Below are 72,089 nucleotides of genomic sequence, written 5' to 3' on the forward strand. Positions count from 1 at the left end.
TTAATATTGGGTTGAAGGAGGCATTTTATACAAAAAGGTGCAGGAATAAAGTTTTTATTTTGACCCTATTAACGCGTCTGAATACCTTAATTTCAAAATCTTAACTATTTTAACAAAAAAATCGAGATTTCCACTAATTTTAAGATATTTTTGAGGTTAGGAAAAAACCTGATGAGATGGAGCATTTCTGATGGCTCCAACGTTTTCAGTGGCTCAAAATACAGAGTGGTATCATATCCTATTAAAAACCTTATGATTTTTTTTGTGCACCTTATAAATAATTTGTAATGTATTGTAATGTAATGTAATGTAATGTAATGTAATGTAATGTAATGTAATGTAATGTAATGTAATGTATTTGTCGTTTTAGGGCAGTGCAGTCATGGAAAATCATGCGAATATTGGACGGCTTCTATTAGAAATCCGGATTTATTTAAAGCCTATCCTTATAAAGCATTGGAAGATTATGTGAAAGGGAAAACTAATTATCTCAAGTCTTTTCCTATGGGGATAGCAGCAAGTCCTGACATACCACCCGGAATTTATTATGTCAACACCGACGAATACTTAGAAAAGCAAAGCCTCTACATAATTTGATTTTATTGTATTCGAAAAATGTTTTATAAAATACCACAATATATTTAAACAAATTAATATGTCTTGCTAGACATGTGTATTTTATGTTTCTCTATAAACCTGTTTAGTATTTATACATGTACATTTTTCTTTCAGTCATTGCTTGCAACAATCGCGATAAATATATTTAATTTTTTTGTAAATTTGTTGAAGTAGTTAGTTACTTGCATAAAAGGTAACGAATTACCTACTTACCTTTAAATTTTTTTAAGGTTAAGATATAACATATTTTTAATTTAAGTTAGAAATACTACGGATTACTATTCGGAGAGAAGACACTTTATTATTTTTTGTTTTTTTTTTAAAATGCTTAAAAATTACTTATCAAAATAAATTTAGATTTTGACATACAGGATGTTCAGAATATGCGAAAGACTTTTTAGTTGAATTATTTTGCATTATTCTTTGCTCGATGTCCATATAGTTTAGTCGTGACGAATTGACCTGCAGCGGGTAGATCATCATCATAAATTATTATTTCACATTATTCTTTATATTTGTTTGACCTCTTTCTCGCTTTGATATAAAGTCTTGGTCTGTAGCCAGTAGAATTATCTACACTGAATATGCAATATTGTATTATGAATATACCCGGACTTTTTTTTAATAAAGTTATTACGTATTTTACATTTCGTTTCCTTAGAAACGTATTAAAATTATATGTGGAACAGCTACTATCGCTGTAAATCTGACGATGTGAATTTACTACTATCTTATTGTTAATAATCACTTACAATATTAATTTACTACACCTTAGAGAAACCTAATAATGTTAAATAATTGTATTCATTATTGTGAATGTTACATGATTTTAATAACAGTTGCCTTCTTGTTAGTTAGACAACCAGTCAAACTTGGGTTTGATAATAACTGATAGCGACTGTCCCATAAAATTTCTGTCACTCTATTCGTAGCATAAAGAAGGATGACAAAGCTTTATAAGAGAGTCGTCATCTAACACTTTAAAACCTAATTTTGTCTAATCGTGAAACTACATAAATGAGGATAAATAATAGTAACAATCCTCTACCAATTATTACAATTGTAATATGTAGGTATATGCTGTCCGATAAAAATGCAGATAAAAACAAAGATGCGCTGATCACGATCCTGTAGTCAAAATTCTTGACTTCACGGCAAATTCGGAGAAAAGTTAAATTCTTGGGTGAAAACGCCCAAATATGGGTCAAAATAGATTTTTTTTTCTAAAGTCTATCCAAACATATAATTTTCGTAGTATTTTGAGGCACTGAACACGATACCATTAGTGAGATTTATTCACGACCTCGATATTTCTCAGAAAAACCAGTATTTGGGTGAAAACTGTCCCAAATATGACTCAAAACTGTTTTTTTCCTAAATTTTGTCCAAAAATATCAACGTTGTCGTATTTCGAGAAGTTGAACACGATGCCATTAATAATGTTTACCCAAGAACTCGATATTTCTCAGAAAATTTACTATTTGGGTGAAAACTAGGGCTGGGACATTTTTTAAATCTCGTATTCGAACAGTTACTTCAATATTTATTCGAATATTCGAGTTATTCGAATATATTCGACTTATTACAATATTCGAATTATTCGAATTATCCGAATATTCAAATTATTAAATCATTCGAATATATAAATTATTTGAACTATTCGAATATTTGAATATTTACAATATTTGAATAATACCTACAAATAATGCTCGAAATTAGGTGGTATGTAATCAAATATTCGAATTATTCGAATAATCCAGAAAAACTCAAATATTACGCTATTATAAAATGTATAATGTTCATGTGTTTTAAGAGAACTAAAATTGATAGGTATTTTCAAAATATTAATAGGTACATATACTGGGTGATCCCATATTATGTGCAAAAAATTTCAGGGTTGATTAGTTAAACAATTTTAAAAGGGGTCTTTCATATCAAATTTTGTTATTTAGGCGCCCCTGTATTAGTTACGTTACGACTCCTTAAAAGGGCTGCAAAATATAAAGTTTTTTTCAATTTTTTCCCAACTGTTTGAAATTAAGAACTGAAATTTGACACGATATTTAGACTGTTGAGTCTTCTTCTTCGCCGAGTATTTTTTATTGTCCTCGTCTTATTGTAAGACGTTGAAATGAGAAGCTACTAGATATTGATGTGCTAAATCAGATATTTGTAAAAAGACTATGTGCGCGTATGGGGTCCTGAACTTAATTTTTTTACTCAAAACTTGTACCACTTATCAAAAAAATGAAAGAGGCATCAAGCCAAATCCAATAAAAAATGTGGAGGTGAAATTATTCGAACATTCGAATAGTTAAATTATTCGAATAGTTAAATTATTCGAATAATTCGAATAGTTATATTATTCTAATAGTTACATTTACACTTATTCGAATTTATAGATAGTACTAATTCGAATTATTCGAATATAATTCTCAGCACTAGTGAAAACTGACCCAAATATGGGTCAAAACTAATTTTTTCCTAAATTTTGTCCAAAAATATAAATTTTGTAGTATTTTGAGGTGGTGAACACGATGCCATTAGTAAAATTTACCCATGACTTCGACATTTATCCAAAAAATAAATTATTTATGTGAAAACTGACCCAAATATGGGTCAAAACTGATTTTTTCCTAAATTTTGTCCAAAAATATCAATTTTGTAATATTTTGAGGTGCTGAACACGATGCCATTAGTACATTTTACCAATGACTTCGACATTTCTCAGAAAAAGGCCAGGTGTAAACTGGCCCAAATATGGGCCAAAACTGATTTTTTTCCTAAATTTTGTCCAAATATCACTGTCATCATGTTTAGCGTCTCAAAATACTATGAAAATGATGTATTTGGACAAATTTTAGAAAAAAATCTATTTCTTGGGTCAATTTTCACCCGAATAGTAGATTTTCCGAGAAATATCGAGGTCATGGCTAAATTTTACAAATGGCATCGTGTTCAGCGCCTCAAAATACTATGAAAACTTAGGAAAAAAATCAGTTTTTGTGCATTTTCACCCAAAAATTTCACTTTTTTCCTAAATTTGCCGTGAACTCATGAATTTTGACTACAGAATCGTGTTCAACGCATTGAATCCCTTCGGAAATGACATGTGGCTCTCTTGGACTTTCTTTTTGCGTGGCTGTGTATTCTATCGTTATAATCAAGTACCGGGTTACCTTTATTAAATCATTTTTATACAATTTCTTTGTGTTGTTCTGGGCATACATACAATGTATTTTGAGCTTGAATGATCATCTACCATTTTTATACTATGAAGCACCGTGAAATATAAGTCACAAAATAGTAGTCTTCATAAATGTTTACAAGCCACGTGACCCTGAGCTTAGCTTAGCAAACCTAACATTGCACGACTAATACTGGTAACGAAAAATCCTTAAATCTTGGCGTCATGTCACTGTTATTAATGATTCGTTTAGAAAGAACAGTAACAAACTGTTACCGCCTATGCTCTAGGTAATGCGATCGCTGATTGGCTGAATAGAAAATCTCGTGAAAAATTACACCAATCACAGCCGGTGAAACAGAATGTTGTGTTTTAATGTAATCTTGATTTTATTGTTTTAATAATTTTTAATTTTAACCAAATTTAATTGCCAACATGAAGGAAATAATATTATTACTGTTTCATACAAAATTACTGGTCACGTGGCTTGTAATATAACCGACTATTTTCCTCCTTTCCTTTCTTTCATTTCGGTCAATACCGAGAACAAAAACCGAAATGAACATTAGGGCAGGCCTAGGGGTTCCGACAACGGGTCTGCCCCCACAGAGCCTAGCCAGAGAACAAAAAGTATACGTCAAGAATTCTTAGCTAAACCAATGTAAGTTTGTAACAGACATAAAGGTCACGGCATAATATCTCGAAAACCCATCAAACTTTAAATATTCTGTCTTTCACTCATGTGTCTATTTAAACAGATTCATATTTTTCGTTAAATGTAGAATTTCAATTACAGATGTTAACGGTGGATCCAAAAACAGACAGCGGGCGCAAATTCACCTTAGAAGAAGAAAAATACAATGCGACAAATTTTTTAACTCTATGGGATTTTGAAGGAGTTTTCAAGTATTCTCCACTGTTTTATGGATGGTATACAAATAACGAATCGACATATAAATTCTATAGATTACCACTCGCATACTTCATGACAGGGCTTGCAGTTTACGCCTATAGTTTCTTCGCAACATTGAGAAAGTTAGTATATTTTATTTCTTATTAGTTATTATACTAATTACACAAGCCCACAAATAGAAATCGAAGAATCCTTTTTCCCAGACTAGGTGACCATTATGTTTTTGAGGTTGCTAATCACGATTCAGATGTCCATATGACCCCACTACGTCTTAATCAAGGTCAAATGAAGCTCAAACATATTAACTCGAATGATACATTTTTTATGACCGCTGATTCTGAAAGAGCGAAAAATTTTACGTCCGAATACGCTTCGACCTGTTGGTCAAACCGACCTCTGAACGTCATTTGCAATTCATCTAGAGGTCAAATCCTTCTTTTGACCCGTCGGCTGATATATTAGCTAGGAATTGGCTTCGAACCAGTTGACTCCTATGTTTTTGGGGTCGCTGATCACAATTCCGGTGTCCATATGACCCCATCACGTCTAGATCAAGGTCAGATGAAGGTCACACACATTATCGTGGAGATGCTCTGGGGGAGACACAAGAAATCTCGGTTCACGATGTACCTCCTTACAGCATATTGTGTAAGTAAGGAATCATGGCCTCAGATTGACCTAGGAAATGACTCTGTTGTCAAATCCAAGGTCACCCCTTACGGTAGAAAAATATTCAACAGTTGAATGTAATTTCGTAAATTGATATGGCCCAAAATTTAAAGTCGGTTGAATGTAAATATACATTGAACATTCAACGGATTTCACATTTTGGACTATGAACCTATCCTTTCACGAAGTCACACTCAACTGTTAAGTACGTATCTTTTCCGTGAGGGAGGGACTAATTCCCCTGAACTTTCATAGAGTTATACGATGTTTCGCTTTTTGGCCGATACATCAGCCGATAGATCAAAAGAAGTATTTGACCTCTAGATGATCTGCAAATGACCTTCAGAGGTCGGTGTGACCAACAAGTCGAACCGCATTCGGACGTAAAATTTTCCGCTCTTTTAAAATCCGGGATCAAAGAGATTCCATCATTCGAGTTAATGTGCTTGACCTTCATTTGACCTTGATCTAGACGTGATGAGGTCATATGGACACTGGGATCGTGATCAGCAGACACAAAAACATAAAGGTCACCTAGTCTGAGAAAAACGACTTTTTGATTTCGAATATTAATAATTTTATAATTAATATTAGTTCGCTTATCGATTAGTAATAAATAAGCTAAATACCTTTCGGAAAAATTATTGGTCTTATTTAAAATGTCTTAAACGACATAATTACTTTGAGAAAAAAGCCAAATTTTTTCCTCTGCCTACGAATTTATACGAATGCGAGAATACGAATATTTTCAAGATCTTGCCAAAATTTCTTTCTAAAGTTTCCATTATTTGATGTATTTGTCACAAGAATCTTAAACCTGAAAGTTTTAGTTACGACAACATTTAACACTTTAACAGGGTTTATATGGATTCCTATATACTTCTAATTAAAAATTAAATGTACGAATATTTATTTTATTTTTTCAGAATCAGAAATTACGTAAAAACAATTTTAAATCAATTTATAAAATTATATTTTTATCTATAAAATTTCGCCATTATTATTAAAATTTGTCAAATGGTACTAATATATGTATAGATAGCAAGGGTTCTAAATATCTTTACGATGTTTTAATCAGTAAATTTTCTACGCCTGATAGTTGTTTAAAAAATGCCTATTGGTGAGTGTATTAGCAACATTTCGACAAACTTCTAGGCCTAATTCTCTCGCCAAAACTAAAACTAAAATATATGCGGAGATGCCGTGTGTCATACAACACACAGATTTAATACTGTGGAAATATTGTTTTAATAAGAATAGATTAAAATGGTTTTAAAGTTCTCTAAAATTACAACCTGGACAAAAATGGAAATAGAACAATTCACTAATCACTATTTTATAATTTTTTTTGTTTAAGACGGCGATTTCTGCCACAGGGATATTTTGGCGCTATAGCATCACTTAAAATTATTAAATTGCAATATATAGCTAGGATAAGAACCTCGCTGTACAGCGGTAGTATAATACAAAGTCAAGATACGAGTAAGTATGACTTTTGAACAAAAGGTGTCACAGGCATACCGTGGAATTTATGTCAACTCGTAATACATTTATTAGACCGATCAAAATAACTCATTTAGAGGGGAAAAATGAAGAAAATTGTTACCTGGACTTTTATAATTGGAAATGGTAAAGGGGCTTATAATAAACGAATAAAGGTATCAAAATATAATTAATATTTTTTAATTTTTCAAAAATGTCCTTTTTTTGGCTTTCCAGGGCCTATCATAGCAATGTTGCCATTTTTAACGTTAGATATTTTTTAATACAGCAATACTTTTTTAATTGTTATAATAATGTGATCTACATATACGTTTGGATTTGATAGATTAGCAGTCAGGTAAATAATGGACCACTGCAAAAAAAATTACCAAGGACACTCCTTATAAACCTTGTAAAACTTAAACGTATACATTTTAAATTTAAAAGCAAATAGGTACCTACCTATTTATCAACAAAAACTACTAAAAATGTAAATTTAAATGTATTTAACAATTCTATTTGTTCAAAAATCTAAAATTTCAAAATATTGATTGAAGTCATATGTCGCATAACATAACCTAGCTTTTTATAAATCAAATCTGGGCGGGCTGGCCCAATATTATAATTCTTTGGCATAGATAAATGTTCTATGGGCAGGGTTGGCCAGATAAATTTTTTCTATTGTCGTCAGTAGATGGAAATACAGTAGCCACAAAGTCTGTTTGAAATAAAAGTTGTTAAAAAANTAGCAACATTTCGACAAACTTCTAGGCCTAATTCTCTCGCTAAAACAAAAATATATTCCCTCAAAAAAGGTTACTTTGGAAATATTGTTTTAATAAGATTAAAATGGTTTTAAAGTTCTCTAAAATTACAATCTGGACAAAAATAGAAATAGAACAATTCACTAATCAGCCGACGAACTACAGTTGAACTTTTTTTCGAAATATTGACACTATTTTATAATTTTTTTTTTAAGTCGGCGATTTCTGCCACAGGGATATTTTGGCGCTAGCATCACTTAAAATTATTAAATTGCAATATATAGCTACGATAAGAACCTCGCTGTACAGCGGTAGTATAATACAAAGTCAATATACTTGTAAGTATGATTTTTGAACAAAAGGTGTCACAGGTATACCGTGGAATTTATGTCAACTAGTAAAACATTTATTAGACCGAACAAAATAACTCATTTAGCGGGGAAAAAAGAAAATTGTTACCTGGACTTGGAAAGTGGAAATAGTAAAGGGGCTTATAATAAACGAATAAAGGTATCGAAATATAATTAATATTTTTTAATTTTTCAAAAATGTCCTTTTTTTGGCTTGCCAGGGCCTATCATAGCAATGTTGCCATTTTTAACGTTAGATATTTTTTAATACAGCAATACTTTTTTAATTGTTATCATAATGTGATCTACATATACGTTTGAATTTGATAGATTAGCAGTCAGGTAAAATAATGGACCACTGCAAAAAAAATTACCAAGGACACTCCTTATAAACCTTGTAAAACTTAAACGTATACATTTTAAATTTAAAAGCAAATAGGTACCTGCCTATTTATCAACAAAAACTACTAAAAATGTAAATTTAAATGTATTTAACAATTCTATTTGTTCAAAAATCTAAAATTTCAAAATATTGATTGCAGTCATATGTCGCATAACATAACCTATATTTTTATTAATCAAATCTGGGCGGGCTGGCCCAACATTATAATTCTTTGGCATAGATAAACGTTCTTTGGGCTGGCGTGCATAAAGTTCTATGGGCAGGGTTGCCAGATAAATTTTATCTATTGTCGTCAATAGATGGAAATACAGTAGCCAAAAAGTCTGTTTAAAATAAAAGTTGTTAAAAAATTAAGTTATTTTTATAGCACTAAACATTCTGAAAGAATATTTAAAAATCAGACATAAAAGAGTAACAAAATACAAATTGGACTGCAAAGAAAATATTGCAACCCAGATTCGAATCAGAAATTTTATATTTTATCTTTAAACAAGTGACACTTTATACAAATAATTACTACTGTCGTATAAAAGTATAAAAATCGTTTGTTGCTATGTGAAATTTTAGCAGCCATTAGAGTACGGTGTCATGTCGACACAATGGCGATAAATCGCTACATTTGGCAACTCTGTCTATGGGGCAGGTGAATAACAATCACGGTCCGTAAAGAGACGGTCGCCGCATAAGTCAATCGGCCAATAAAAAAAACAAATACTTCGCCAAATTCCTCAGTTNCAGCCATTAGAGTACGGTGTCATGTCGACACAATGGCGATAAATCGCTACATTTGGCAACTCTGTCTATGGGGCAGGTGAATAACAATCACGGTCCGTAAAGAGACGGTCGCCGCATAAGTCAATCAGCCAATAAAAAACAAATACGTCACCAAATTCCTCAGTTTATCTTCGTTCAACCGTCATCTCTTTCTGACTCATTGCATATCCTATAAGAAAATAAGAGGCAAATTTAAAATTGTCACTTTTCTTGTACCACGCTCCTTTTCGCATAAAAGAATGAATTTAATCAGTTGATGATTATGATTAATTAACAGGTAATTTGAGTCTAAAATGTTACAATATTCTCTTGCCTTCAAAATAAAAATTGTGTATTGTGATCTTTGTCTTTAGTTAAATTTCAAATAACTTACCAAAGTACTTTAATTCTTTATAATAGGCTGCAATATAATTTATTTTTGTACGTACCAACTACAGTTTTCATATTTATCCTATTACAGTTGATGTTCCAATTAAAAAATTATTAAGTTTTTACAAGTAAACTATATACAGTAGTTTTTAGCTTTGAAAGAGTTTTTTTCGGTGTTCGGAGTTAAATGGAGTAATAAAATGAAAGGAAGAGGGGGAAAAGTTATTCCCGCAGAACTTTTGACATAACATTTAATTTTAAGAAAAATTTTCAAGTTTACAAAAATATTAAAATCACATTTCGATAGATACTGAAAATTTCCAGTCGCTTTTCTAACAATCACATCAATTTGTTATACAACAATAACAATAAATTTAGTCCTTTTTGAAGTGAATACAATCAGTATTCTAAACTAGAAATTTAACATTTAACCTGTTTTCTTTAAGTCTTTTTCTTGATGATAAACTTAATAGCTCTGCTTGAAGATCGCGTTCAAAGTTTGAGTCTTCAAAATAAAATTAAATTGTCTTGGTTAGCACTATAAAAATTATTATTGCAAATTGCAACACTACACCTCACTCCTGACATTTTTACGTAAATTAATAGTTTATATTAAACACTACACCATCAACTTATTAAAAACTATTATCAATAACTAACTAATTACTGAAAAATACCCAAACAACTATGAAAGATTTACTACTTGGAAAAATGCAAAATTACTAGTTAAGTCGCATGTTGTTTACATGCGACTTAACTAGTAACATAAATCCTAAAGGTTAGAAATTTTGTGACGTAGTATGAGATAAGCCACGCCCATAATTTCTGTCTATTACTCGATCGTCTTTTTTACGGACCGTGAATAACAATTACATTTTAATATCAGATCTGTTAAAGAGTGTCCAAAGTTGTAAACGTATTTTATTTTCTAACTGTAATCGGGTGTGTAAATAATTTACAGTTTTCCATGTCGGTGAATTCTTACGATTTTCAAATATGATCAAATTTCCTAATGACATATTTTAAATAACCGTTTTGATCTAAAAAAAGTTTTTAGCCATAAACAGTTTCTCAAAGAAAATTTTATTTCTCGTAAACTAGCGTAGATTTTCTAACCAAATTATGTCATTAGGAGCTCCAACAAATGCTAAACCCTTACAACTTTTCATTTGCAATAAATTTAGTTCCTTTAAATTTATTCATCATCTTTGAAATAATTTGTTGGTGGAGCTATCTAGTTTTCCTCTGTCAGAAGTAGCCGTCTTAAGATCCAGTGGTGTACTTACTTCTTTAGTAATTTTAACATTTTTTTTAGTTAGCCATCTAAAAAGGTGTTTTGGCTTTCCAAAATGATATAAATTCGTTATACTTATATAAAAAAGTTATTTATTACATTTTCTTTTCGTCCTTTTTTTAAAGAGGATCTTAGTTGGCCACGATTGCAGCACTAGAAGAAATGGAAATATTGTCTTTGCGAAACCATATCCCCCGAACGAAGCAGGTTGGCATATTGCCGTTCGGCTACAAAATAGCCTATTTGGCCTTAAAAAACATAGGTATCCAAATTTTACAAAAATAAAAGGCGAGGTTTTTGAGAAAATCAATTTTGAAAAAAAAAATACTTTTTTCCGTTTTTCTCAGTTATCTCAGAAAGTTTTAAAGCAATTTGAACTCCGAAAAATCAAGTAAAAGCTGATAAAATTCTGCACATTGTGAAAAAAAAAAACGTTTCAGTGGGATGATTTGGGTCAAAATGACGGCCACTGGAAAATAATATGCATTCTCATTTTCGGAATAACGCTTTTTTCGGAAAAACAAAAAAACACGGGTCTCATAAAATTTAAAGTAGATTGACATCCCAAAGTTTAAAAAAAATCGAAGAGGTCGATTTTTGTGGTTCGTTGAATACATATGTATATGCAAACTACCACTGGATATTTAAAGGTAATAATATGGTAGAGAATGAATGTATGGATACCATTTCACCGACTATAAAGCAAAGAAGGTTTAAAAGTTGCTCCAAACACCTATTATATAAATACATTTTTCTGCTTTTGTTATTGCGATAGGCAGTTACAATTCAGCTGGAAATAGTTGCTTCGTCCATGTATAACAAATTATTTCTTTCAGAATGGCTGAAAACTCTCGTATGTCTAAGCTTTCAGAAAAGGATGATGAATATATTTTTTCATGGAAACTTTTTACAGCGTGGGATTATATGATCGGTAACGCAGAGACGGCACACAATAGAGTCGCTTCCATTGTCATGGGATTCAAAGAAGCATTATTGGAAGAGGCAGAGAAAAAGAGAGAATCCAGAAAGTAATCTTACTTTTACTATCAGTTATTCTTAGATGCACTTTGGGTTAGCTTTAGTTATACACAGTGTTCTGTATGAACTGTACATATTGTAACGCAGAGGGGCGGAAATTTAGACAAATACGAAATGACGTGGGTCAAATATTTTGAATATGATGAATTTTCACTAAAACTAAATAAAGTGTTTCAATAAATGGTTCATCTATTGAAATTAATTTATTTTTGTAATATACCACATACTACAAAAATTCTGACGGTGTTGAAAAAATTCCCGTTCTCTTTTATAACAGAAATAAATCCTGCCTTATTTTTCTACTATTTTGTATAACATATTGAAAGTGTCTATATGAAAAGGATGTATTTGATTTTTTATTACACTTCCCCAAGTTTTGAATTAACAATAAACTTAACAATTATTTTTTAATCAGTTTTAACCAATATTATTTTAACAATGATAACAGCTATTTACAAAGTTCAGCTCGATGTTAGTAGCACTGGGACTTCCTACTATATTTTTAGTAAGACGGAACTTAAAATTTAATATTTCTTTATTAACGAACAATAAGGAACGCAACATTTACGTACGTAATAAAGCTATTTCCTCATTTTTATTAAAAAAAAAAGGAAAATAAAACAGCCCCACAAAAAAAAAGATGGGAAGTTAGAATATTTTGTATCCCATCTGCCTTGGTACCGACGACGACGGTCCATTTCCTTATTATCTTGATGAAATCTGCTCCTCACTGTAATCACCCAAATTTTCTGGGAAATAATCCACATGAGAATGTAAAATACGTAATTTGAGATTCATTAAGCAGCCTACGTTTTTAAGGCTTTCCACCAAATTCGACACCATTTCTTTATAGTTTGAACTCTTTCGATTTCTTAGAAAATTTTCGATTTGTTCCTTAAAACATAACCTTGCTGCTTTCTCGTTTTCATTCATTTTAGTAACAAAAATGTGATCCTTTAATATCTTACGCATCCGGTCCATCAAAAATTCCTTTCCGCAATTGCGCATCACTTAAATTATTGAACTGATCTCCGAGATACTTAAAGCATTAATCGTCTTTGTTTAGAGCTTTTACCCATTGCTCTATGAGACTGAATTTGATGCGTAGAGGTGGAATAAGGATATTTAGCTTCATTTCTTTAATTTTACTTATTACTGTTACTGTTTTGAGTCTAGAAGTTGAGAGTACTTAGTAGACCTGATCGGGTTAAACAGGTCCCGGATTTGGATTCAGCGATCCCAAAAACGTATAGATATATTAGTTCACTTTGTTGGCAATTCATTCTCTACATTTGACCTTGAACTGACTTCAACCTAGCTAATTGGGCTACAAATGGATATCGGATTTGGATTCAGCGACCCCAAGACATAATACACGGTGTTCCATTTAAGAGAGATTATTCTGTAACTCTGTAACTGTAAAATTTAAAAAAATGGTTTTAATAAAAGTTGTCTGGAATCATGTGGGCCATGTAAAGGAAATATTTTTAGCTTAACAGGGTGTTCCATTTCGCGTGACTGTTATTTTAAACGGAACACCCTGTATATTATTGAATTTTTGAATTCCTTGGTTAATGTTAGGTAGAATTTATTAAATGTACATGGTGTTTAAAACTTACCGTTTTCGAGATATTCAGTTGTTTTTGAAAAAAATCTCGGTTTCAGCTTTCTAAATGAAACTAGTAGCATCTAAACCGTAAGAATTAGAAACCTGCAGTTTCCACAGTTCATTTTGGCATAAATTACTCTATCTTCTCATCTGTGAGCAAAACGTGTACCTTATTAATATTTGGAAATACTGAAACCTACATTTAATAATTTTACGAGTTGAAAAACTTATTTTTTTTCAAATGGACTGACCCATATTAATTGTCATGGGTGAATGCAAAATAGAATGCCCTTTGGACTAATATAAGGTTGTTCATACTTATCTCTAAAAGTTTTCCAGAAAAATGAGGTGTTTTCTAAAGTCAGAAAAAGTAGCTATGTATCTAGGACTTATGATTAACCAGCATTTGAGATGGAATGTCCATGTAAATTATGTCACCATAAAGATTAGAAAAATGTATCATAGATTTTACCAACTTCGAGATATTCTGAGGAAAAAATTATTAATAACATTATACAGGGTGTTAATGAATAGGTGTTACAAACGGATATGGTATGTAAAAAATCCAAAAATAAGTGCAGTTTACTTAATAAACATATGTCCTAAAGCGGCTCATTTTCGAGATACAGGGCGTTGAAATTTAAAAATAATAAACTATTTTTTCCTGTAGCTCCGCTATTAGTTAATATTTCTTTATCAAACTCAACAGACAGATTTACTAGTTTAAAGGATGCATAAATATGGCAGAAACCATTTATTGGCTTCTTCTAGTGGCGTGCGATAGGTGTCGTTTCACCTTTTATCCCCCCTAAATTGTGCGGCACTGTACAAATATTAGTTTTTCGTATGTTTTTGAATTTGCTAGTATTTTTTACGTAAATAATGTATACTTGTTAGACTTCCATAAAATGAGTATTATCAAGTTATTAACATTTACATTACTGAGGTCACCTTATGCTCCAAAAACTATGTTTTTCTATGCTATGCTAGTTTTCGAGATACAAAAAGTTAAAGTTGTTTAAAAGGTATTTTTATTTTGCACAAAAAAATTACAGTAAATGCTCAAAATTACGGCCACCAGTAGCGATACAAGCGTTAATTCTTCGAAGCATATTTGTGTACATTCGGTCAAAAGTGCCAGGCGTCGTTTCGATCTCCTGCGCTGCAGCTAGAATGCGTGCTACCAAATCTTCTTCTGACTCAACAGGAGTTTCATAAACTAGACTCTTCATATGGCCCCACAAATAAAAGTCAAGCGGGGTCATGTCTGGGGAACGTGGTGGCCACGCCATAGGTCCTCCACGGCCAATCCATCTTACACCGAATTGTTGATTAAGGTGATCTCGGACAACAAGCGAAAAGTGCGCTGGCGCACCATCATGCTGCAGCCACATTTCCTGTCGAATGTTCAATGGCACATTTTCTAATAATTCTGGAAGTACTTGTTGTAGGAACGTTAAATAAATAGGACCTGTAAGACGATTTGGAAGAAGGTGCGGACCAATTAAGCGCCCGTCAATTATACCAGCCCAGACATTGACGCCAAACTTCTGCTGAAATCTAGTGGAGCGAATGGTGTGAGGGTTTTCTTCAGCCCAGACATGGTTGTTGCGAGAATTAAAGATCCCTTCTCGTGTGAAGGATGCTTCGTCTGTAAAAAGCACAAACCGCGGAAAATTTGCTTGCAACTGACACTGTTGAAGAAACCAATGGCAAAAGTTTAGTCGTGGCTGAAAGTCGGCGGGAGTTAAAGCTTGAACCTTTTGTATATGATAAGCGTGAAGCTGTTGCTCGCGTAAAACTTGCCAAACGCTTACATGGTTTACATGCATATTCTGAGCAATACTTCGACTGCTGGTGGATTGGTTTTCTTCTATCCTATTAAGAACTTCTTCTTCGAACCTTATCGTTCTGCGGTTTCTCCTTACCCCGCAGTTAACCCTATTTGTTGTAAAAGTTCCTGTTTCCTGCAACCTGCGAAACACTCTTCCAAATATCTTATGTGAAGGGGTTGGACGATTTGGAAATCGGATTGAGTATAACCGACGGGCAGCCCTGCCATTACAACGCGCTTGACCGTACATTAATATCATGTTTGCATAATCAGCAGAAGTATATTCATTCATGATGTATGAATGTTTTAAACGAATGGATAAAGATATCTATCTAATAATTAAAACTTACAAACTAAACTTTACACTAAAATAACAATAATAATTAAAAACTGCCTCGTTTCACAATCGAAAATAATTTGACATTAAAATACAAGTAATGTCAACGGCAAATGTTTTTTTTCCAACATTTTAAACTTGCTTGAGGAATACGGAAACCTTGAATGTTTTGTATCTCAAAAAGAAAAAGCGACACATGTATGCATTTACTAAACAATTTCGTGAAAAATTTACTCAACATGTCACTTTTTAAAAATTTTTGGTTTTTGGAGCATAAGGTGACCTCAGTAATGTAAATGTTAATAACTTGATAATTACTCATTTTATGGAAGTCTAACAAGTATACATTATTTACGTAAAAAATACTAGCAAATTCAAAAACATACGAAAAACTAATATTTGTACAGTGCCGCACAATTTAGGGGGGATAAAAGCTGAAACGACACCTATCGCACGCCACTGGAAGAAGCCAATAAATGGTTTCTGCCATATTTATGCATCCTTTAAGTTAGTAAATCTGTCTGTTGAGTTTGATAAAGAAATATTAACTAATACCGGAGCTACAGGAAAAAATAGTTTATAATTTTTAAATTTCAACGCCCTGTATCTCGAAAATGAGCCGCTTTAGGACATATGTTTATTAAGTAAACTGCACTTATTTTTGGAGTTTTTACATAGCATATCCGTTTGTAACACCTATTCATTAACACCCTGTATAATACTCTAATTGTCTAGTTGAATCTATAATAAGATATTGTATAATTATTTGGGGTAGCTTATACACTAAATCTTTAAAACTGTTATAAATCTGTCAAAATACTCGGTTGAAAATAATTTTTAAGAAAAATTATATGTATCGTACTGCATTGTTATATAAGTACAAACATATAAAATGTGAGAAATTTATATGTGCATTCTGCACTTAATTACTTACCAAAAATAATAAAATTATGTCCTTCTGTCTCTCACGATTATCTCAAAAGACACAACGTGAATGAATTCTTAATAATGCCGTTGGTTCATAACTCAATGTCGCAATGATTTATTACTTACTATGCTCCTGAATTTTATAACATGTTGCCGCAGTCCATTAGAAGTTTAATTAATAACAAAAAGAAATTTAAATATTTGACAAACACACAGATATATTTAAATCCTTATAAATTTGCTAACAAGCTGTAATTTATTTAATCCTGCAAACAAAGACATGTAATGTTCTTAACTGTTGCTTAGTGTTCTATCAATACGATTTGAGGTCTTATTCTGCTACAATCACTACGGAATTACTTATCAAAATTTGCCATCTGAGAAGGGAAATATTTGCGCGCAAACTTCATTTTACATGCAGTTTAGGCAAAAGTTCTTTCTCATATAAAATACAAGAATGAAATTGTAACTATTGTAATTGTGATTATTGCATATATATTATTTTGTAATTTATAATTTTGTCTTATTTTTGTCACATTTATTGAATGTAAAAATAAAAGAATAAAGTGAAATTGTAAAGTGAAATTGTAACAGCGTCAAGAAGGTCTTTTGTCAGCGAGCACTTGAGGTGTTAAATCAAGATGAAGATTTTATTAAATGGGTCATATGCCCAATGAGATTACTTTTTATAAAAATGGTTTCGTTAATCGTCATAATTGCCATTATTATGACACAGTAAATCCTCACCAATTCCGGACAACTCATAGCCAATACAGATGGTATTTGAACGTGTGGGGAGTAATTTTGGGAACCCATGTCATTGGACCATTCCTTTTTAACCAGCATCTGACTGGAGCAGTTTATTTAAACTTTTTAACCAACACTCTAGCTCTAGAAGATTTGTCATTTGACATTCTTTTAGCTACACTTCGAAGAATGTGGATGCAACATAATGGTGCTCCACCTCACAATGCCGCTGCAGTTCGTCAGTTTTTACGCGAAACTTTTCCCAACAGATGGATTGGACGTGGGGAGTAGTGAGTTGGCTTTCTAGGTGTCCAGATATGACAAGGCGCGACTTCTTTTTATGAGGATTTATAAAAAGCAAAGTTTTCGTTACACAAGCAACTACCGCGGAAGATATGTGGCAGCGCATTATGGTAGTATTTCAAGAGACTATACGCCAGACATGCTGACCAATGTTGGACAGTCTTTTAAAAACTGAATTCGTTTCTGTATTAATCTAAATGGAGGACTCTTCGAGCAATGGATGTAAATGAGTGGTCTTCTCCTTCTTGTGTTTCGAGTTTCAGTTTGTTTCGTTTTCCGTTTTGTTTTAGTTGTTGTTAGTGGTTTACTTTTGTTTGTCAAACCACTTTTTAAACATGGCAGTAAATATTAACACTGTCAGTCCCAAGCCTGATAAAATGTGAGGGAAAAGTGGTTTTGCAAGGCTTTCTTGACGCTGTTACATGGCTAGTTTTTCGGACTTTAGAAAATAACCTGATTTTTCTGGAAAACTGTTAAAAATAAGTATGGACAACCTTATATCAGTCGAAAGGGCATTCAATTTTGCATTGACCCAAGACAGTTAATATGGGTCATTCCATTAAAAAGTTTTTCAACTCGTAAGTTTATTAAATGTAGGTCTCAATATTTCCTAGTCTGAATAATGTACACGTTTTGTTCACAGATGACAAGATAGAGTAATTTATGCCAAAACGAACTGTGAAAGCTGCAGGTTTCTAACTTACGGTTTTGACGCTATCTAGCCTCATTTAGAGAGCTGAAATTGTAATTTTTTCAAAAACAACTGATTATCTCGAAATGGTAAGTTTTAAACACCATGTACATTTAATAAACTCTACCAAATATTAACAAAGGAATTCAAAACCTCAATAATATACAGGGTTTCCATTTAAAATAACAAAGTTATGTAGCGCCCACGCGAAATGGAACACCATGTAAAGCTAAAAATATTTTCTTTATATGGGCTATGGGACATGATTCCAGGCAACTTTTATTAAAACCATTTTCTTATAAATTTTACAGTTACAGAGTTACAGGAGAATCCCTCTTAGGTGGAACACTCAGCAGATGCCATGGTCTTGTCTTTCGGATCTCCCACTTTTTTTTGTGGGGCTGTGATAATTATTGTTAATTTTATTCAAAATTTTTATCGATTCATTAGTATTAGCTATAACTGTTTTCATTGCTAAAACAATAGAGTATGTTCATCTATAATTAAAATATTGAGGACAGCCTAAATATACAATCAAATTCATGGTTTTTGTTACTGACTCATTTAATTTCAATATGCTGTATGAAATAGTAGAACCTTTCTGATCTGCCACAAGCGAATGGGAATATTTTCAATACTGTAATAAGTTTTACTAAAAATTCACAAATCACCTTATGTCGGGTAGCCCGCGCAATATTGCTTCCACAAATCTAGAAACAGTGTAAATTACTTAATGCTGCATTAGTGCTGTATAATGTCAACAACCTAAATTCATGGTCAGTTGAGAAAGTCCTAGACTTTCAGCCAGTGTAAAGTAAATTTATTTGTTTACAATGTGGAACTGATAGAAAAACAGCAAATATTATAGTTCCCTTTATTTGTATAAATGACATATGACGGTGCAATCTATAATATTTCTAGACTTGCGATCTGTCGTCATAAAGAGCCGGTGGGAAATAATGTAGACTTATCATATTGGCCAAGAACATTGAGTTACCGGCAGGTCGTCTATATTTTTCTGTAGATCTTCATTTGCATATCCAGACCATATATACAAATAAAATGAACTATGTAATTACTTTTTAGATGGAAAGTTGTCTGCTTCAGAGTATTTGTAAATTTAATTGTACTTGGATTGCTGACCTTCTCAGCTTTTGCTGTTGTAATGGTTGTGAAAAGGTCGACTGAAAAGGAGGCAAACAGCACAGTTTGGAGGAAAAATGAAATTACGATTGTGATGTCCCTGATAACTCTATTTTTCCCAATGCTATTTGAAGTTTTAGGATTAGCAGAACAATACCATCCCAGGAAACAATTAAGATTGCAATTAGCGAGGTATAAAGTCATTGTAATAATTACCACAGTAACTTCTTTGTTGTAAGAGTTATGAAAAAATGTGAAATACGAAAGTTGCACGACTTTTTATGAAGTTTTCAAAAATGATAGTAGAAAAACAAATGAAGTCCAAACAAAATGGCAGCGGATGTTAACTTTGTTAATTTAAATGGAATACCCTGTATATTTTTACATATTTGGATAGAACGTTCTCTGTCGAGTATAGTCATATAGGGGTTTGTTGGGTCCATCTCTACCAATAAGCGAGATAATATTAAAAAACGAAAAGAAGGTTTTTCATTAAGAAAATAAAATATCTTGTAATTGTTAGACCTCTTTCAGGCATCTATCCGTTTTTTCCAATTACGTAAGGATTTACAGGTTTTGTTATAATCTATTTTAACATATCGGACATTGATACGGTCCAAAATGCGTATAGGTATTTTAACTAAATCTCACTAATTAGGCCGTGAGAGGCCTAATTACTTATGGACAATATTATATGGTAGGCTATGACAGTGACAAGTAATGTCATGACAACATTGTTATTATATGACAGTTTGTATTATTATTTAATTAAAATGGGTTACACAGAAGCTGAAAAGTTGAAATATTTTCTGTTTATGTAAGAAATAATAAAAATAAAAAAGCTGTAAGAAGGCATTATATCCGAATCGCCCAATACCAAGCCAAAACACATTTTTGTATATTTATCGGCATGTGAGAGATAATAAAACCTTCAAAAGAAGAAAACTTATCACTGGGGCAGACGAGAATGAAGAACTTGATGTTCTAATTTATTTTGAAGGTAGGTAGCTTTATATATATTTTTTTGTTGTAAATATCTATTGAAAGTTAATTTTGTTATAGAACAAGGCATCTATTATTTATTTTGAGTGCCTTTTTAAAATAATGAAAAATTGTTTTAGAAAATTCAGAAAATAGTTTACGAGTGGCATCACATGAGCTTGGAAAAAGTTATTCAAAAATTCAAAGATCATTAAAAAAGTTTCACTATAGACCTTACAAGTTGTTACCTGTGCAAAAGCTTACAGAAGATCACAAGCGCCAACGATTAGAATTTTGTCAGCTAATGCTCCAGAGATTAGATGAGAATCCTGATATATTTAAACACATATTGTGGACAGATGAATCGTCATTTTCCACAGCAGGCGTTTTTAATATGAGAAATAAGTTGCCCAAATTAAGAAATCCGGTAGAAAGTCAGTAAAAGTTTGGTGTGGCATTTTCCAAAATAAAATTGTAGTGCCCATATTTTTTGACTACAACCTAACAGGAGAAACATATCTACAATTTATTCTTCCGGAGGTAGCACTACTGTTAGAACAACAATTTTCTGCTGAGGAATTAGAGGGAATAATTTGGCAACAGGACGGTGCGCCTCCACACAATGTCTTGGAAGTTCAGGATCATTTAAATGGCCAATTTGACATTTGGATCGGTAAAATGGACCCATTCCATGGCCACCAAATAGTCCCGATTTAACACACTTAGATACATTTTTGTGGGCATTTTTAAAGGTTAAAATTTACTAATTTAATTTAAAAGTTAATAATAATTTAAAAACAGCGTCCAAATGATTAGAAATACAATTAGAGAAACTATTTATGAGCTATTTTGCACTGTTTAAATAATAATTTAATAAGAAGATATGAGCTTTGTGTTTTAAATAATGGAGGCCATTTCGAGCAATATTTGTAATTTAAGTATTATATAGTTATAGTTGTTAGCTGTAAAATTGTCGTTGTGATTTTAATATTATAAATTATTATTGTTCTTCTCCATACCCTATTTTAATTCCTATAATATCTCAATTTTTTACTTCTGCGTTACACACTTTTTGAAATAATAATACGAAATGTCAAACAGTAATAATGTTGTCATGACATTATCTGTCTCGTCCTACCACATAGCATTGTCCATGAGTAATTAGGCCTCTCACGGCCTAACTAGTGAGATTTAGTTAGAATACCTATACGCATTTTGGACCGTATCAATGTCCGATATGTTAAAATAGATTATAACAAAACCTGTAAATCCTTTCGTAATTGGAAAAAACGGATAGATGCCTGAAAGAGGTCTAACAATTACAAGATATTTTATTTTCTTAATGAAAAACCTTTTCGTTTTTTAATATTATCTCGCTTATTGGTAGAGATGGCCCCAACAAACCTCTATATGACTATTCTCGCCAGAGAACGTTCTATCCAAATATGTAAAAATATACAGGGTGTTCCATTTAAATTAACAAAGTTAACAAAATTAACATCCGCGGCCATTTTGTTTGGACTTCATTTGTTTACAGGATAATAATAATTGTAAATGGAGCAAACATTTTAAGAAACATTAACTTTTTACGAAGAGTAAATTTATGTATACAAGAAAACGGTGGCGATTTTAAATATGTTTTTTCATTAAATTCATAATTCACTTCTGCTTTAATTCTACATTGGATGGACATTATACCTAATACTTACTATTTAGAAGGAACTTAATTTTAGTATATTCAATTCAATTTCTTGATTTTCGAAAGATTTGATGGTTGGATACAGGCAAATGTAAAATCAGTGCCAGTCCGCTTATTTAATGAAATTGTAAGGAGACAAAAGAAACAATATCAAATTATGTCAGCAATTAACTGAAAAATATTCACCATAAAGCTATAGACGAATCTATATTTTCACCATATATCAATTTTCTAGTAGTTATATTTATATTTTTAAAACCAAACTGTGTCAATTGAAAGCAAAAGTGCCCATCACAAAAATAATCAAAGTCCATTTACGCTTATTATTTTATTCAAAAAATTCAAAAAATTTACAGAAAATGTGTGGTTTTTCGTTGTACATGTACAAAGAGACAAGATGTATACGTCAAAGATGAAAAGTAAAAGAGTTTTTCATAAATTCATGAAAATAAAAAATATATTATCTTTAGTTAAAACATAAGTAAGTAATGAAAATGAATAACTACAAAGCCGCAAAAAAAAGTTGTCTGTACTTTTCATGCCACATGTGTTATCCGCAGTATTTTTGCCTCCCGATCACGAATCCGGTGTTAGAATTGAGCTACGTCAAAGCAATGTTCTAACCTCAAAAAACAGGCCAATTCACGAAAAAGTGCTAGGAAAAATACATTTTTTTTTTCTATATTCACATGTGTATTTATATGGTTAAAACCCCGCCGAACGTGAATCCGCGGTCAGAATTGATGGTTCTTTGTCAAACCTCAAAAAAAAGCGGGTCAATTAAGGTCAGATGTCACGAATTTTCAAAAAATAACAGATTCGCGCCAAATTTGGTATACGGGGGTTTTCGGGGTTGCTGATGACGGATTCGAGGTCAATTTTGCAAAATTCAAGATGGCAAATCCAAGATGGCCGACCAAATTTTCAAAAAATAACACATTCGCATCAAATTTGGTATACATAATTTGGTATTTGGTTCGGGGTCACTGATCAAGAATCCCAGATCATATTTACAAAATTCGTTTTAAAAAATGTAATCAATTACCTATGTACTTTATTACCTGAGATTAGGCAGAAAACCCGTGAATAGATCTTTTACAAAAAAAGAACAAGATATAGCCGATAAAAAGAAGGTTTAAGCATGATTGGGTACTCAGGTTATAAACAAAAAGAATATTACAAAATGAATTTCGCATTTCTGACCTCGAATTCGTGATCAGTAGAGTTCTGGACTTGGTCGGATGATCATAACCGTCGCGTCGGCTTTTCGCTACAGCGCATCGTACGAAACCGGTAATAACGGCAGTTATTTGCTTCGCGTTTGCTTCGTGTATACATGTTTTAATATTCTAATAATGTCGAACGCGTCAAGAGATAAAAAACGACTTTTCGCTGATAACGTACGAAAATTTATTTATTTTTGAAAATTTGGTCGGTCATCTTGAATCCGCCATCTTGTATTTTACAAAATTGCCCTCGGATCCATGATCAGCGACCCCGAAATAACCTCCGTATACCAAATTTAGAGCGAATATGTTATTTTTTGAAAATTCGTGATATTTGACCTCAATTGACCGCGGATTCAGGTTCGGCGGGGTCTTAACAATATAAATGAACATTTGAATATAGAAAAAAATTCCTAGCACTTTTTTGTTACTTTCTGCTATTTTTAACCTGTTTTTTGAGGTTAGGAAATTACTGTGATGTGATAGCTCAATTCTGACAGTGGATTCGTGTTCAAGACGCAAAAATACTACGGATAACAATATGTCGCATGAAAAGTACAGACAACTTTTTTTTGTGTGGCTGTGATACTTCGACCTTCTGTTAATATTAACCAATTTTTACCTACATGTTACTTTTAAAATAGTGTAATTTAAATCAATGTTTATGATTTTTAGGATCATGGTACTAAATCTCCTGAATCTGTATTCCTTAATATTTGCTCTATTCGATAAAATAAGTTTCATGGTGAGTAGATATTACAATAATGGATAAAAATGCAAATCTTGATATTATACAATATTTTAGACTCGTGAAATGCATAAATACAAGAACATATCCTGTACGGAAACATCTGAATCAACCTATCTCAACTTGTATTCGACTACAGTTTCATATTTTAATTCATCAAGCATATACGACGACACAAAGAAAATCAAACCACCTGTATCTGAAAGTCTCGTATACGACATGGCCTTTAACATCTCAAATCTTACCGATTTTCCACTACTGCAACTTATCGATTTAATCAAGACAGCGATCATTGATCTAAATATCTCGAATATTACTGATTCTTTTACTACAGAATATCCGGAAAATTCATCATTGATAAACGTTACAGATACTCTTTTTATTATACCTTCGTTTTCAAACCTGTCTATGCTAAATGATACAGGCGGAAATTTTACCGAGTACAACCTTACCGATTTTAAAGATATGTTTGTGGATTATCTGACATATCTATTACTTTCATTTAGTAACAATAACACGGATGTTAACAATTTCACTGTGGCAGAAACTGATGTGTTAAACTTTGTCAATAAAAGTAATATTGATATCTTGGGAGGTAATTTTAATATTAACAACATCACTACGATAGAAGCTGATATTTTAAACATTACCGATAGAAGTGATATTGATTTTGTGGGAGGTAATTCAGATATTATTAGATCCATTTTGTCACCTTTGCTCGAGAACATATCAAGAAAATATTACGAAGAGCAAGATTTAACAACTATTTACAATGCTGTTATTACTATTATTTCGTTTAAAAATAACCGGACCATTACAGAAAATAGTAATTGCCAGAAAATTACATTACCATCTGAGTCTACTGGCGACTTAACTACACCTTTTTCTACAACTGAAATAATCACAGGAAATTACTCCATGTGCGCCACATTGAGGAGTTACTGTTGGGAAACGATGTTCGGACAGGAACTGATAAAACTTACGGTTATGGATTTAGTTATGACGATATTGTCAACTTTGGCTATTGATTTCTTCAGAGGAATTTTTGTTAGAGTTATGAACAGATGCTGGTGTTGGGATTTAGAGAAAAAGTTTCCGCAGTATGGCGATTTCAAAGTAGCGGAGAATATTTTACATTTAGTCAACAATCAAGGCATGGTGTGGATGGGAATGTTTTTCTCTCCCGGATTAGTTGTCCTTAACGTTATTAAATTATACATAATGATGTATTTTAGAGCCTGGGCGGTACTAACTTGTAATGTTCCACATGAAGTGATATTCAGAGCTTCTCGATCGAACAACTTTTATTACGCTTTACTGTTAATGATGCTGTTTTTATGTGTGCTGCCAGTAGGATATGCGATAGTGTGGATAAAGCCTTCTTGGCACTGTGGTCCTTTTTCCGAATATGACAGGATCTTTCACATTTTTACAAGAACTATAAAGAATACTGTTCCTGAACCATTCCAGCGAGCTTTAGATTATATCGCATCTCCCGGAATTGTAATCCCACTATTGGTTTTGCTGATTTTGATTATATATTACTTGATTTCTCTCACAGGAGCTTTGAGAGAAGCCAATGACGATTTAAAAGTGAGTACTTGGTAATCACACCAACTTAAAATTTTTAGTAATAAGCAGAACATGACTGTGACAAAAAAAATACGAATGAATCTTTATTTGCAGTCATTAATGTTTCTCATTTTCGGAGTATTTCTAAAATATGGCGCCAAAGTGAAAAAGTTGCAGGATAGTAAAGATTACTACCAACATTTTTTTTTTATTAATCTAGAATCACTAATCAAATCCAAATGTAACTTGGATTGGCACAGGTCTTTAAATTAACGATTGCAGTAATAAAATAAGTGGGTAATTTTTTCCCTTATACACCGTGAAAGAGATCAATGAGGTATTTTAATTAAAACGTGTATCTGGTATTTTCAGTAAAATAGTAAATTTTCTTAAACGATATGTTTAAAAACACACAACCTAAATGTCACCTCACTTTAATATTTTAATTTTTAAGTTTAGAATAGAAAAATAGTACAATAGCAAATGTTTTTTATGATAATAAGGTAAAGTATCGTATAACCGAATAACCGTTTACTCGAATAATGGCGAAAACCGGATATCCGAAAATCGGTGTTTTGGAAAACTGACGGGATATACAATGTTATTCATTTATTTTAAATTTTAAAGTTAAATCTAATGTTAAAAGTTAAAATGTTAAAACAGTTGCACTTAATAAACTGCGGCTCTTCAATTTATTATTTATATTTTGGGTCGTTTGGTGTTTGGTGTATGTGGGTGTGGGTGATTGTTTTTTTTATTAGTCTGTGTCTGTGTCTCATGATAAAATATAAAAATAAATTGTATTTCCCTTAATAGTTCAACCTAATTTTGGTAGTAGGTATCGACTATGTATGTACTATATAACCAATATCAATAGCTACTTAAGACTAAGACTATATTATAGAGTTATGTAATTATAGGCTATAAAGATAGAATCCAATTATTCGAATGTGTGCATGATGCAGATTATCGAATAATCAGATATTTGAAGAATAGAATAGCCGGTTTTCGGGTTTCATAAAAATCCAAATTATGCGAAACCGGTTAACAAACTCTATCCAAAAAACTGATTTCAGTTGCCAGAAGATCCCTGTCAATCTCTTAATACTCCAGTCGAATTAGACCACAAAACCTGAAAACTTGAAAAAATTATTAGTGTACATTTTATTCCACTTTATGACGGGGTATATCAAAAAAGTACTTCGAAAGAAGTGCAGGCAATTAAATTACCTCCAATTTAAGGTACTTAGAGTCATTTTTCACTAATTTGTTAACTGTAAAATATGGGTCGAACACGGAAACATCAGTTTTCGAAAATTGCGCATTATTATTGCAAAAAGCAAGGGATGTTGATAAAATTTATGGAAAAGACGGTCAATCCAATGACCAACATATGCCAAATGCCAATTCAATTGACCGTGTGATAGTTGCTCCATCTATTTTGTTAATTAATTTCGTTTGATTTTTGCAACTAATTGTTAAATTACTAAACGTTAATTATAGAAGTTAATATTGTTGATATAAGTTCTAATTGATACAAAGAAACTTACCGTTGAAATTAAGTTGCCCTTGACAACTAATAAAGTAGGACATGCAAAACAGCATTATAAACCAATTGTACCAGGGCCAGGCAAACGCCGCTCAGGAATTCACTCTTTTTGCATTAAATAGATCTTATTTTTACGGTAATTTTAAAAATGAGAAATTTCCTACAGCTCTGTGTTAATCGGTTTAGAATACAAAAAAAAGTGTAAATAAACAAAGTGAAGATAATATAATGATGGCGCATATGATGACTTATTTTATGATATGATTATGATATAACGAGCGTTCAAATAAAAACGTGGTCGAAGCTGGCTCCGACACATTGGACATAGGGAGTAGCTTATAGCGACCAACTTAACCTCATTTCTCAACGAGCTGTATAGCAGCTGTCAGTTTCAATAACGTTAATGACTATATAACCATATCAAACAATTAAAGGAGCTGCGGAAAGTGTCCCCCTCCTTGTTATAACAATAAATTAAAGCAGCTGCTGAAAGTGTCCCCCTCCTTGTTCCAAGCACTTTTCACACCTGTTCCTCAAAGAATTAAAGACATTTTCTAAGATGCTCGGGGTATTGTTAATTTCACGAATCTTGTCTATAAGTCGAGCCTGCAGATGGTTTAAATCAGGAATAGGCAGTTCAAAAATAGTGTTTTTAAGGTAAGGCCACAAAAAGAAATCACACGGCGTAATATCACATGACCTCGGTGGAAATTCATGTTCAGCATTGAGACTTATTAGTCGATTTTGGAAAACTTCCCTCAACATATTCATCGTCTCGCCTGCCGTATGTGCCCTTGCGCCATCTTGTTGAAAGTAAAAGTTTGTAATTTCGTTTTCTTCCAGCTGGTTAACAAAAGGAGCGATAATTTCTTCTCTATACCTTTGCGCAGTAAGAGTACCATTAAAAAAAATAGGTCCATAAATCCTCCTTCGATTGAGAGCACACCAAACTCCAATTTTTTGAGCGTGTAGATGGCCCTCGACAAAAAAGTTATCTGGTTTTTCAGAAGACCACATTCTCATATTCTGTGAGTTTACGTAACCACTTAAATGAAACCAGGCTTCATCAGAAAAAAAGGTGATATTATGAAGTTCACCGTAGTTGTTTAAAAACCATTCACAAAATACAGCCCGTCGCGGAAAATCAACTTCATGAAGTTCTTGCTGACAAGTTAAACGATAGGAGAACAAACGCAAATCTTTTTTTAACACTGTGTGGCAGGTACCGACTGATACTCCCACCATTTGTGATAAAACACGTACAGAAGTTCTTGGCGCATTTTCCATTATTTGTTGGACATTTTCTTTTAATTCTTCAGTCCGCTTTTTAGGTCGGCCGCTTCCTTCTTTTCTTGTTACACTGCCCGTTTCACGAAAAACATTAACACAGCGCTGAACTGCACTTTGAAAAATTTTGTACTCAACAACGCCGGGAAATTGATTTTGAAATTCTATGAAACATTCCTCAATAGAATACTTCCATATTCCATCAATCTTGCGTCCATTTCTAAAGTAGGACTCTATGATAAACACTTTTTGTTCTTGAGAAAATACCATTTTAAACGCTTTTTATGATACAGCGCTTTGACAGATGACGTTTAAGTTCATTTGCTATACGCTACGCCCTACGTCCAAATTTTCAGAACCAACTTGACCACGTTTTTATTTGACCGCTCATTATTTTTGCAAATAATGATACTGCCATACTAACTACGCACACCGAATTTGGTTAAATTATATCAAGCGGTTTAGAAACTAAAAACTGATTTTTTTTTTAATTTTTGACACAGTGTAGCTGGACACTGGCTGTCCTAAGACCCCACATTTATATAACAAAAACCCCTTATTTTTGGCCACAGAATACCCCGCTGGATTTTTGATCACCCTTATATTTTATTATTAGTCCACGTATTCATATTTTTTGTTAGAGATAATTTTCCTAAATTTGCTATGACTTTTAGAGATATTTCTGAATTGATTTAAAGTATATCTTTAAAATTAAATAAAAATAAAAAAGTTGGATACACTAACACCTATAATAATAGGTAACTGCACACGGTTTCGATAGAACTGAAAATAAAGTTGCTTAAAAAAAGATTCCTTCATGAAATTATTGCAATCGGCGATCTAAAGTACTGGATTCATTGGGCTCGATAAATTAAAAAAAGCTTAAATTCATTCTCTCACAGAAATTGTTTGATATTCATAATTTAATACCTACAGATTATTATTTTACTGATATAAGTTGCATGTTATTTATTTATAACATACAGAATTTGTGCACTCGGTATATAAAAATCCATCACGTCAACGTAATTTATTCTGAAACTTAGTAGTTAATTATGAACTCACTAAATTATTTCTAGATCCAATTGCGAAGAGAAAGAACTGAGGAAAGAAGGAAAATGTTTCAAATTGTTGATAGGAGAAGGGTTGGCTCTGGCGAATCTAACGAATTATCAAACACACCATTTTCGAAATGGAAGAAACTCTTGGGCAATCTTCCAAGCGGAAAAACCTTTGACGACACTCCTAAGCAAGAATCTGAAGACCTACCACAACCTGTCAAAAAAGCAGAGCACAAGAACAAAGGTAAATAATAGGTAAGGCATTTAATTTATTTATTATACTAACTATTAAATATTTATAGACTTCTTGACCAAATTTATAAAAAAAGCTTTGGGCAAATCGTCTACTTCAGAAGAAGAGCAGAATGCTGAAGACGGTACTGATACAGAGCAACACGACTCTCTACCTTATGATACAATGGCATCCAAAAATTTACACAGATCTGTGAGGCCTTCACTCTCATGGAACAGCTCTGATTTTCAAGGTGTTGTTTCTAGAGCTATGAAAGCTAACCAGGGTAGATTATCAAATCAGCCCCGTGAAAGTGTAGATTCTGTAGATACGAAACAGTCGCCCATTCAAAGATATGACTCTTTTGAACCAAAACGAACGTTTCCAGAAAGAGTTGTGCCTTCGACATCCAGGGATATGCGTCAGGACTCAGGATCATCAGTATGGTCTGAAAACATCCCCGTAATAACTATTAGTAAAACCGAAAGTGCTGAAAATATATTAATGGAAACAAACACGAGTACTGAAACGGAAAACATCCGAAAAAATGTGAAGGCAAACGAACAATCAAAATTTTTACCCAAAATTAAAAGTGTACTCAAAAAACAAAGCACAGAAATCGACGAAGACACCATATGTCACTTCAACAGAGATTTGGAAAGTAATTTGAAAAACAATAAATTTATCAAGGCTTTGGCTGAGGAAGACGTAGATTATAGCTTTAGTGAAAATAAAGATATAACAGAAAACTCTGAAAAATGTTCTGAAAAAGTTTCCGATCAATCGTCCTCTGAGGATACAGAATTTAAGGAGACCAGTATCGACACAATACTGAACTTTCCAAGCAACACCAATAGGTTGTTTTCTTCAGAGGAAAAAACTCTTAGCGACGACAGCATTGAACATTTTTCACAGACGTAACTTACTAAAAATTTATGTTAAATTACAAGAAAATGTGTTTTAGTTATACGTTTATAAGCAAAGAATTTGTTACAAATATTATGATAAACTAAAAATAAAATGTAATGTATCACTGTTAATATTATCCAGGGTAATTCTAAAATATGTAGCCAACCTTAGAGAGCAGAAACTAGAGGTCAAAATAGACTGTTTGAACTAGATACTAAAATGAACTCCTATGAAAGTAGAAACAAAAAAATTAAAAATACAAATTTCTCCTAAATGATATTTTTTAAAAATTTGGCACGCAACCAATGCTAATAAATAGCCATGTTTTGAAGTGAATATCAATAAAATTCATTGGCGGCATGGGGGTAATGTAGGGGTAGCCGCTCTTAGTTCCATCCTGTATTTTTTATACTCCTTATTTTGATGGCTTGTGCAGCATCATTGGACAGATAATTTAATTTTAAAAGGTTTTTTCTCTTGAAATTTTTTGATACGACCAATATTAAACGAGATAATTTGATTGTATTGATTATTTTAAAGTAAAAAAAACAAACGGCAAGTAAGGTACATACCCAAGGAACTGAGAGAAGTGTCAGCAAGGACGCACACTAGGCCTAATTAGGCCGCGGTGCTATGGGACCCATTAGGACCAACCACTAGGAAGAAGAAGAAGACGAAGAAGAAGAAGAAGAAGAAGACGAAGAAAGGTACATACCACATACCTTCTGTGCAATGTTATGCATACCGATGTTCACGATTTGACGTTCAGACAGAGAATGAGCTCCGGTGCTGATCTAGTAACATTGCCAGTGCGCAACTCGCGCCATTATTCCATGGCTAGAAATTGGCCTCAATGATTTGGGATCGAGGGGGATTATCCCTCTTTATCCTGCCTCATCTCGTGTAGGCCTGGACAGCCTTCGTAGGTGGGACCCATCCGTCGTCTACCCCGACCGCAAATGCGGCCGGTGTAGGCGCTTTGTGGGACCTCCTTTTGTCCTGGCTGGGCCCCGCCGGCTAGGGCCCTTTAATGCGCAACTGAAGCTCACGGACAAAATGACTTTGATCAAGCTGAATTGATTTTTACTTCGGAATACAGGGTGTCCATCCCAGTGTCAGCGTACAAAAATTTACCAGGGGGTACACCAGATAAAATAAGATTAAAATTCTTATAAAATATTTTTCTGCGATGCACTCTCACTGAGTTACAGGGTGTTGTTTAGAAAAAAATAATAACAAATTCCGCAATAACTCAAAAACCCTTTCAGGGATTTAAGTAATTTATTAAAGGTCATTAAAACTACATGGTGCTTATTTTTATCTGACACCAGGGGCGGCCTAGGCCAGCTTGTCCTCAAGGTTATGTCTTCATAACTTTTGCATATCCTAGTTTTATGTAATTTGATTAAGTTTTTCTGAACCTGCAATCGATTCTGAACAAAAAATGTGCTCTTGTTTCATGGCTCAAAAATGAACCGTTTTCGAGTAAATTGGGTCTAATGTATCGCCTGAATTAATTCGTAGAAAAATGCATGTAAATATTTTATTTATTGTTATCTAGTAGGTACCTCTAATTATAAAAAACAGTGTTGTTTACAAGCGTACATGTCGAAATTAATTACGGTAGTCGAAGTTACGAGAAATTAAGTTTACGAAACATTTTCCAACAACGAATATGCCGGCAATAAAATGTCTGCTAATAATTGTTTTACGTTCAACCTATAATTCGACTGCTCCATAACTCATTTACAAGGATTAGGCAAATGATCACTGGAAAGATTCCATACTGCATACACATTTTACTACTGATAAAACAGTTATGTATTTCTAGATATCCAAGGCTTACAGGAATTTACTGATCATGGAATATTTTATTTCTTAGACAAGCGGCGCTGAATTCCAGAAAGTCACATTTAAATATTTAACTCTTACAAGAGTCGTTTTACCTAACCAGAGACACACTGTATATTATTAAATTGCATGTAGGACTAGTTATAGGTGGGACTAAAAAGGTATGAAATGAATAACTGCAATACCTACATTACGAATGTTTTTGCTGTAGTAATGGAAATGTTAAACTTGACAAAAGGTCTGGTACAAAATATACAGTTAAATCGGTATCAAGAAGATAAAACGAGGAAGACAAGTTGATCCAGACAGGGGCCACCAAACGACCAATTATGGAGACCCCCTGAGGCATCAGTACTACGCCTGACCAGTTATAATAATAATGTAGCTATAGAAGTGACTCAACGTTCAACAGATCCAAAAGAAAAGAGAAAAAATAATAGCAAGTATAATTAATCAGTGTTAATTATGGAAATTAACATACATACATAATAGATACCCGTGAGAGACAACAAAATGTTAAATATTATTAAAGAATTAATTGTGTTTGCATATATGAAAAAACTTGTGTACTGCAAACTGAGGTAACTATAATATTTAAATAGAACCTTCTTACAAATGCAATAGGTACATATAAAGTTAAAGCGGTTTATCTTTAATGAGAGATATGGTTAAAACAGTGAACTATAAATGTAACGTGATGATAGACTTGTCTAACCAAAAAGTACTATATGTACTGTACTCTTTTACATAATAAATCAGCTGTTATCTCCTATGAGAAATAGAACGAACTGTTTAAATTCAACAAAAAAGAAGCCATATTGAAAACTTCAGGAAACATAACAGCATTTTAAGAAATATAATCGTCCCGTATTTTTTTAATTTCTTACTAGATCCTTAAATATTAACGGCACTCTTTGATGTTTTTGAGTTTGTAACGATGCAGAAACATTTGCCAGTATCGATATTTATAAAAATCTAATAATAAAGATTAGTTAATTAGGAGTACGTCACTCACTACTTGTCATATTTATAATCAACTTTTAACTAGGTATTGTTTTATTGCAGATTCAAGTCGAATAATGTAGGTACTAGAAATGATCATCCAGATGTACATGAATAATAATTTACGAGAGCAATGATTATTTTTAAACTGTATAATATACAGGGTGATTCATTAATAATGGGACAGAGCTTAAGGGCATGTTGCTGACCTCAAAATAAAGCGATTAAGCCAAATATGCCTTATCCGAATGTTGCTTCTTTTCGATCTACAGGGTGTTAAAGTTGAAAAAATATTTTCGATTTTTTTAAATATCTTGAGCATCTTTGAACGGATTGTCTTGAAAGTTTGTACACCTATGTTTTCTGAGGTGGTAATTACGGAAATGGTAACTATTTTGCAATCACATCTAGGATGCGCTAGTTGTAGTGTTCCGTCGGAGTAAACATATGTCAAACTTTTTTGTCCTTCAAAAATCTGAATTTCCAATAAGAAATTATTAAACTACGTTCAATTCTAAATAAAAAAGATATACCTGTTAAAAATCGATAAACTTAACCGTTTTCGAAATAAGAACGATTTACTATTTCTTTACAAAATTATTTGTTTGAACGTACGCCTTTAAATAAGATGACTTAAATGAAGTAGGCCGCTGTCAATGAAATGTCATGTATTATTTATGTCAATTCTAAGCAACTTATAAATACTAGACAGTTTAGTTCTTCTTCGTTTGTGATTTTTTTCATTAAAATGCCGCGTCATAATGATTATTCGTTTGTTGAAATGAGAAACATGGTATGTGTGTATGCCCAAGAAAATTATTGTGGTCGTCATGCAGCAGCGAGGTACTTGGAGTTATATCCAAATAACAGACAACCTAACCACAAGCTTTTCAAGACGTTGTACGACAGATTAGGAGAAACGGGATCATTTCGCCCTAAACGAGACGTTGGAAGGCCTAAAGTATTAGCGGCGGAGCAAGAAGAGGATGTTTTAGTGCGAATTGCCGAAAACACGCAAACAAGCACACGCCGAATTTCATCAGCTACTGGTGTAAGTCAGCCTTCCGTCTTCAGAATACTCCACAAAGAAAAATTGTATCCTTACCATTTTCGTCCGGTTCAACAGTTGATGCCACAAGATCCTCCTGGTAGATTTCGGTTCGCACAGTTTCTTCGTCGGCAACAAAATGCTGACCCTACATTTTATAATAAAATATTGTTTACGGACGAAGCTACATTTACCCGGCGCGGTGTATTTAATTGGAGAAATAGCCATTCCTGGGAACTGGAAAATCCTCACTTGCCACGAGAACAACATTTTCAGCATGAATTCTCAATAAATATTTGGTGTGGAATACTTTCCGATAACATTTTGGGACCATTTGTGTTACCCCGTCCACTTAATGGGGAAAATTATTTAAATTTTTTAACAAATGACTTGCCACTCGTTCTTGAAAATATCCCCTTAAATTTACGGCAAACCTTTTGGTTTATGCATGATGGTGCTCCCGCACATTACTCCCGACCAGTAAGAGAATATCTTGATATAAGTTTTCGAAACCGTTGGATTGGTCGCGGCAGCGAAGTGCCTTGGCCTGCGCGTAGCCCTGATTTAAATCCCCTAGATTTTTATTTCTGGGGTAACGTTAAATCTTTAGTTTATAAAGATGTTATACATACTCGAGAAGAGCTGTGGGCAAAAATACAAGAATCTGTTAACATTATCAGAGACCAACAAAGAAGTCTATTCAGTGTCAGACAAAATTTTAACGAGAGAATAAAAAAATGTATTGAAAACAATGGTCGCCACTTTGAGAATCTTTTGTAATTAGACTTAAGCATAATAAAATTTTCAGTTGTTACTGTGTTTGTCTTAATTCGTAATTAAGTCATCTTATTTAAAGGCGTACGTTCAAACAAATAATTTTGTAAAGAAATAGTAAATCGTTCTTATTTCGAAAACGGTTAAGTTTATCGATTTTTAACAGGTATATCTTTTTTTATTTAGAATTGAACGTAGTTTAATAATTTCTTATTGGAAATTTTTGAAGGACAAAAAAGTTTGACATATGTTTACTCCGACGGAACACTACAACTAACGCATCCTAGATGTGATTGCAAAATAGTTACCATTTCCGTGATTACCACCTCAGAAAACATAGGTGTACAAACTTACTTTCAAGACAATCCATTCAAAGATGCTCATAATATTTTAAAAAATCGAAAATATTTTTTCAACTTTAACACCCTGTAGATCGAAAAGGAGCAACATTCGGATAAGGCATATTTGGCTTAATCGCTCTATTTTGATGTCAGCAACATGCCCTTAAGCTCTGTCCCATTATGAATGAATCACCCTGTATATGTCCGGACAAAAGTAACATGGAGCAACATGTCATTGGTGACTAGTTTCTAGAAATAAAGTTGCTATATAGGGTGTTAGAAGTTTGTCTGCCTTAATTTTAACACACGATAGAATACATTAAAATAAACAAAAAAATCTTAAATGACATGGGTTCTAAATTCAACTATTTCCGAGAAAAAAATTACCAAAATCTCTAACTTGTAAAAAAGTTCGATTAATTAAGAAATATTGACATAACTGCGTGCACAGAAAACCATAAAATACAATGTTTATCACTTTTTTTAACTTCTTTATGCTTAATTCTAAAAAATAATTATATGTACGTTGTAATAAATTTAAAATTCGATAAAATCCATATCCAGCAATATGACAACGGCGCGGCGGATAACACGAGGTACTAAGCTGTCCAACATTATGTAGTTCAGTTGGTATCTGGAATTGGACCGTGTCTGAATGTTTTTTGCGTACCACTTTTCTTGAAGTTTTTTTCCAGCGAATGCACGAAAATTGGATTCGAAGGTGTCGTGCGTGCATCGAAAATGGTGATGGGCATTTTGATCATATGCTGTAGCATGTTTTGTACTTGTGCGTTTAAAAGTTACAGAATTTTGCTTGTTGGTAAATAAACTAAATTATTTTTAATACGTATGATTATTTGGATGACGCAAATCTTTGGGTACTTTAATAACATATTTTTCAAATTCATAATTTGATTAAAAGTTAAGTTCCTGTTTTAAGAGACTCATAATTACTAAAATTCGAGCTAAATTTTAAGCACAACATTATCTTCGTACTACAAAATCGATACAATAATACTCGCTGTATTTTGAAAACTGTTAATCTTACACCCCTGCAATATACAACTTTTTTTATTCATTTAGGATTACTCTATCTCATGCTGAAGTAATGGCAGTCAAACTTCTTACACCCTGTATATCAATATCTATGTGTTTGATTGTTTATGTCGTATGTCGTGACAAGATGAGACTGGCTCTTTTAGTATATACCTAAAGTTTATGATGAGGTCTCAGCTACAAATTTGTTGTTTATTTGATGTAACAAACAATGTTATCCAGAGATGGCGCATCTTCACTGATGCTCCTTTTTTAAATAATTGGCCCTATTTTATTGAGCAGCGTCTCAAAGTCACCGTTTACCATTCATAAAAAGTTCTTTAGATGACAACCAAATGTTAATTTATCGTCAGCGACAAATTTGCCGTGATATGTGGTTCTTTCTCCTTGAATTCTCTTCAACCAACAGGTCCTTTTTGCTTGCTCAGTATTCCCCTTCAGACTATGAGTATTGCTGGAACTATTAGTATCTCTTTTCATTCCATATTGCTATTGATTAAGAGGATTAGTTGTGAAACCGAAAAATAGATATTTTTAAAACAGTTTCAGTACTCACCAATACTAGTTACCTAATATTTAACAAATCAAGTGAGAAAATTTATATTTTTAAAAGCAGTAGAACGTTTTTTAATGATCCACTCTTCGTCCACATTGGTATCAAAAAAATATGTTGACTCGTTAGGCCATACAAAAGCAAGCAAACTGTTTTAATAAATTATTTTCCTTTGTCGCTCTCTAACAGTTTTTTTTAAATAAGTATCAACTGGCAACACTGATAGTGCGCTGGTAAAACTTACCACGCTACTTCCGGGTGGCCCGTTGGGCACCATAAACAAGAATTAAAAAAAACTAATAATAACTCGGCTATTTATTTGACTAACTTAAAATTGCACCCTGTATATACAGGCTGTTATAAATTCGATTCTCAGTACTCGGAGACGGTAAGAGATACGAACTAGTTTAAATGGGGGCAAAGTTGCATAATCAGGGGACCAATATTATGCCTCTAAAAAATCAAGACAACAGTTTTCGAAATATTTGAAAAAAAAATTTGGATTTCAGTCTTCTTTGAGTTAATATTGAAAAAAGAAGAAAACTTTCTCATGGCAACTTTTTGCCCTCTATAGAATGACTTAATTAATTTTTATATGTAACGTTTCGTCTCTCCAGGACCATCATCAACTTCATTTTTTTAAATACCACCCTGGAAATTTTATTACATGTTTTGCAAGCCGTCATGACCCCCGATAGTGTACTGCCTCAACCCGAACCAGATTCAGACGTTTTGTCGCGAAATTGCGAAATAAATAATTTTGAATCACAATTACACAATAATAATAATAATAATAATAATAATAATAATAATAATAATAATTATTCAAATAATATCAACAATACAATAATGTACATATATACACATATATACATACATATACATAAAAAGTGAATAAATATATACTCGATAAGTGTTTAACACTTGTTTCAAGATAAACACAATAAAAGGAAAGGAATACAGTACTTACAATGAAATTTCAGTGCATATTCACAATAAACATACATATATTACATATAAACCAACAGTTGCATAAAAATACAGTACACTAAAAAAATACACAAACTACATCAACGAACTAGGTGCACTAGTCTGCTGGAACCTAATGAAAATATTCATACAACACTTCTCTAGGTGTTTCCAATATATATATTTTAAGTTTTTTCTTGAATGAAGAAAATGACGCATTATGAATTTTTAAATAATCAGGTATCGTATTATATAATTTTGGAGCCAAATACATATTGGATCTTTGACCTATATTTTTTTGCATCAAAGGAGGTAAGTATTTATTTATTTTCCTTGTTTCATAGTGATGTGTGATTAATTCGCATTTGTCCTCTACTAAATGATATCTAGAGATACAATTATAATAGTATAGTTGCCTTATATCGAGCATTTTGGCTTCACTAAATAATTCGCTAGTAGAGTAAGTTTGTTCCTTCTTAAATATTATCTTTAGAAATCTTTTTTGCAGTATTTGAAGAGGTTCAATATGACTCTTAACAGCAGAGCCCCAGGCTAATATAGCATAATTTATATGGCTTTCCACTAAGGAGTAATAGATGGTCTTCAAATACTGCATGGATAACAAACTACCGAGATACTTAAAGGTATGTATTATTGACTGAAGTTTTTTTATAATATAATTTATATGATTATCCCAACGTAAATGACAATCTAATAATACACCTAAATATTTGACTTTTGTTTCAGGAAGAATCGTAAAAATGTTTCTGTTGATTTCTATATTCAAGCAATCAAAGGATGGAATTGTTGATTTATTACATGTAAAAGGTAAGTAACTAGTTTTTTCCAGATTAATTGTTAACAGTTTATAGTTAAGCCAGTCATTAATATATGACAGATCTCTTTGTGCAACTTCCTTCAATTGATCCCATGTTTCAGCCCAATGAAAAACGGCTGTATCATCCGCAAATCCTATAATAAAGCCTTTAACTGGCAAAGTGAATAGATCATTTATATATATTAAGAATAATATTGGCCCCAATACAGTACCTTGCGGTACGCCATATTCAACGGTTAATTTCTCACTGCAAACATCACCCACTCTCACGCATTGTTTCCTATTTTTTAAATAACTTTCCATTAGTTTAAGGCACTCTCCTCTGACTCCTATATTTTCTAATGACTGCAAAAGTAGAGAATGGCTGACAGTATCAAAGGCTTTGGTTAAATCAATGAACGTGCATAAGCAAGGCAAACCCTTATCAAGTGCTAGGGAAACTTTGTTTATAAGTGTAATGATTGCATCTTGTGTCGATGTGTTTTCCTTAAAGCCATACTGTTCCTGAGCTAGGAGTTTATTTCTATTTAAAAATGATACTATTCTATTTTTAATAATTTTTTCAAAAATTTTGTTAAAGTTTGTTACTAGAGAAATCGGTCTATAATTATATGCTTGTGTATTATCACCCTTCTTGAAAATGGGAATAATGATAGAATCTTTAAATGCAGAAGGCCAAATACTAGATGTCATACAGTTATTTATAATGTAAACTAATGGTTCAATTAAAAACATGGCAACAGATTTTATTATTTCTGAACTTAAATTATCATTTCCAGGTGATTTGTTATCTTTTAATTGTAATATTACGTTTTTTAGTTCCTGGTTATCTGTAGGTAGCAGCACTAATGATGATAAAGAGTTTTTTTTTGTAAATGTAACATTTTGATTAAGTTTTGGTTTTATTTTTTGAGCTAACGATTTTCCTATATTTGCAAAGGTTAAATTAAATTCATCAGCCATATCTTTAGAATTTGTTATAATGGTATTACCAGATTGTAAACTACTTATAACTTTTGGTTTTGAATAAGATCCGGTAATATTTTGAACTACTTTCCACAATTTTTTTGAATCAAATTTATTTCTATTAATTAGATCATTGTAATAATTTCTTTTTGCCGCTTTTATTATATTTGTTAATTTGTTTTTATAATTTTTATATTCTAGTAATAACTCTAAATTATTAGGATTTTTTTGCAAAACACGAAACATTTTATTTTTTTTACTTACAGATTTTATTATTGAATTTGTAATCCAGTTATTTTTTTTATGAAATTTTCTTTTTAATAATTTAGTGACTGTGCAGCTTTCAAGTGATTCTGTTATGATTTTAATAAATACATTTGTTGCAGTTTCCACATTTTCTGAGGCATAGACAGCCTCCCAGGAAGTGTTTTCCAACAATGAATAAAATTTATTAGTATCTATATTTTGAGTATATTTAAGTTTTTGTTGCATTGTGATTTTAGGATTATTTAGTATTATCTGTAATATGGTTGTACAGTGATCTGTGATATTACTTTGTAAAACTATGGGGAGAATATATTCTAATAAACTATTATTTTTTGACTTAATAAAAATATGATCAATGCATGATTTTGAGTTATTTGTTATTCTTGTGGGTTCGTTTATAGTCGATGTAAAACCGGATTCACTCATTATATTACAATATTCTACGACATAATCTGTCATGGATGATAATAAATTTATATTTATATCCCCTACAAAAAGATAATGCTCATTTGTAAACTCGAAATTTTGGAAGTATCTCTGAAGATTGGCATTAAAAATATAAGGATTATCAGCTGGTGACCTATATAATGCCAGAATCCGGACGGTGTTTTGCGAGTTATATTTAATTTTTACGTTTAGGACCTTAATATTATCGATATCATCTACTTTATACTCAAATAGCAAATTTGTTTTTATATAAAGTACGACACCATCATTCTGATTTACCAGTCCGTGATTATATAGCATGTTATAACCATCTATACTGTACAATTCCGGATTATCCAATATCCATGTTTCGGTAAAAATCAAACAGTCAAAATCTAAATCTAAATTTTGTAATAGTATTTTCATTTCATCTATATTTTTACTAAGACTCCTAATATTGTTATGTAATATTTTAAAATTCGACAATGAATTATTTACAATGCATTACAATGCATTGGTAATAAATGCTACTCTATCTTAACTTTCTGGTTTTTATGTTTAGAAAATAAAGATATAAAGGCTATTATTAAAAAGCGTAACTTTCAATGAAAATAATTTGTTGCGTATTAAAAATTAGAAATGCCAATTTTGCATTGTTTTAAAAGAATACATATCTAGATCTGAAAGTTGAAAAATGCTTTCAATATATGTATTTCTGTCGCTATAAAAATATTTGGAAAACTTTAAAAAAAAATCAATTACGTTATCAGAGATCCCAGTCATGTTACTTAGACTACAATTTTCTTTGCTTTAAGTATTCTAAGCAGTTGCTTGTGTAATATAATAAATCATAAACTCAAATGAATTGTCTGATGCAGTGTACCGTTTGGCTATCTGTGCAAGTGCATCGATTCCATCATCTGGTTCACAAAACATCTGAATTTTACAGCGCGGCGTCTGTATAATACTCGCGTTTAACTTGAGACACAAGAAGACCGGCTGAGTTGATGGTGCGTGAGAACAGGCGTGCATGTGTAAGTGAACTTTGTTAAAAGTGCCTCTACGCACTCGCGTGCTTCTACACGGTAGTGTTCAGCTAACCACATTTTACTAAAAAAAAAAAAATGTAACCCCCCCTCGGGCAAATAGTATTTAAAAGACACTATAATTATTATCTGTATCTACCGGTTTGTTGTTTAGTATTAGGAATAAAATGCGTGTAAAAGTGCGTGTGATATTTTTTTTGGTTAATTGTTTGCGTTACGGAATTGCAGAAGAGATTGGACAAACGCCAGTCATAGGAAAAAATTGGACGAGATGTTATGACGATTTTAACAGACCACAGGTAATTTATTTGAAACGGTATGAACGTTTAGAGAGCCTGCTAGATCAGTGAACCCGCGATCATGATATGTCTATAAATATAAACTTTGCTTGCCTTAAACTGGAAATTAATTTATAAGTTATATCTCGGCGCTTATGACCTTTATTCGATTAATCTTTGCAGTATTAGATTATGTTAATAAATTCTTTCGCGGGTATATCATATGCATGTGCGAGGAGTCGAGCGGTCCTAATAATTTACTTACAATATTTGATATATTTATGTACATACAGTAATTCAGAAGTTATTTATAAATTGGAGACACGAAAATACACATTGACCACGAATGCTGTTATACAGGGTGTTTCTTAAGTAAAGGTCAAACAGGTTTATTCTGTGGCCAAAAATAAGTGTTTATTGCCATATAAATGTGGGGTCTTAGGACAGCCATTATCCACCTACAGCGTCTCAAAAATTAAAAAAAAAATCAGATTTTAATTTTTAATTTCTAAATCGCTTGAGATAATTTAACCAAATTCAGTGTACATATTTAGTAGAATAGTAGGTATGACACAAAAAATTACTAGCTTTAGAAACATTCCAGTGGTGAAGGTGTGGGTATTATCGATAATTTTTTACCAAAAAAATATATCACGCTGTATAATATTACAAATAAATTAGGTCATTATATGCGCCATTGTAACGAGCGTTCAAATAAAAACGTGGTCGAAGTTGGCTCTGACACATTGGACGTAGGGAGTAGCTTATAGCGACCAACTTAACCTCATTATTCAATGAGCTGTATAGCAGCTGTCAGTTTCAATAACGTTAATGACTATATAACTTTATTTTAAAGAATAATCGTGATAACAATAACAAACAATTAAAGGAGCTGCGGAAAGTGTCCCCCTCCTTGTTATAACAATAAATTAAAGCAGCTGCTGAAAGTGTCCCCCTCCTTGTTCCAAGCACTTTTCACACCTGTTCCTCAAAGAATTAAAGACATTTTCTAAGATGCTCGGGGTATTGTTAATTTCACGAATCTTGTCTATAAGTCGAGCCTGCAGATGGTTTAAATCAGGAATAGGCAGTTCAAAAATAGTGTTTTTAAGGTAAGGCCACAAAAAGAAATCACACGGCGTAATATCACATGACCTCGGTGGAAATTCATGTTCAGCATTGAGACTTATTAGTCGATTTTGGAAAACTTCCCTCAACATATTCATCGTCTCGCCTGCCGTATGTGCCCTTGCGCCATCTTGTTGAAAGTAAAAGTTTGTAATTTCGTTTTCTTCCAGCTGGTTAACAAAAGGAGCGATAATTTCTTCTCTATACCTTTGCGCAGTAAGAGTACCATTAAAAAAAATAGGTCCATAAATCCTCCTTCGATTGAGAGCACACCAAACTCCAATTTTTTGAGCGTGTAGAGGGCCCTCGACAAAAAAGTTATCTGGTTTTTCAGAAGACCACATTCTCATATTCTGTGAGTTTACGTAACCACTTAAATGAAACCAGGCTTCATCAGAAAAAAAGGTGATATTATGAAGTTCACCGTAGTTGTTTAAAAACCATTCACAAAATACAGCCCGTCGCGGAAAATCAACTTCATGAAGTTCTTGCTGACAAGTTAAACGATAGGAGAACAAACGCAAATCTTTTTTTAACACTGTGTGGCAGGTACCGACTGATACTCCCACCATTTGTGATAAAACACGTACAGAAGTTCTTGGCGCATTTTCCATTATTTGTTGGACATTTTCTTTTAATTCTTCAGTCCGCTTTTTAGGTCGGCCGCTTCCTTCTTTTCTTGTTACACTGCCCGTTTCACGAAAAACATTAACACAACGCTGAACTGCACTTTGAAAAATTTTGTACTCAACAACGCCGGGAAATTGATTTTGAAATTCTATGAAACATTCCTCAATAGAATACTTCCATATTCCATCAATCTTGCGTCCATTTCTAAAGTAGGACTCTATGATAAACACTTTTTGTTCTTGAGAAAACACCATTTTAAACGCTTTTTAAAACGAAAATATTCAAATTGATAGCGGCGATTTAGCGCTTTGACAGTTGACGTTTAAGTTCATTTGCTATACGCTACGCCCTACGTCCAAATTTTCAGAACCAACTTGACCACGTTTTTATTTGAACGCTCGTTATTATGTTCACTTTTTTTTCTTTACACTATTTTGTATTCCAAACCGATTAATAACAAAATTGATTGTTTGATCAAGTGCATTTTTACAGTTACTTAAATTACTTAAACATATCTTAGGGAGGCCACGCAAAACAATAATAATAGGAAGCCGTCATTTTATGTAATATTGTGTATTGTCAAATTAAGCTTATTTTTTAAAAAGATTAAGTTTTCATAGTGGCTTATGCATATTCAAATGCTGAAATGGCCAATTAGGCCAATTAATAGAGGTCTTGTTTGTGACAAAGTAGTAAACGGATTGTGCCATCATGTAAAAGACAGTTTGTACATACAGGGTGTTCAAAAAGTTTGGAACCCCCTCTATCTCAGAAAATACTGCTCAAACAAAAAAATGATTAGGACAAAAGTTGTAGGGTTTTCAGTGAGCAATCCAACGGTGACCTTGACCATGACCTTGAATGTCATTTAGAGGTCAAGTTGAAAATTTTAAATGGAAACGTATACTTTTGACTCCGGAAATGCTAAGAGCGGAAAATTTTACGTTCGAATGTGACCTTGACCATGACCTTCAAGGTCACTTAGAGGTCAACCTGAAAATTTTAAATGGAACCGTATATTTTTGACCCCGGAAATAGTCACAGTATTTCCAACAGCCTGTCTCGAAAGGTTCTCATCAATGGAAAAATTACCGAGATGTTAGGGTCAAAAATATACGGTGCCCTTTAAAATTTTCAACTTGACCTCTAAATGACCTTCAAGGTCATGGTGAAGGTCACCGTTGGATTGCTTACTCAAAACCCTACAACTTTTGTCCTAATCATTTTTTTTCTTTGAGCAGTATTTTCTGAGATAGAGGGGGGGACTCCAAACTTTTTGAACACCCTGTATATGCTTATATGTTTCCTACTCCAATTTACCATTAATTCATATTCTATAAACATTTTTATGCAAAAAACGCAATAGAAGTAAAATACTACAAACCGTATATTCCAACTTTCCTATAAAATGATGCGAAATAGGTGAAAAATTTTGAATATTGTTAATTATAGTATAATTTTTAGTAATAAGTGGTGATATATACAAAATATAATAAAATTTCCTTAACAAGGACACCTAAATATGTATTCTTTGGAAGAGAAATGTACATTTTGTAAGAAAATTTTCAAATTAACGTAGATGTCAAGATTTCGCGTAAATGTCAAAAAATGCGGGAACAAAACAAGAATGTTCCCAGGTGGTCTATTCTTGAATTTCAGGGAGTAGAACTTGTGAGGGAAGTGGGCGTGGTTCTCTTAAAAATGCACAACAGGGTATTCTTGAAAAAATATTTAGGGAGGGAGCTACTCCCAAGAGAACTTAAAGTTCTCCTAGTAGAGACTGAGGGAAATAGCAAATCTAACCTTAAATTGTCTGTTTTTGTTTATTTTTGAAGTACCTAAAATGTCAAATGAGTTGAACATTTTAATTACATAAATCTAAAATAAACATGGAAAACTTAAATTTAATGCTGTGGAATGACATTATTAACGAGGATGTTGAGGAAGCGGTGGCAGAATTGGCTATTAGAAGAGATGTTTCGCCCCAGACAAATGCATTTCAAGTATCTGTATCTGATAGAAAATTTTTGCAGTTATTTAGAGTAGATAAGCACCTCTGTCATGACATAATTAATATGGTCAACCCTCTCTTAGAACCTCTCTTAGAAGGTGTGTTCACAGGTTCACAGGAATCACATGATTCTGATTCCATGTATTGGTATTATTTATTATGTGTTACCACTTACAATAATATTAAACTATAACTAACAATATTCAAAATTGTATATAGTTGTTACGATCTCAATTGGAACCGCATAAAAACATTTAATTCATAAATTCTACGGAATCCATAGACGTCCAGAAAAATTTAGCCCTGTCTCGTCTAGATATACTATATTCCGAGCTATGTTACCATGTAATTACCATAGATTGTCAAGTTTCTTATGTTTAAAATCACATTGTAATAAAGCATGTAAAAGATTTATAATTATAATCAGGATAATCGCTTAATTTATATCGAATCATGTTTAGTATCATTTAGTAGAATCAGTAGGAACTTTATTTTCTTTATACATATAAATTGTGCGCCGCGTTACATCTGATAAAATTGTCAATTTTCTTTAATTTTGTATTTTTCCCTTTCATCTTTGTACCGTGATCAATCCTTCTTTAATTACGCCATAAATCGTCGTTTTTGATATCTTAGTTAATAGTCCAGGCAAGTTAGACCAAAATCACCCAGAATACGGCAATTTTTTTCTGATGAACCGATCGAGTTGCGGTTTTCGGCATTGTCTTCGAAAAAACATCAGGAAAAAAGACTATATATTACACTTTGGGGCTGGATCGAAACTGCATTGCGGGTGCATAAAGTGCATCTTGGAGTGCATCAATTTTTCTAAATTTTCTAAAAATGGTAAAAATTGACTAAAATTGTAGAAATTTGTGTGCACGGGTTTTTTGACCCTGAAAAATATACCCAACGGCCCTGGGGCCCCCAGGGAGGCAAGCGGGGCGTCTTCTGTAAAACATCGAATAGCTGAGTAATTGACTTCTAAATTTCTACTCGGGGGTTTTCGGGGTCGGGGATTCCGAATCTGACACTGGAAAATATCCATTAATATTAGCTTGTCTAACACTGAGAAAAATTGTCGTAGAATTGGAGAAATCCTGGACAATCCGTTCCCAAGAGACACATTTCGTTAAATCAAAGAAATATTCCTTAAAACCGAAGAATATTTCATGGATCATGGATTTTCAAAAGAATCTCTTGGGCCCGTGCGACTGCGGATAATGCATAACAATTCCCGACAAAATCCGATTATCGACAACGCAGATCTTGTGGGTGCAGGAAGCATGGAATTACATGCGCAACTGTTCCATTCCTGAAATAGTCGAAAATGTAATATAGATGGTAGTGATGGAGACACTGATGATGAAAGTTGTGATTGATAGTGAAAGTGTTAGATAAACATATGATAGTAGTTGTCTCACTAATTGCTTTACAAATAAAAAGAAAATTGGTTCTCAGAATAAAGTGGATTCTTTTCGACTCATTAATTTCCTGTTAGTTTTTCTTACCCTTCTTGTCTAATCTCTGTAAATTTGCGTGTGTTACAATGTAAAGATAAGCCTACAAGATCATGGTTGGTAAGCGGATGGAACAGTTTTATTGCAAAAATCTGCCTTTCGATGTTTTCCAGAAAGCCCACCCTACGGGTGTCGTGCATACTTTTTAGTGTCAGAATCGGAATTCCCGACCCCAAAAACCCCGAGTGGAAATTTAGAAGGCAATTACTCAGCTATTCGATGGTTTACAGAAGCCCCCCTTACCCCCACTGGGGGCTCCAGGGGCGTCGGGCATACTTATCGGTATCAGAATTGAAATCCCCGACCTCAAAAACACCCGAGTGGAAATTTAGAAGGCAATTACTCAGCTATTCGGTGTTTTACAGAAGGTCCCTCTTGCCCCCTGGGGGGGCCCAGGGGCGTTGGACATACGTTTCACTGTCAGAATCAAAATTCCTGACCCCAAAAACCCCCGAGTGGGGATTTAGAAGGCAATTACTCCGCTATTCGATGTTTTACAGAAGGCTCCCCCTTGCCCCACTGGAGAGCCCCAGGGCCTACGGGCATATTTTTCAGGGTCAAATTCGGAATCTCCGACCCCGAAAACCTAATTTCTACAACTTTTAGTCAATTTTTACCATTTTTAGAAAATTCGGAAAAATTGATGCACTCCAAGATGCACTTTATGCACCCGCAATGCAGTTTCGATCCAGCCCCAAAGTGTAATATATAGACTTTTTTCCTGATATTTTTCCGCGAAGACAATGTCGAAAACCGCAACTCGATCGGTTCATCAGAAAAAAATTGCTGATTTATTGTCTAACTTGCCTGATCTATAATGCGTTAATACGTTTCCTAACTTTTTTATCACATTGTTCATTGATCACTATTTTCAATTTTCATACATTCATATACATATAAGTATTTAATATAATACGTTGACTTTTTACGTGTAAATCTTTGTTTTTAAACTATAAGTTTGTTTCGAAACTTTCGACCGGTTCCACTATTTGGGGATTTTCCCGAGTTATTTCGTTATCTTCCGCTTTAAAGAGTCTCCAGAGCACTCTAAATTACTTGATAATTACATATAACATTTATTTTAATAACAACCAATAAATAAGTAAGTGAACCCATGTACCATACAAAAAATGATTTACGACCTAGTGGACCAATACAGGTTTGCTTTGACGACCAGCGCGCCGCCATCAATTCTACACCAGACGGACTAGTTTATACATCAGGCAGACTAGTTTACCAATACCGGACTTGCCGAATTGCTATTCGAGTATAAATTACGAGACACACCATGGCCAAAACATAAGAAGAAATTTCAGGAGAAGTGCATACGGTGCTTTAAAATTTACAGGTTCCAATTGACATCGTAACAACTATACCTATCTATCCATTGTCCCTCATCTCCCGACCTTCCCCCATTACTTGACCGCGTACGTGCGCTCTGCCGTTTTTGAGCAAGTTTGGAGGAATTTTTCACTTATTTCGTATCATTTTATCGGAAAATTAGAATATAGATTTTGTAGTACTATACTTCTACTTTTAAATCCGGCTGAAAAATTAATATCGGACCACCTCCAAGGCATCCAGAAACTTAGCAAAATAATGCACCAAAAAATCCAAATTGCAATTGTGAAAAAACTAATGGTCCGACAGCATGCATAAAGTACATATAACTCACTACTTTTGTGCATCGGGTCAGCTCTACAACTTAAAAAATGGCAGAGTAATGAATTTTAAAATAACGCTAAATTTTCCGATTTTTCCCGGTTTTCTTCGTTTCTAATTATTCGATCGGATCGATCGACCTCTCGTTTTATTCGTATTTCGGTTCTTTACAAATTGTCTCTAGCATTCAGATTGGTTCGTTAGTTTAGGCTTTATAAGCAAAAAACTAAAAAAATGCGTTTTCTTGCATAAAAATGTTTATAAAAAATTAATAAATGCTAAATTAGAGTAGGAAACATATAAGCATATATCTACAGAATGTCTTTTAAGTGATGGCACAGTCCGTTTACTACTAGTAGGTACTTTTGTCACAAAATCATTTAATGCTCTATTGATTGGCCTAAATATGATTTATGGCCTTGCAGATACATGTCGACGAACAATATTGTCGGGCAACTTTGACGGAGTGTCTTCATACAAATACATGTTTGTTTCAAACTTGAAACAATTACCACTTCAAAAGGAATTTCTTTGATAAATCAGCCACACAAAAAAATCCAAACCCAAGAAACCTAATTTAGGAAAAAATCAGTTTTAATCTATATTTGGACGTTTTCACCCAAAAATTTTACCTTTCTCCGAAATTCATCGGCAAGTCATGAATTTTGACTACAAAATCGTGTTCAGCGCATCGAATTCCTTCGGAAATGATATGTGGCTCTCTTGAGTTCGGACTTTTTTGTGTGTCTGTGTAATAGAAAAAATAACTTGGAATAGACTGTTCTTTCATAAGAAATGTTCCATACGGCAATCGTTTTTGTAATAAATAAATTAATTTTACGGAATGCACTCTTCTCAGTATTCCTTAATTCTGTAAATTATGAACAGCATCTTCAATCATATTCCACAGTGTACAGTTTCAGTTTTAAAGTCCCCGAAATAAAAAAAATCATAGGGATTTAAGTCAGGTGAACGTGGTGGTCAGTGGATTAAAGCATAGTGTCTACTGTCTATATATTTTCCTGAGTACTAATCATTTAAATGCTCTTATAATGAGACTTAAGTGCAGTGGTGCCCCGTCATTCATAAAATACATGTGATTACTTAAATTAACTAGTAGATCGTCAAACAATCCCAGAAGAATAATTTGTAGAAAATCTAAATAACTGTTACCATAGAAATGATTTGGTAATCTAATAGGACCAAGCAAGGAAAGTTACTGATTAAACTAATCGGCACGTTTATATCAAATTCACAATGAAAATTCTTTCCATAACGATACGGGGATTTTCATCTGCGTAAACATGCATCTACTGTCTCCAATTTCTTATAATCCGGTTTGTACGTAAAAAGATGTTTCTTCTGGAAGCTTATACCTCCAGCTCTGTACTGGCGAATAATTTCTGAGATTTGAAGTATTAAGAGCTTGAAGTTGTTGAACTGGGTGAACATGAAAAGGATGAATTAGTTGTTGACTGTAGTTTTGGAAATTATAGTCCACCTCTGTATTAATATGACGCTGGTTACCATAATTTCCAGAATTTCTACTTCCGCAATGAGACTGAGGAGGACGTCCGGTGTTACTTCTGTTAACTTTAAACTGATCTGTTCTTTGAAGACGCCCTTCAATGTTCCTCAAAGTTTGATGTTTTGAGATTGGACGATTCGGATATCTTTCATAATACACGCGCATGCTTTCCTGTTAGTTTCCTTCACAAAACCATCCAATGAATCACATATCAATTTGTTCGTCAAGACTGTATCTATTGTTCATTTTTGAATAGTTAAAATTACAGTGGCTCTATACAAGACAGTGGCGACAATAGCGACTAAACCCCGCCCATCCGCCATGTTGCATCCAATGTCAAATTAAAAGTAACTTTTATAAAAAATAAATTAAGGACAAGAGTATTTTTCTTATAAATTTTACGCACAGATTTTAGCAGATAACTTCCTTGGAAAGTGATTTTAAATAATGAATGAATGTAGAATCTACTTGTGCAATAGGGGAGGATAAATATATAATAGTAGCAACTATTAGTTTTTATTTTCTAGGTAAGTAAAATTAAGCTTACCTACATTACACAATGAAATTTATTGAGTTTATATTACAAAAATAAATACTTAATACTAGTGATAGTATTTGTTACAATAAATGTCCAGCAACACTTTTACTTGCAAGCTTTTTTATGCTTTTTGGCATTTTTTGGAAGCTATGTTTAATCGGAACATAATAAATCTTTTAACAATATTATTTTTTGATCTGATGACAATTTGGTAGATCTAAATTTAAACCAGACATTTCTTTTAAGAAAAACTCTTTTAAATTTATGTTCTGTCAAGATACAGTCGCAAAACATGTTGTAAAACACTTTCCATCTGCAAGAAGAAACAAAATACCGCTTCATTGCAAAAAGAGTGAATGTTCTCTAAATCTCCTAAGTACGCTAAATTTTGAAAATGTTTTACAAATCGGCGTTTTAGAACTAACAGCGTGTACACAGTTTCTACAAGTTGTTGATGTTTTAACGATACTTTGAGCAATATATCCACACACATTATAAAGAGAATTTAATTCATTAAAACTAAGATTAAATTTTGGATCTTCTATGTTAGCACGAACCTTAACTTCCTCATAAGTAGGTGTTATATTTTGTGTTATGGTGTCCAAAAAACTTGAAAGAAATTCACGGTCGTCGTCCTTATAGAAGCTTCTGCAAACATTATAACTATCCCTTAGCACAGAATACCCAATATAGTATCACTAATAATCACCAAAATTAAAATAAAACAATACAAATATTGAATAACACCAAGAATGCTCCTGACACATGACACATCACAGATGAATTTGACACTGGATGCAACATGGCAGCTAAAATCACGTGGACCAATTAAAAATGATACTCTCTATTGTCGTCACTGTCTTGTATAGAGTCACTGTACTTAGTTAAAATCAACGAAACTCATTTATTAATGACAATTAGTGGAAATACTGACAACTTTAGTCAACGGTAGCCTACTATTGTTTTTCCCAAAGTACAATATACAGGGTGTTCCACCACGAACTCCATCGATGGATATCTGGGAAACTGCTCGAATATTTTTTTTTGAAATTGTGATGGTGTAATACGGACCGTGGGGCCTACCAAACTAAAATATTTTCAATTTCATCGTACTTCCGGTTATACCGGAAGTCGATACCAACTTTCTTATTTTAAATGGAACCCCCTGTATATTATTGCGTTTTTGGAAAGAGCATCTATTTTTAAGTTGAAAACATATAGCACACTCTTTACTTTGGATTGACCATTTCCGAAATATTTATATAAAAACTGGAAAATATTCATGTCAAATTCGATAAATTAGGTCTTCCTCTACAAAATGTCCAATTTGCATAAAAAATAAATCTATGTTTCCGGGGAAACTAAATTTTGCTGACAGTTTGCATGTGTCAATTTTTGCTTAAAAATCAACATATCTCGGAAACGGTCAATCCTAAGTCAATCCTATGCCGTGTGCTATATGTTTTCAACATAAAATAGATGCTCTTTCCAAAAATGCAATAATATACAGGAGGTTCCATTTAAAATAATAAAGTTGATATAACCGGAAGTACGATGACTTTGAAAATCACACCATCACAATTTAAAAAAAATCCATCGATGGAGTTTGTGGTGGGACACCCTGTATAATATTGAACAGTTCTTGTAAGAGATCTGTCTATTAAAATTTCCGTAAATTAGAATTTCATGTTTTTAAATAAATTACTTTTGAGATGACGTAATTATTTCAAGTTTGAATCGCAAATGCATTATTAATAATCTAATAAAAAATTAGGAGCAAGAGACAAATTTTTAACAAACCCTCATCTTTATGACAAACTAGAAGTTATTGCTTGACCCCCGGCAAAATTATGAGCAGTAGAAGTTGTGGTAGCTCCATCCACATGGAATATTTTGGACACCCTGTATAATTTTAGAATTTTTAAAAAGCACATCCTATATATTGTGCTACATTGGCTATTAGAGTATGTCTTAAGTGTAACATGTTGATGTCTAACAATCAACTAAATTTACTCTATCTGGCATTTTCTGATGGCTCCTTATTATTATGAACTATAGATGGTGACAAACTACGAGTATTATATTCAAATACACAGTTCCAATTTTTTGGAGCAGTTGACGCATTATTTCTGAAACATGGTAGTTAGGATTGGAGTTTTGGCTTGGCCAGCACGAGTCCAAACCTTAATCCCATTGAACATGTTGGGGTGTCATTGAAGACAATCAAGGGATTATCTGAATTGGGCTAATAAAATACATGATACATCTCTTTCTTGAAATATAGAATGGTTTTGGTCAAAATGACACCCTTTTTGATCATGAACCATGGATGAGAGGGTATGATCTGAATCAGAATTGAAAATACCTGATATTAAATTATATTGATGATTTATACTTGTATATAAAATTTGCAATTTTATGGGTTTTAATCAAAGGGTGATACAAGACATTTTTGTGAAATTAATGTTTTAAATAATATAGTATATAAAGTTTAAATTTCTTATTTATAACGTAACAATAAGTTACTAAAATTATTTTAGTGGTGTGTTGGAGTAGTGTACTAGAAGATGTACAGAAGTTTAATTTAAAAAATCCCAAAAAAAGTGACCTGCCACGCTTCCTAAATATATCCAACACAAAAACCAATGATATAAAAACTTCTAAACAGCTACAACTTTGATATTTAGTACTTTTTATAAACAAAAACAGTTAGTTTAAAATTAGTATGATTGTTGCAAGAAATAAATACAGAAAATATTTGAATAATAGAAAATATTCCAACAGACAGACGGATGCACATTCGAATATAATGCTTACATAAGGTTCAAAATTCATTGTTTCGAATCAAATGGGATTTCTAATGCTCTAGGAACAAAGCTATTAAAATAATTCTTCATGCTATGAATCTCGGAGGGGGCATTTATTTATATCACATACAAAATCCGTAGTGGCATTAGGAGGAAATTATTTCAAAACGGTTATTTGCAATTTTATTGTTTAGTAAAGTATGTAAAATATTTCAGGAGGTGATTATTTGATATGGTTTTCAAGATATGGACCATATTTTTTTTTTAATAGAAGAGCGCTTACGATAGTTCCCCAAAACTGTATACGGTAATCTACACTTAATACTGTAGTATAACAACCCGGGTTCGATCGAAAAAAAATAATATAAACATAGTTGTGGCTAAAAATATGTGATCGTCATAAAGAATACCCACGTTGTATACATCTATTTTTAATTGATCAGAAGGCGCTGGCTACCGACTTTAAAGAGGGGAAGTATGGTTTAATTTTTATAAAACAAAAACAGAGTGAATACACCTAACTTTATTATTTATGTACAACAGTCTTCAAATTGAACATGTGACAAATAGAAAGAACAACAAAAACATTAACAACCATTTAACATAAAATGAGAATGCCAGGCTCACCTAGAGCTCCTGTGGGGAAAGAGCATGGCAGAGAAACCCACGATCGTTGCTACCCAAATATAAAGACAAAACAACCGCTAACAAAAGGCATAAATTAAGATCCTTTGCTAATAATTAAGACCTGACTTATTTAATGTGTGTCACCTCACTCGAATCAGACATACACACTTCCAAGTAAAACTGAAGAGGTTTGGTGTTAGTTAGCCGGCAGGGCCGGAAGGTACTGGAATCCGACGCGGAAGGCAATCCAGCTATAGTTGAGATTTCGAAAGATCTGTTTTAGCAATTCTTTTTTTTGTATTTAATTATTCTTTTTTTCAGATTTGTTCCTCACAGGTGAAAATGTTAGTGAATTCAACAAGGCCCTTATATGCGTCTTGACATAAAGTGAGCACAAGAAATCAAAGAACAACGTAGTCATGATAAAACAAGTTAAATGTGAAACAAAGGGGTTGTTATTGCAATATCCGGGCAGTCACGACAATAAATATATTTTAACATGAAATAAATAATGAGAAATCGTTAATAATAATTGTAACAATTTTACCTTAGAAAAATATACGCCTCTGAATATAAAACAATGAAGGCTAAACATACACAGAATTATTATCATGAAACATCTATAACCATCACAATCATAAGATTACATAGAACAATTAACAACAAAGTACTTACAAAATATTATCTGCTAATTAATACTTTGATTTTCACTATTTTACCACACTGCCCGCCGATCGTCTTGCTACCTATCTGCACACTATTCTCACCTCGACTAACTAGGCTTCCTTCCAAAATTCCCCACCTAAGCGCTTCTTTTTGCTTTCTTCTACCAACTGTTAATATTACGTTTTTATTATTGTGCAACACCCATGTAACAGGTGACGTCGGTTTTGCACAATACTTAGATATGGAGAAGTTTTCCAACTACTAGTTCCTAGTGCCACAAACCTAAAGATAAATCTAGTGTGTGGCAACTGCATATAGCTGGCTAGCCTAGAAGGGCCGCAGTCTGTCAGAATTTCTTTTTATGCCGATTTGTATTGGATATGCCGTTTTCTAGGTTATGACATCGTTTGTTTATATTTGGCCACTTGTAGGCAGATGTATGCAATTACAATGATCTGTGACGCTCCCCTTAACTACTCCATATAGTCTAAAATCAAATTGCAACTTAGGATGAGATTAAACAGAACATAACCATGTGAGATCTACTCTCTACTTTGACGCTATAAGAGCACAATCTTTTGATCAATTATATTATTTATATTGTAAACATGTACGGTATAGATAAACGTAATAAATATTTTATGCAGAATTTATATTTATTGCGATTATTTATTATAAAATGGTGAATTTTCTATAGATGTTTCCTACCTCATGTCTCTGATGTAATATGTACAATATTCACATAATTATTTGATTAAAATAACTCAACTGCTTTTACAACCTCAATGTCAATATAAATCAGTTATGCTGAAGAAAGAAAATTTATTGTAAGTAAAAGCTACCTATGTATCAGTATGTACACAGACAATATAGCTTATAGCCTCAGACCACGCTTTAAATGCTGGAAATTGGCAACCTAATAAGGATGCAGGGTCTTGCTAGCCGGCATCCAACTATAAAATTTAGCGTGGTATCTCTTCTACTCAGTAATAAAGGCAGTTCTAGCGGTGGCTTTGTTGCCAAATAATAACTGCCAAATAAATTTAATGCATTTAATTATGTAATTGAAGAGTTATATGGAACTTATCTTTTGTTTGGAAATGACATTAGTGTTAAATGCTAAATAAAATAAAGCAAGTTAGAATTAAAACTATGAATTTACCAAATTATTTAAATAATTCAAAGAAATTAAAAAATGTAACATTTCCTTAAGAATAGTACCTTAATTTTTTATTTAATAAAATCCTCAAGAGGTGGGTGATATGAAATTTACTTAAAAGAACAACAAATCATCAATTAATGAGATCGCTACTGCTGTTGCAATTATTGACTAACTTTTTTGTTCTTCGACAGACGGACTTCGGACCTTTTCCTTTCAACTCACAACCTGGGGTGTGGATTTTTTTAATTATTTTTTTAATTCAACGCATCGTTTAGGAGTTATACGGCCTTTTTACTATATGACATCACACACCTCTTGTTTCCAAAATTTATTTTCGACATACGGACTTCGGATCTTTTGCATTCAACGCAGAACGGACAATCAGAACCACGGGTTAGGGGAGATTTTGTTAATTATTTATTTTTCGGTTCAACGCACCGTTTCCGAGTTATAAGATCTTTTTTATTGTATCACCTCACACACCTCTTGTTTCCAAAATTTATTTTTAGCATATGGACTTCGGACCATTTGTAAAAGGGACATATAGAACCAGGGGCGAAGCAAATAAGACCTATGCCTCATTTCTGTTGGTTTCAGCATCAATATTGACCTTCAAACTTACGAAATAACCTTGTACGCATATTTCATGTTTCTAACAATGTTAAAACCAATTCTGAAACTAAATTCAATTCATCGAAACGAGTTTCCTGTTGGTTAGTACCTTAAACAATAAATAAAATTCCATATTCTTATTTCAGCTTTACACTCACGACACATGTGATCTAAAATTATTTATACATATCACCAAAATTTGAAAAGCAAATAAGTTTTGTTCAGCCCTATATGACTGCATATCGTAAATGCTATCTATACAAAATTATATTGTATTTTCGTACACTTAAAATTGCAGAACCTATAGTATTTTCCAGAAGCTTCCAGAAAAACAATCATAAATGCTGACAGAAGATGGGGGAAACGAAACAGATAACATTGAAGTAGTTAATCAATTGGAGCTTGACGAACATTTTGTTTCATCTCTTTCGACATCTAATGTCGAGTTCAATATACCACTTCTAGTTATGACCACAACAAATACCAAAAAGAAAGAAAACTCTTAATCCCATCTGAGAAATGGTACAAATTATGAGCTGTAACAGCTTAAGAATAAATTTTCAAATAATTTAAGCGAATTTAGACGATGTTTTAGTTAAGCAAAGTGTTTATTTGTACCTGTATTAGAAGCAGAAATGCATCAAATTCAAGAACAGACACAAACATATATATTTCCGTCTACATAAAATCCAATCTTAACACCAAATCAATCAACCCTACGTGCTCAAACACATCTATCTATCCATCTCCAGTTGCCTAATTATTATATGAAAAGCAAAATACTTTTCTTGAGTTCAATTATTATCTTTGTGGACCCAATATTTTCTCCGCCGTTTGTGATTTAATATAATTACTGTAGCTACATAAGTCTCTAAAAATTTGGTGTCAAAACTGCTTCCTATCTCTATATTATACACGAAGTAAGTTACTAACACTGTTTTTCTTTAATATCAAATAAAAATTTGACGCGTGTTGGTACAGCCTTGATAAATGATTACAAGGCACGTGATCGCTGGGCTTAGGCAACCAACATTGCACGGCTGGTACAGCATCTAAAAATCTCTAAATCTTAGCGTTATTAATATTAATGATTCGTTTACAATGAATAATAAATTACGTTTACGCTCGAGATAAGGTGATCGCTGAATGGTTGAATAAAATCTAGTGAAAACAGAATGTTGTGTTTTAATGTAATTTTGATCTTACTATTTTAATAATTTTTAATTTTACCGATATTTAATTGCCAACGAGAAGGAAATAAAATTACTGTTCCATACAAAATTACTGATCACGTGCCTTGTAATCATTATCAGCAAAGTATAGGCAACAGATTTATCGGCTGTTAGGCGTCAATTATTATTATTAGTACAAGTTTACCCAGAAAAAATATATACCCATTTATTAAAACCTATTTTATTTCAAATTATTTTAAGGTTTAAGATTTATCATGTTTCTTCAGAATAAATAGTAAATTCCTTTATAACAAGATCTGAATAAAATATTCGCTCTACGCCTTGGTATTGATCTTTCATCACTCATCGCCTGCACATTGTATCCTGTCAGATAAACACAATGCAGACTCGATAAATATAGGTAAAGGTCAAGAGTCAAAAAGTACGAGTATATATTTTACAGACATTGAGTTTGCACATTTTTGTCTTGTAACGTTACATTGTTTGATGTAATTGTTTGATTTTTGATTTATTGTATCATTTTCTACTCGATATCTTACATTGTCACCGATGCTAACATATATCATTACGTCTATCTACTTTAAAAAGAAGGCAAACAAAAATGTTGGAAGCCGAACATTTTTCTTTAATTTTTAAAGTTCTTTTTACATATTTTAATGCGCTAATTAACCTTCCTGGCTCTCCGTAATCGAGTTATTTGAGAAAAATCTCCGAAAAAATACGAAAAATACGAATGAAGTAATTTATTTGGACAAGTCACATTCCAATGAACTTTGACTCCGAGCACTGCTGTTGTCCCAGCTTTTATGGTTCCCTAAAAAGTTTTGAGCGACGTTGTAAAAACTCAGCCCAGCTGCTCTCTCAATATCTGTCACTGTAATAAAATTTTCATTGTAAAATATTTGTCGGATTTGAAGTCCGTCAAAGGTCCGATTTTATCCAAAACCTTGACAAATTGTTTCATTAAACCAAGTTTATTGTGGAGCAAAGGAAGCAGCATTTTTGAAGGGTCGACCAAAGGTTGTGTGAACATTGTGACTTCCTGGATTGACCGCTCTTTTGTTGGTCATTGTTTCTTCATGTAGTGATTATTTCGATCTCGACTATCCCATAGACACAATAAGAAGCAGGGATACTTGGTAAATGCTGACTACTGCTTCAAAATACATATTTAATTTTCTGCAAAACGCATGTCATGTTTTCATAACTTTATTTTAATATGGTTAAGCATGCAATGGAAATGGAGGTGAAACTGTAACAGAAGGATATGAGGACGAATTCGTACCGGCAGATCCATTTAATCAGGAAGATTTTAATGATACGATTAGAAAAATAGGGATTATAAAAGATGTGACTGAATTTTTGGCTAAGGAAATAAAGAGTTCCTGGTACTGCCAGTACCAGGAACGACATCAACTTTTTACGGGGACAAAAAAGAGGTTACGAAAGTTGTTTAATAAAGAAGACAAAGGCTCTTTGATATATTGTACAAATGATTTGATGAATAAATTGAAAACTAAAGTTTACAAATTCGAAGAGTGGAAATTCATACTTTTCGAAATAAAGCTTAAAAGCGATACTACTACACAATGGAAATAAATACATCTGTATTTCCATTACACTCTCAACTACATTAAAAGAAAGTTATGAAAATGTGACACGGGTTCTATAGAAAATTAAATATGATAAGTTAGTGGTGATTTAAAACTCATATGATTCTAGGGCAGCAGTTAGGATTTACCAAATATTCCCACTTCTTGCGTCCGTGGATAGTCGAGAATGAAGCAATTACTACAAAAAGAAACAATAACCAACAAAAAAATCACTCAGGCCAGAAAATTACCCTTCAAAAATATTGCTTATTCCGCTCTATATAAACTTGGACTGAAGAAGAAAGTCAAGATATTGAGCCAATTTTAGAGAAATACTCAACTTTTGTAAATGAACAGATAAAACTAATGGATTCGGTTTCAGAGCCTTAAATTGCATCTAGATAGCCTAGTGACTACAGGCCAGCCCTCTTTTTTTTATTTGTGTACCTGTGTTATAAATGATTTAATTTCTTGCTTATTTTTTTTTTATTGAAACAAAATAAAAGTAACATTTATATCTGCATTTTCTAGAGGTGCATCCCAGAGTTTGAAAACGCAGCATTTAATGTGCTAATGGAAGCAACAAACACCTGCGGTGACAGTAATAATGGAACGGAGTATTGTGTACAAGCAGGTGATTCCAAAATTAGAAAATCCTGTGACATTTGTTATCCTAATGAACATCACGCTGGGTATCTTACCGATTTTCATCAGAGAGAAAATCCTACGTGGTGGCAATCTGAGACAATGCTGGAGGGGATTCAATGGCCTAATGAAGTAAATCTAACATTAAGATTCGGTAAGCTCTTAAATATTCTTAAAAGTATTATGTGTCTGTGACGATGAATGAAAACGTTTAGTTTAGTTAACGTACATTCTGTATTTCCAAAGTTGCTAATGAAATCGTACGTTGCTTACTAGTAAAAATATTGAATATTTCAAGTTTCTTTAGACAGAAACATTTACTGAAATTGTTTAGAACTACATTTACTTAGTTTCTCTCGCAGTCACTCTCATACGTAAAAAAATAGTATGTATTTTGAAAGCTTTTCAAAAGTAGTTTTTACAAATCTATTTAAATTTTGATATTACCATTCAAAATAGTATAATTTACAGTATAGTAAAAAAAAAGGAATTATAAATAAATAATCAATACAATAACAATAGTGATGCAATCAATGTTGCAATCAAATAAATAAATAAATGTATATAAATACTTACATCTTCCCTTTAAGATAATATTAAACATCATACAGCTAACACCCAAAATGAAGCTAACTGCTTGAACACTTGAAGATATTGCATAATTATTATAGTCGTTAGATTTGTTTTCCACTGCCACTGAAGCCAATACATTGAAAAAAACCCTTGACTAATTCTTTTGGTGTAAAAGATTATTGTTATATATCTTTTAAAGTATTTATTTATATATTAGGATTGACTATACAGTGTGGAACAGTCAGATAGAATAAATTCAGTATCTTAATTATTGTGCATACTGCATATGTATAAAAAATTCCGAGACACGTTTAAAAATAAATTCATCTGCTTGAGCAAACTTTAGAAAAAAATAGTTTCAACGTAAGGTAGCAACCTAATCGTGAATAAAAATATCTTCTAATATTTTCCAACATCTGAGGCCTACACGCAACCGTTGTTTTTCTTCTCAAATCAGTTATGTCGCGTGACTTACAATTAGTTTTGTTTACCTTACTTTTCACATATGCCCATAGAAAGCAATCTAAGAGTGTAAGATCAGGAGAACGTGCTGGCTAGTCCAGCGTTCCTCGTCTCCTTATTCACCGATTTGGAAATGTTAAGTCGAGGTATTGCCGGACATTGATTCGGTAATGTTCCATCCTGCTGGAACCGTATAACATCGGATGGAACTTGCTTGAGCATAGTGCATCATAAATTTGCCAAAGTTAGTACGACAATATTGCCATTAATGAAAAAGGAACCCAAATATTAACCTTTTCGGGATTTCGCGTATGTAACTCGCTCATCCAGTGAGAATTTTCATTAGCCCAGCAGCGAAAGTTTTGACGATTAACATGGCCGTGAAAAGTAAAAGTGGACTCATCATAAAACAAAACATTTTCTATTTGGATATTATACAGGGTGATTCATTAACAATGGGAAAGTCGAAAGCTGAAGATACTACACGAGAAATGGTGACCATTGGCGCAAACATGCCTTATCCGAAAGTTGATAGTTTCGGAAATACAGGGTGTTGAAAGTTAAAATTTTAAATCGTTTTTTTGCGATTATTCTGAAAATATGTAGGTTAGGAACTTGAAAATTTGTGAAACTATATTTTTTTAGGCGACGAATAAGATGCGTGTTGTAATTTCAGCATTGCTCATAGAGGGCGCCACTTACGACCAATTTTACCGAAAATTTAGTTAATAACTTTTTACCCTGTATGTCTAACATGAAACTTGATTCAAAACCTGAAAGAGCAATCATTTTTCCATTAATTGTGTATTCTTGTTTCATTTCGGTATCTCGATCCGTTTTCGAGAAAAATCGATTTAACGAACACTATGTTTTGATAATATGAGAAATTAAAAACGAAACAAACCAAGTGTTTCTTCGTGTTATTACAACCATTAACAATAAAACAAAAATAAAATAAAAAAAATAAATAAAATTAACTTTATATCGCAAAGTGGAAAGCGAAAATATAAATCTGTACGTTGTCCCTTCACTATCAAATTTGATAAGAGCTTATGCCCACGTGGCAATAAATCTAATAAATGACTATAATAAGTTTAATGCCAGAATTTATGAGCGACAGCGTGTTTTTCTTTATGATTTACTGCTTTATTAAGATCACCGACATATTTATAACCTAGTTTTATTCACTACTTCTAAAATTAGACCATGACTGGACTTTTTAAATATTCCATTAATAATTCTGTTAAATTTTTTATGACAGGAAGGACTGCTTATTTATAACTCATCTTCGGAATTTATTTTGAATTTCAGGAAAAGCATTTGATATCACTTACGTCAGGCTTTGGTTTTGGTCACCTAGGCCAGAAAGTTTTTGTATTTCGAAGAAGACAACGGAAAACGGTCCATGGATACCTTATCAGTATTACAGGTACTTATAAAATTATGGGTAGATACTGTTGTAGAACACAATTACTGATATATAGGCCGATTCAAAATTCAGCACAAAGAATTTTGGGCCCTATTTTTGGGTTCAAAATAAATTTTAAAATTTTTCACCTTAAATAGTTATAAAATTTTAAAATATGCTGTGCATTTAACTCTTCATCAGTCAGTACCTCGGAAACGGTTGGCCTGAGAGATTTCGACCAAGTATACCTTCTAACGCACTAATACGAAACATCAATGTACAGGGTGGCAACAAAGTTAGGGTTAATTTAATTCAAGCGTCTAAAGCAATGACATATTTAAATTTAGCATCCTAAAAAACCGCCGTACCCCAAGTTTTATGCAAACATTCAAATCTATTTGAAAATTATTCCTAGAAAATCGAAAAAATAAAAAACTTACTATATATCGAAAACAAAGCATTTGCGGATCCACGTTTATAGAAAAAAAGTTTTATTTTGACCTCAAAAATAGGCCACTAAATTCTTTGTACTGAATTTTGAATCGGCATGTACATATTTTCACATTTCAATTTTATAAATAACAAATGAATTGTTATGCAAAGTGTGATTAATTGGGCAGTGGTTGGGGACTGACAAATATTTGTAAATTTATCAAATTGACTGGGTACTATCCATAATACAGCAGGTGAGGAATTATCCGACTCTCTTTGTTCAGTCAGATAAGTAAAAAAATATTATTAACGTGCTGTACAAAAAAAGGGAGCAATTTATTACACTGGCTGAATTTTAATAACGGCTCCCGGTCATTCTAATAAATGCATGAATATCTATCACTTCATTCAAATGCTCTAGTCTTTATAACTTTATACATAATGCATAATGCAAGACATACACATCTTGGATTAAGGACGTACCCTGAGAATCGACCTGCACTCTTGGTTGCCTATTTTCCATTAAAACAGATTATTATTCCAATATATCTTCTTCAGTGGAAATAAGTATGAGGCACATCCACAAAGTAAGAGTTGACACCCAATTTTTTAAAAATAGAAACGGTAGTATATTTATAACAAAATTATGTATTCAGATAGGTATATCAAACACTATTTTTCGACCTAGGGATGAGGTTCCTGACACCTTCGTAAAAAAAATCTTCCGCCGACTCTTGAGCCTATTGTTTCACGGCACCTCATCGTTCTGTGACAATTATTTGATTCTTAATTATTTTTAATTATAAAAATACATTTATTCATTATAAAAAATACATGTTTTCAAAAAAATATTATAGTAGATATCTTTACAATTTTAATTTTTCTTATTTATTTTTTTAATTTCCATTATCTTCATCTAATATTTCCAGTTCCGAAGAAAATATGTCATTTGCAGAATATTTTTCATTATTCGTGCAATTAATGCCTACACAATTTTTGCACGCGATGCTGCAGTTCAATCCGTGCTTCTTACATCCACACGAAGTTCCGCAATCGGTTTTGCACCCACAGAAAATCATATTCATGATACTTGGTTGACCAGATAACTGTGTCATTTTTATGGGTTTGGTCTTTTAGTTCCCATCCCCAGTCTGTTGGATTCAAACCATTTTTGTCTCTATATAGCCAGTTTTGCACTTGAAAGTATACTATTCAAGAAAAAAACACGTGTGCGCTATAACTTGGAGCGTATCCATATACAGGGTGTTTATTAATTGAATGCCGATACTTAAGGGTGTGAATTCTTAGGTCATTTTAAGAAGAAAACTTAATATCAACATATGGCCTAAACCTCTTAATTTTTGAGCTACAGGGTGTTACAGTTTTAAGAAAAAATTTACTTTTTTATTATAATTTTCTTATCACTCCAGATATTTTTATGAAATTTTGTACATACCTAATTAATATTTAATTATTTAATATAAGGGCAATAATAATAAGGGCAATAATAATAATAAGGCCAATAATATTTAATATAAGGGCATTTAATAAGCTTACCGGTTTTTCTATCCAAACATTTAATATTATGCCNATTATGACACTTTACCCAGCCTACTAATTTTTATTTCATTTGCTTTAAGGGGGCATTTAATGAGCTTACCGTTTTTTCTATCCAAACATTTAATATTATGCCTACGTGAACGTCATTTGTGAAAGTAGAAAATTAATTTTTGCCCCACAAAAAGTGTTTCCACGCATGGTGGGTGTCTACAAAATGGCAACAAAATATCAAAAGCAGTCTCAATGAACTTGGGGAAAAAACTTTTTTTGGTTTTCATTTTTTTACGTGCAAATGGTGCGTCGTACGAGAGTAAGTCTAGGGACCGAATTTGCTGTAAAATAAATGGAGATTTTAAAAATAATTTTAGTTTTTAGAAAAAGCAGTGGCGTACCATTTTTTTCTTCAAAAATGTTTAGTTCAAACCTCGTACGGACGTCATTGGCAAAGATTTTAAAACATTTTTTACATCAAACAATGCTCCTTAATGATTAATAGGTGTGTACAAAATTTCATAAAAATATCTGGAGTGATAAGAAAATTATAATAAAAAAGTAAATTTTTTCTTAAAACTGTAACACCTTGTAGCTCAAAAATTAAGAGGTTTAGGACATACGTTGATATTAAGTTTTCTTCTTAAAATGACCCAAGGATTCACACCCTTAAGTATCGGCATTTAATTAATAAACACCCTGTATACTAGTATGTGTAAGAGTATATATTAGTAGGTACCTAGTGCCCAGGATGGCTGATTTCTGTGACAACTATTTTATTCTTAATTATTTTTTATTACAAAAATACATTTATTCATTCCAAAAAATACATCCGTATATATATATATATGTGTAAGAGTATATATTGGTATATATGTAAGAGTAAAACGTGGTAGCAGCGGCCCGTGATGGCAGTCCTTACCTAAAATTTTATCAATGCTACCAACTGTATTAAAAGCGCCAAATTAAAAAAAAATGTTTTGGATAATTTATTTAGATATTCGATAAAGCTTATGAAGATGACATCGGTACCTCGGAGACCATTACAGTTGTGATATTCGTCTTGAGCAACCCTAAAATCCCCAAGGTAACGAGTTTCGGCTAAGTTTATAACGAATTTCCACAAAATTCCAGGAGACGACGTGGAAACCGGCCACCCTGGGCACTAGCTATCTCGGAGACCGTTGCCGTCGTGATATTCGTATTCAGCGACCCTAAAAAACCACGAGTAGCAAAATTGAACTCATTTCCGTCAATATTTTCCAAGTTATAAATTTTTCATTTTTTTACTCTTCGAGATGAAATTTTAAAAATGCATTTTTCTTATGTACTGATTCCTCACTGACTCATTTCTCATTGATCACATAGGGTCACAAACTTTCTGGACGCACAGATTTCGGAGGTAAGGCCGTTTTTTGTGTTTTAATTCCTCGACTAGTATCGCGCAGCATTAATTGTACAAGTATATGAGCTTGTACCATCCCGCGTTTTCACATGACATCTTCCAAAAACGCTATATGTTTTATAATACTCTTAACACATCCGAACTTTGTTCGTTCTTATGCTTCTCGAATAATAAAAATAAAATAGTAGTACAATTTTTACTATAAACGTATTTTATATAGCGACGTTTACACGAACATTGTGATAATCTGTTCGACAAAATGGGGTTTCAATTTCTAATCTTAATAACAGGAAAATTATTATTCGACAAACTGTTTTAATGGATGTAGTTGCGGAAAAAGTTCACTGTTAGATGGTCTTGTAATATGTTTCAATAAAACAAATTCGACAACTATTCAATTTTAATTTCTACTGAAGTTTTACATGATATGCAACCAATAATACGCATTCTTATTCTGTTGCAGCGCTACTTGTCGAGACACGTATGGACTTCCAGATATGATTCACACAGTAAGAGGTGAAGAAACTAGGGCTTTGTGTACTTCGGAATATTCGGATATATCTCCATTAAGAGGCGGTAATGTAGCATTCGGAACACTTGAAGGTCGCCCATCGGCATACAATTTTGACAGCAGTCCAGATCTACAGGTAAATTAGCAAATTATGTTTTATTTTTTAAAGTATAAATAGACCCTTACCAACATTTGATTGATGTTAGTTTTACGCCTTTAGTATACAATATTCGTATTCCAAAAAAACGAAGTAAATAGTTGGATAAGCTTGTACTATAGTCCGCGGTCGAAATTATAGAGAGTGACTAAGACATAATATAAAAACACTATTATCATAATGCGTATAAAATATAAAATGATTTTTATACGGTTCAATATTATTTATCTTTGTGCCGCTCGCTTCGCACATCGATAGAATCTATAATCGTCTAGAGACCGAGTTACACTGAACGTCGATCTATCTCCGTCTTTTGCACTTGGTAGGGAATAGGGAAATGCTTTTTTAGTGGGTGTAAACGGACTTGATTTAACCCGTCCTGAGACACGTCATAGCATAAGAGTAGACAAGGGGTCTAATTCCATGGCTATAATAAATTTATAAATTAAAAAACACAATTGGGACGTTTCAAAATGCTTTAATAATTAAAATGGATCAAAGTGCCTGTTATAGCAAACCGTAAAAAAATATTAGATGTTTTGTTTTATTATCTTTTTTCATTATTTTCTATATCTTGTTGCCTTTTACGCAGACACGCCAATGGATTTTCGTTCCCGGCACGCTTCATCCCCCTTACTAGTCCAAAACCTAGCGATGAGTCACTCTCTATAATTTCTACCGCGGAGTATAGTTAGATTAAGGCCTTAGTATTTAGTAATTTTGTTTTTGGCTCATTGGAAAGTTTTCTTTTGAATAAACATACATAAGAGAAAATATGGTAAATGAATGTTTCTGGAAACGTTGAAATAAAAATCTGAATACAGTGATTATTTTTTTAAAAAAGTATTTTTATAATTTAAAAAAATTCGTAAACATAAAAAAGTAGTAAATTTTGGAAAATTGTAGGTTTAAATATTTCGAAAGTCTAAACAACTACAGTTGTTGTTTTTTAATTTAACCGTTTTTCTATCTTTTATACTTTTCGTAAACCTAATACATCTATTAGCAATTTATTCACTGTTTGCTACTTTTAAAATCTTTAGGAATGGGTCACTGCTACCGAAATAAGGATTACCTTGAATCGCTTAAACACATTTGGAGACGAACTATTTGGAGACCGACTAGTGCTACGTTCTTATTTCTATGCTATCGCAGATATAGCCGTGGGTGCTAGATGTAAATGTAATGGTCATGCTTCAGAATGCATCACTGTTCCTGATGGCTATGGGTCAAAAAAAAGGATTTGTAAGTGTGAACACAATACGGCAGGGCCAGATTGTAATGAATGTCTACCATTTTACAACGATGTCCCTTGGGGAAGAGCGAACGCTCAGAACGCACATGAATGTAAACGTAAGTACAATATTTATTATATATTTTAAAATTATTTATTTCTGATCGCATAACTTTTTTTTCTGGAATATGGGATAGGTTGAGGTCTCCAGAGATTCCTGAAGTGCTGAAAGCAATTCAGACCTATTGCTCCACACCATTTGTTTATTCGTTTATCAGATTTGTTCTTTCAGCACAGTTCAACAGCGTGTCATGATCGATATTTCTCTCAATTCCTTCAGACTTAGTAAAGGCTTTTCAAGGAGGAACCTCAAGCATACAAAACCCTCATATTCACTCAGAATATACAAGTACAACGCGAGTTTTTGTCCATAATTGCAGCCCCAGCAGATTGAATTTACAACTTATTTAATATTGTAAAAATGCTTCTGTAATCAATCGACTGACTTGCGATTTCTCAAAGCCTAAATTTACCTACAACAAGGAGTAACAAAAAAAATGGGCTGGGCCGCGAAATAGACCAGTGTATCCAATAGTATTTTGGCCTTTGAATTAGAATCTAAAGTCAGAACTTCCGAATTGGTTCGTGTTTTAATCCTAGCGTCAGGAAATTCCTATAGAAAGCGATTTTCGAGATTTATTTTTTAAACTGACTTGAGTAGTCTGATTAAAAAATATTAAAATTCATGATCCATTGCATTATAACCATATAATTCCGTAGCTTCATAATTCCTGGCAGTTTTCCATAACTGCTTAACCCCTTTACAACATAAACACATAGTGTGCCAGGCTGTATTATAACTACGAAACTCTGAGGAATTGAGTCTGTTTTAACTCCCTTACACAGAACATACAAACTTCTGTAGACTCATGATCTGAGGCATATAAATTTGTGTTACTAAATTACTCGCGATTTTTTCGCTTTGTATTTTCATTGAAAACATGTATATTGAATGTACAGTCAGTAACTGGTTAGCCAAAATTATACAGTCTTGGATTTCTTATGTATGAGGTCTATGTTTCCTCAGAGTGGTTATACATCCTCCTACACTCCGAGCTATGAGGTTAGCGGCTACGAGATTACTAAGTTATGATGTTAGAGTTATTGGGTTATGCTGCGACAAGTTCATGAATTACAATATTCTTCCATTGATTAACTACTCAAGTTAACCGCTCTCTAGAGGAGATTCTTGACGGTCAAAACACGAACCTGTCCATGAGTCCTAACTTCATACCTAGATTCTGTTACAACGGATCCAAACATTACAGGATACACTTGATTGATCTACGCACTGACCCACTTTTGTTTTGTGGCGATATGTAATCAGTATTTCATTCGTTCGCTTCCAGGAACATTCAATATTTCCTTCCCTTGACTTTGTTCTAAATCTTGAGCCTCAGTATTAACAATGTCAATTTTTTTCTCTTATACCCAAAGCCTGCTTTGTGACACTGTAAGCCGCTAGCTATGATTCTAGGAAAATGGCTTCAGATTCCGTTTTTTCGCAATTTCACTTCTTCCTGTCTTATGTACTTTATTGTAGCCTGACTATCTCCGAATTTATGGAAGGGTCAAACTCGCCCTTAGAGCAAAAATTTCATACTCATTTTAGAGTCGTCGTAAAATGTACAACATTTTTTTTTTCACTACAATTTATGTCGACTCCCATATTCTTGGTTCTTTATTCAAAAGTTCAACTTGACAGTAATATTCATGATCTTGAAGTGATTCCTAATCCGATAAGTTGTCATTCTTGTTTATCTTTTCATCACAATATGAAGTGGTGGCAGATTTAGCAAGATATCCAAGGTTGACCATTTGTTATATCCATACAGATCAATCTCTGATTGGTTTAGTTTTTCTCTTGTAGTGGTATGTTTGACTTTAGACCACCAGACCACTGCTCTATAAAGAAGCCTAGATATCACTATCTTGAGCTAACGTAATATCCTCGGTACTTTTCAGTTTTTGTTATTAATTGCCGACTATTAATTAACTACATTTCTCAAACCTTTCATCTAATGTCAATGTAGATACTTAAACTCACTGGAAAATTTAATATTTTTCCACTTATTTTGAGTATCCCATTCAGGTTTCTGATATTGGTGAAAGGTACCGCGATTGTCTTATGCAGATTAATCAACAGCGTTTTCCTCCTGCACCACCCATTTAGTAAAAGCAGAACTCTTTGTATAGGCTCTGATAATACTGTTACATTTACAAAATACTAGAAAAGTCGTTCCCATAGATGTGGGAATAAAAATTTTCCTTATTCCGGATTTCCGATGCACCATCTAGGTACAACTAAACCCCACAAGAGGATGAAAGTACCCCCCCCCCTGCTCTGTATTGATTACAAATTAAATCATTCCAAGACTTATTTGCAACCACAATTTAATGTGTCTGCAATTTGTTGTAAAATATTGTTGACTTCCAAAATGTCAACAATTAACTGATCTGTTTTTATTGTCGTGCGTGGGGTACGTTTTTTTTTCATCCCCCAGAACTCGGCTAAATCACAAGAATCTTATAAATTTTTTAATAAAATATAAACAAATACTAATCCAGCAATCGAGGTTATATTATCACAAATCGACGTCTTTTACCCATAGATAAATAAAAATATATTCTATGCTTTTACCTTACTGCTAACTTATACATAATACCAGTTGGAGTTATTATTTGTAGCGGTAGGGTTAAAATTAATATTTTAACGGGATGGTTAATTTTAACCTATAAGATACAGAATACAGCTGATTATCCGTTATTTTCTTTTCTTTTGAAGTAGGTGCTTATAAAGCCTTACAGTTATTAAAATTCAACGCTTTCCAAAAAAATCTATTATCCTAACTTGATAGAATACAAGTATAAACAAATGAAAAATATTGGAATAAGTCGACTATTATTTTGATGGGATAAATATTGAGGCACATTATGTAAACATGTTTGAATAGCACTTTATTTGAACGATATTTTCTCAAGATTCAGCGATGTGTTCAGTTTTTAATTCCGGTTATTAGTTCTTCCAAAATTTACTGAAAATATCACATGCACTGCACAGATTAATACACATCTGGTACGGTCATGGTTTAATATGGTGTCGCCGGAAGCGTAGAAAGTCAACTTTTTTCAGAGAAATTTATAGCTTTATAAAATTATCATGTCTGTTACCAAGTTTGCTGTCAACTAGTAGACTAATTATATTCATATATAATATCATTTCTTATTAATTAAAGTAAACTAATGATTAAGAATGATAAACTATTTCGAGTGCACGAAACAGCAATTAATGTTAATTAAAAGGGTATATACCGAATTAAATTTATTGAATTCTAGTGAGTAATTAATGGTGAGATAAAAGAGAACAATTAGCGTACAGTTCAGTCTTGTACAATCGATATTGTTACTTATTCTCCAAGCTGTATGAGTAGGTACGTTCACCTTTCTCTTTGTGGCAATTAAACGGCACTACATTTTATCAACAGTGTTTGTTGGTAGGTATGTACTAAAATTCCTATCTACTTAATTATATAGGCATTACAATGAGTATTATATGCATAAAGGTAACACTAACAACTAGAAGAGATAGAAGAAAAAGGAATATTATTGGCTCAAGGAGTAGTACGCCTAATGCTTAACGGTATACAGGGTGTTTTTGAATGGAGTAGCATAAATGATACCAGTGAATCTACATTTCAAAAGAACACGATTTGCAAAAAATCGCCTTAGTAAAATGTTCACCCCTGAAGAAATATGGGCCATCAGTTTCCAAAAAAATTATGGAAATTGGTTGTAATTTGAAAACCGAACGAGGTACAAATAACAAATTTTTTACAGGTTGTTT

General features: G+C 32.7%; 3 protein-coding genes and 1 long non-coding RNA gene across 4 annotated transcripts in view; all 4 read left to right on the forward strand.

The window, feature by feature from the left end:
• The first annotated feature begins 4,363 nt into the window (after positions 1-4,363).
• Positions 4,364-30,728, forward strand: LOC108905807 (transmembrane channel-like protein 3). Its single transcript, XM_018708827.1, has 8 exons — positions 4,364-4,435; positions 4,602-4,840; positions 11,660-11,851; positions 19,396-19,644; positions 24,034-24,103; positions 24,164-25,699; positions 29,594-29,819; positions 29,878-30,728. The coding sequence occupies exons 1-8, from the start codon at positions 4,364-4,366 to the stop codon at positions 30,726-30,728; spliced, it is 3,435 nt and encodes a 1,144-aa protein (XP_018564343.1).
• Positions 30,729-34,317: 3,589 nt separating this feature from the next.
• Positions 34,318-34,944, forward strand: LOC111691431 (the record flags this gene model as incomplete). Its single annotated transcript, XM_023454243.1, has 1 exon — positions 34,318-34,944. A coding segment is annotated over exon 1 (627 nt), but the record flags the coding sequence as incomplete, so codon positions are not given.
• Positions 34,945-38,330: 3,386 nt separating this feature from the next.
• LOC111691434 lies at positions 38,331-39,588 on the forward strand. Its single transcript, XR_002762946.1, has 3 exons — positions 38,331-38,954; positions 39,058-39,138; positions 39,455-39,588. It is a non-coding gene; the product is annotated as an uncharacterized LOC111691434 (long non-coding RNA).
• Positions 39,589-41,918: 2,330 nt separating this feature from the next.
• Positions 41,919-72,089, forward strand: part of LOC108905813 (laminin subunit gamma-1-like) — a 113,241-nt gene continuing 83,070 nt past the window's right edge. Inside the window, exons 1-5 of the mRNA XM_018708840.2 lie at positions 41,919-42,152; positions 60,339-60,606; positions 62,799-62,916; positions 66,747-66,930; positions 67,995-68,304. Coding sequence (XP_018564356.1) covers positions 42,021-42,152; positions 60,339-60,606; positions 62,799-62,916; positions 66,747-66,930; positions 67,995-68,304 — 1,012 coding nt within the window. The 5' untranslated portion in view covers positions 41,919-42,020. The remainder of the gene's footprint in view (positions 42,153-60,338; positions 60,607-62,798; positions 62,917-66,746; positions 66,931-67,994; positions 68,305-72,089) is intronic.

This window comes from Anoplophora glabripennis, unplaced genomic scaffold, assembly GCF_000390285.2.
Source record: "Anoplophora glabripennis isolate ALB-LARVAE unplaced genomic scaffold, Agla_2.0 scaffold191, whole genome shotgun sequence".
Taxonomy (NCBI): Eukaryota; Metazoa; Arthropoda; class Insecta; order Coleoptera; family Cerambycidae; genus Anoplophora; species Anoplophora glabripennis.

Excerpts from the sequence above, each read along its gene's own strand:
- LOC108905807 (XM_018708827.1), top strand. The coding sequence starts at position 4,364 with ATGAACATTAGGGCAGGCCTAGGGGTTCCGACAACGGGTCTGCCCCCA. Across the intron at positions 4,436-4,601 it reads GCCTAGCCAGAGAACAAAAA|ATGTTAACGGTGGATCCAAA; the intron begins GTATACGTCAAG and ends TTTCAATTACAG. Across the intron at positions 29,820-29,877 it reads AGCAGAGCACAAGAACAAAG|ACTTCTTGACCAAATTTATA; the intron begins GTAAATAATAGG and ends AAATATTTATAG.